We start from the raw sequence: 72,089 nt of genomic DNA on the forward strand, positions 1-72,089 counted from the left end.
TAAGTTCTTTTCATACATATGGACTTATTATAGTCATTTTTAAAATACATCATAAGATATTTTAAATTATAGTCACAATGCTATACTAGCAAAAAAATCACAGATGATTCTTCTACCTCAACTTCTCCCCACATCTTTTCCAGTCTCACAACTATTACAGGATTCCATTCTTCTGTTTCAGCAAATAAATGACACTGTGATATTTGTCTCTGTGTGACTCTTTTCTTTAAGATGAGGAGTTCTAGTTCTGACCATATTACTGCAAAAGACTATTTTTCTAGTCCTTTTTCATATGTGTGTGTGTGTTTGTTTATATATATGTATGTATATTAGATGTTACATATGTGTGAGTGTATGTGTGTGCACCATATAATTATCAATTTACCCACCAATGGTTGATCTGATGTTTTTAAGTATTATGCATAGGACTGCTCTTTTGGGGTACAATGATTTCACCTTTGGCTATGTATCCAGCAGTGACACTGATGGGCCCCACGGAGAGATTTTTAACTGTTAACATTTACATCTCCAGACTGCTTGCAAGATTCAAGGTACTGACCAGCGCAAATATTTCACAAGTTTGGGAGTTCAGAGTCTATATAAATTTCAAATGCCTTCGTAATTCAACATCCCGACATAGTTCTTGTTTTCCTCAGGAAGTTGATTACATAAGAGCTGATGAGAGAGTCGGATATGCCTCTGCTTTGCCTCTGCTTGGTATATGATGGTTAGTATTAAGTGCCACTGTGACAGTCTAGAATCACCTCATAAATGAGCCTCTGCACATGCGTCTTGGCGTTCTCTAGATTCTGTATGCTAATTGATATAAGACACAGTTTAATTTTGGAGTTGGGGTCACTCCGGGCAGGGAATCCTGAGCTGGATGGGACAGAGAGAATGAGGACTTGTAAGCATTTTTCCCTCTCTGCTTCCTGACTGCAGGTGAAACATGACCAACACTTTAAGCTCCTGCTGCTGCAACTTTCTCCACATGATTGATAAGAGTTCCTTGGACAGTGAGCTAAGTCAAGCCCTTCTTTCCTTAGCACACTTGTGTCAGAGTTCCAGAGCTGGAACAGCTACTGGATTCTTGGGCTTTCCATTGGTAGACAGCCATCTTTGGAAGGAACTGAATAATTCAGCCCTTAGAAAAAGGTAAAAATCTATAATATAATACTTTATGGGATGAACTGCTGCTGTTTTTAAGAGCAGTGTTATGAATCGCAAAAATATCTCAGTAAATAAAGCTAAATATGGAAGCACATTATGTGTTTACTGGCATGTAGCAAAATAGCATAAGTTTTCATACTGATAGAAAGGAAACTATTGTATTTAAGTGCCTTGCTTTTTTGAAAGAGGCACAGAACTTTTTTAGGATGATGGAAATATTGTTGATATTGATAGATAACATGGTATCGTGGCTATTCTTGGTTTTCAATTTCAGTACATCTGGAATGAACTAAAAGCCAAGAGGCTGGATATACTTGTGAGAGGTGTTCCTTAGTTAAATCTTTTGAAGTATGAAGATCCACCATAAATCTAGGTTTTCTGAAGTGGGAAGATCCAGTTTATATTTGAACCACATGTGACAGCCTATCTAATGCATGGAATTACTCTGGCTGACAAACTGTTTCATCATGGTCCCTAGAGCCTACTTCTTCCAGATACTGAAGACCAGCTGAGAGACCCAGCCTTATAGACAGACCAGCTGCTGAGTCCTTGGATATTTCATTGATAGATAACCATTGTTGAACTAGCTGGACAACAGCTGGAAAGTCATTCTAATAAATTTGATAATATTTAAATAATATACATTCATATTATAATATGTATGTTAGAAGATATAATATTCATTAACATTTGTTTAACTATGCTTTCTCCATCCTCCTCCTAAAAGATACAGCAGTAGGGCTGCTTCTTTTTTCTGAATGCTTGATGGTGTTTCCTTGAGGAGCTTCCTCTCCTCACTGGGACCACATATACCTCACCAGAACCTCCTTTAGTCCCCTAGGTTTCGATAAGCTGCACATTCTGTGAGCTCACTGCTTTTCTGGTCTATGTTGTGAAGCACCTTCTTCAACCAACTATGTCTATATTTGCCTTTGAACTCAAATGACAGTCTTCTGTGATTTCCCTTTTTGACGGTCATAAATAAATCAATAATGAAATGTCTTTTTTTTTCACTTTTCAACTAGGTTTGCAGGACAAGGTTTACCCTAAGGAAGTATTAGTCTCCAATGGTGGTTAACATTTTACTAATTCACAGACAAACTTTAAATAGAAAAGGATTGATCATTGACTATTACACAGATTTAAAGTCATTGAACATGAGAATTAAGAATTTAATCATGACATTATTATTAATTGTTATATATTACATTTACTATATGTTAGTTATTTTATATAATTATTCTACATTATAATATTCATAATATTACTAGGAAAGTAAGGCTGAGATGCGTGGGTATCTCTTCTCTGTGTCCCTTTGTACAGAAAAAGCTAGCATTGGTGTCCCATAATGCTGTCTTCTTTGACAAGAGGGAGACAAGAGCTAGGACTCACCCCTCACTGTTGTAATGCCAAGCACTTCATGTGTCGTGAAAATGGGCATTCTAGTTAATCCTGGTGAGTTTGGAGCCAATCTCATGGTGAGGGTGACCATAGCTCTATGTAAATCCTGACCTCACCAAACTGTAAAAGCTGAGTGAAAACTTCCTGTGACCCTGACCTTATTAGAATAGAAGCAAGGGAAAATTCCCAGGCATTTTATAAATGCTAAAATATCTGGTGCTTTATAGTAGAGTCTGGACATTATGAATAGCTTCTGGAAAATTCTGAAAACTATTGTCTCTAACATGTCTTTTCCTTCTACATAGACTAGTACCACCAAGTCAGCAGACATGAGGATAGGGAAGCCCATCCCATGCTTCATATATCTGGGGCCACTGTCACATGGCTTCTTCATATTCCACTTTATTATGACTCTATCTATGTAAATGTAAGCACTGCTTTCCTGGACATAATTTCATAAAGCAAGCTATCCCCTATCTTTAGCAGTGAAATTCAAGTGGCAAAGTCTGACAAGCAAAGAGAAATGAGTGCAGTTAACTTCAGCCGTCCCTGTTCATCTGAAAGCTTATGTCAGTTTCTAAATAAGCTTTTCATTTTTCTATTCAGTCTGCTGATCTTTGTTGATTTACAGCACGGATGAGCGTGGCACATGGCAACTTGTAGAGTGAATTTTTTTCCTAAATAATAAAACATTTATTGCAGACACATCAAGCTAGCTAGTGGCTCTAAATTATTGTGGCAATGAAGTGCCATGTTAACAACTCATTTACATCCTTCCAGAGACTCTCCATTACCAAGGTAAGTAATTTAATTCCATCTAAGGAGAATGACTTAGCAAAGTATATTTACTGCAATTTGGGAAAAAAATATACACTTAGATCATATTAGAAATTATGATGAGGATCCGCCTGAACTGAGTGCAAACAAAATAAACTAGTCAGAATGGATTGAATTATTTCATATACTTTCTGCTAAAGAGACACTAAAATAACTTCAGAAAACACTGAGATATGAAGTCAACTTTGCTCAGTGTGAAATGGCTGGGAAAGTCTAAGCTTTAAAGTGTAATTTGATATTCTTTCGCATTTGTCTCTGTTCTCTACTTTCCCTGCAAGTAAGATGTGAAGTGTGAAGTTTACCTTGTTTTTTATCATCTGTTACAAGTCATAAACTTTAGTGATGTATGGAATGATTTCTGTTATTATTAATGCAAGATACTTATTCATTCAACAGATCCAGCAAGTTGATACCTGATCCACTTATGAAGTCATTCTTTACCTTGACGCAACATTCTGATTTTCTATTCCAGTTCTACATTTGGCTAATTACTCATTACTCTCTGTTTGAAAATACCCTTAAATATACATGAAACTTTTATATACATTTTAAATTATACAAATACAGTTACTTTGTTTTTTATTTTATCCACCCCCAGTAGAATTTTATATACATGCACTTGGCTCTATAGGGCTAGGCATTAGCTTCTAATTACAGAACTATGACCAAAGCATACATCACACACATACACTTATCTTCCTAAACTAGAGTGACTCCAATACCCAGCTATAGTGTTTGATAAATGCCAACATCTAAGTTCTCTTATGAACCTATGAAAGATATATTTCTCTGGGGTTAAGCACAAGAATTAGGTGCTGAGAAATCACATAAGCAAACTAAGCAAGAAGAAAATGTGACAGGCTGTATGAAACACAAACATAAATGCAAACACATCAGGAACATAAACTGGTGAACTGACTCAGGCAGATGAAAACATTTGCAGTAAGTTCATTAAGTTCTTCAAGGTTGTGCTCAACGTGGGTAGTGACAAATTTACTCTGTGCAGTCAATACGCCTACATACACAGAAAGTTTATGCATCTACTGATAGTTGAGCCTATCACAGGCTCTGCAACTGAGTACTCAGAAGAGCTGCAATCTTAGCACAAGGGTTTAAGTGCTCCCATCTCCCCATACCCTCTACAAATTTAGTTTAGTTTAATTATTACAGATTTGCTTACCTTGAGGCTGCAAATTATCTTCATTTTAATCACCCAATTACTGAGTTGGAGTTTCTCTAAAAATTATTCATGATTGGTTTAGACTTTCCCTTCAGTGCATCATAAACGCGTAGCTACTTTGCACATTTTGAAATGATTTTGTGTTCTTTTGTTTTCTAACTTCAGAAATTGTGTGTGTATGCTATATGTTAAGTGCTGTGAGCATAATTTATTTCATGTGACCAGATCCATTCAAATTTATTTACTGTGATATTTGGTTTAGAAAATTTGATGATTATCTTTATTTATGTCCAAGAGTAAAATGTATATATTTTTTATGCTCTGCTAAATCTCTTATTCGTGTTGTGATGTTTAGTACAACCAAATTCCACTTTTGTGTGCATTGTTAATTTGAAATCCATGTCTATTTTTTTCAGATGGTATTTTTCATTCTTTACTTCCTAATCCAAGTGTTCATTCATGCACTCCATTTGTCAATCATTATTCATCTAGAATCGAGTCTCTGATTCTTGTTCTTGGAATCTATTTGCCTTTCACCAAATCCTAGACTGCATTCATTAAGTAGCTTTGATTAAGGAAGGACACAACTTACACCTCTGTTTTATGGGTTCTTCATTTTCTATATACAGTTTAGAAAGAATGTTCAAAGTATTTCAAATATCTAACTATACTTTATTGCGTTTATTAATGGATTCTATTTAGATTTGGATGTCTTATTATAGACTGATAAATCTATTTATATAGGTCTGCCCATTTCAAACTTTAACAAAAATATTACCATGAATGTGGGATTCATTTAGATTAGGATAATTTATAAATTTATGATAGAAAATAAATATAAGCATTTTTTACCTTTAAAACCACATGTTGCTTTTCTATCATGTTTTTCTCTTTGATTCTTCTTTCAGATAGTGAATAATTTAGGCTTTGTGCACTAGTCAGTATATCATAACCATTCAGTTCTGTCATGGTGATGAAAAAGAAGCCTCCAGACAATAAATCACCAGTTGGACATGGCTATGTTCCAATAAAAGTTTATTTAGGAAACCAGTTGACAGCTGGGTTTCGCTAGCAGGCATTAGCCGGTTGAACCCTGCTAGAGAGGAATAAAGCTAACTTGTTTAAGCCATTGTGTACAACAAATTTGTTGAATTCCCTAATTAGTAGGAATAATTGGATTGCTGATTAACTGTAGAGGATTTTTATTATATAGACACATGACCTGTAAATAATGACAGTTTGTATCTTCCATTTTAATTATAGAACTTTTCCCCTTAATTACCAAGTTGGCCAGAATTTTCACTTTTGTTTGAAAAAAATCCAGTGACAATGGGTACATTTTTCTTGATGCTCATTTTATTGGGAAATCAGAGTCTTTTCAGTACATACAGTATTGTACAAAGAGCTGGGTTCCTTCATCTGTGTTACCTGGTAAATCTGTGAGGTTTTATGTTTTACCAGATAAGGATATATTAGTCACTGATTATCATTTTATTTTTGTAATAAACTTCAACATAACATCTTTCTCTTCAAATTATTTTTGAGTCTAAATTATGTATAATGAAAAATATACAGCTCGAGCATACAGTACAATGAATTGAAACAAATGTAAACACCCAAGTGTTCACCATCACAGTAAAGGCATAGATCATTTTCATCATAAAGAAAAGCATGTTCCTGTTTTCAGTCATTTCCGCCCTATTTCAAAACCTAGGATGCAGCAATTTTTCTTTCACCAAAAAAGGCTGTCCTGTCTTAGAATGTTATATAAATCAAGTCATTTTTTCTCTGTCCATGTCTTTTCTCTGCATGTCTGCTACTGAGAATATTAGTTAGCCATCCCTTCTTATCATTTTATCTCTAGGTTTATTTTATGAATCCTGAGAATTGGGTATGTCATTTGTTAAACAATAATAGAAATAGTTCTGGATTTCAATAATTCAATTTATTATCAACAAACCTACTATGAATGTCTGCTTCCAAAGTATTATGTGCACACATGGTTTCAATTTCTTAAATAAATACCTATGATGTCCTAAGATACTTAATGTGTATTTTTGAGCATTTTTTATCTATTACAGCATCTAAAGCTGTATATTTCCATCTAATGGTTGTTTGAACTCCATCCAACAATGTAATATTATGTTGGTATGGCCAAGCAACCCAAACTACTCCATTTCCTTTTTGATTTGGTTGTTTTGTTATATGAGTTAGATAGGACATAATTTTTTAAAATACTTGAGAATTTTCTTAATATATTATTGCTACCTATTTTAACTTACGTTTTGTCAGGAATAGTTCATATTTTAGTTATATTGAGGACTGCTGTATTTGCTGGTTTGTCTTGTTAAATGTTCCACTTCATTAAAAAAGCACTGATTTGTTTGGCGTGTGTGTGTAGGTTCAAGTGCAGGTTGAGGTGCAGGTGAATATTCATGCACATATGTACAAATGCAGAAGACAACACATCTCCAGTTTCGTTCCTTAGATGCCGTCCTCTTTATTTCCGAGAAAGGGTCTTTTATTGGTTTGAACTCTAGTCTGGCTTCTTAGCATGCCCAGCAACAAACCTGTCTCTGCCCATATAGTTCTGAGATGATAAGGGTGCTGTATCATTCCTGGCTCTGTGTGTGTGTGTGTGTGTGTGTGTGTGTGTGTGTGTGTGTGTGTGCCTGTGTATATATCTCTGTGTACAGTGTGTGTGTATATCTGTGTCTGTGTGTATGTATGTGTGTGCATGCATGTATATCTTTGTGTATAGTGTGTGTGTCTGCTTCTGTGTCTGTTTGTGTGTTTGTGTGCAGTGCATGTGTGTAATCCATATGTCTATGTCTCAGTGTTTGTCTCCTTGTGGGTCTGTGTGGTGTTTATGTGTTTGTATGTGTATATGTGTTTGTGTGCATGTGTGTCTGTGTGTGTGTGTGTGTAGTGTATATGTATGTATTTGTGTCTCTGTGTGTATATGTCTGTGGTTTGTGTATACGGTCCATATGTTTATGTTTCTGTGTCTGTCTCCATGTGTATCTGTGAGGTGTTTGTGTATGTGTGTGTTGTATGTGTATATGTTTGTAGTTCTGTGTGTGGTATCTGCCTGTATGTGTTTGTATTGTGTGCGTGCACGTCTGTATGTGTTAATTTTGTTCTGGGGATCAAATTTATGTCTTCCTGCTTGTATTACAACTTACTGATTGAGTCCTCTCTCCAGCCCATGTTTCCTGTTATCACTTACTGCTAAACTTATTGTTGAATTTATATGGTATACTACAAATTCAAGTAGGTCAAATAATTATTTTTTTCTTTTTACTACACATCACTGTCTTGACTGCAAATCAATAAATGTTTTGGCATTAGATGACAGTTCTTCAGTTCTGATTACTTCAAAAGTGTGATATACATTTCATATATGTTTCATTAATCCACTTCTTAATTTTAAATCCATAAACATGGCATATCGCTTCATTGTTCTTAATTTCTAAGAAATTTTTCAAAGTCTGCAAGTGTTCGAGGACATAATTTGTCAAGATTACCCTAAGAATTTTACATTTTGTGCTATTTGTCTCAATGGCTTTACATGGTCATTGCTACCAGGTAAATTATAATTAATCCTCTATTCTGCTGACTTTTTTACTCATACTTTTTTATACTATTTCTTCTTGATTAAGACAAAATATGCTCTTCTTTGTCTCTCTGGCTTCTTAAAGTGCTGTGATTGCTTCTCTTCCCTCTGCCTCATTTAGTGAACACTTCTTTACAACTTCCCACTACTGAAAGCTAGTTTGTTACCCACATTTACTTACAGGTCGCACTGGGATGCACAAAAACCATAAGAAACTTATGAGAGATGACATCAAATTGTGTCAGACCATGGCTTAATAAGCATCTGAACTTTAAAATAATATAACTAATTTATTTCTCCTCTCCTATTTGGGAAATTATTGGCTCTTACCTGCACATATTCTATGAATACTTTTTTCTGTTGCTATATTTTTACTTATATGGTCATTATCTGGTAAGAAGACGAAAAGTAGTAACATGACCACAAATTTAGATTTATATCTTTGTAGTCTTAATATCTTCACCCAGTTTTTCACGTGGAGTTAAATTTCTTTCTTAATTCTCATGCCAATCCACCATTGATGCAGGCCCTAAATTTTTATCCAACTTTTTTTTCTAAAAGATAACTTATTTCAGTATTTAATTCTCGATCTATGGGGTGCTCCCTCAAGTCTTTTCATCTTTCAGATATTTCCCCTTGCTTCATTTTCTCCTGGTATATATATCAGGAGAGAGAGAGAGAGAGAGAGAGAGAGAGAGAGAGAGAGAGAGAGAGAGAGAGAGAGAGAGATTTAACTAGAAATGTTATATAATCTTTATATTTGTGCTTCCTTTCTCTAGTTTTGAGAGCAGTATACATATTACAGCTGTATCTTTTTCCCATTAACTCTATTTCTTCATACTTTGATCTCTTTCTCTTTAATTTAGAGAAGCATGTGTTTTCTACTTTGGGACAATCTCTTTAAATAATAGTCTGAAAATGCCTCCAGGAAGAAAAAAAGCAAGATAATATTTTCAGTCAGTCTGTAAAGATTCATCTTTATCTGGAAAAAAAAAAACCTCATCATATTCCGAGGAGTGTTTACTTTATGTAAGAGATTTAAGTGGAAAGGAATTATTAAACATTCTTTGGGAAAATAAAATCAATTATCTCAATATCTATTTGGCCATGTCTATCAATATTAAAATAAACTTGCCCTATGGCAGTCTATGCAATTCTCTTGTGTAGAAACTCATCTTACAAAGCTTTGTCCCTGTAGGTAGGCATGTCTGTGGCTACAGTGACACAAAATAGATATAGGTTTATAAATGATGGACAGGCGAATAGGGTAACCTGTAACAACAAAATTCATACAGTACTATTTAATATTTGTATCAGTTAAATAAATCACAGAACACATTTTAATAACTATAAATTTGTATTAATTACAAATATTGATAACATAAAAGTTATGCCTTATCATATATAATTTTGTAACAATGGAATATGTACTGATTTTGAGTGTTATAATAGAAAATAGTACAGGGCCGAATGTCCAGTACAAGTGCAGTGGGTTCAAATCACCACAATGAAATGATTAGGAAAAAGACTTCTAAAAATATAATTTTATCTTTTACTTATTCACTTTACATCCTGCTCCCAGTCACCTACTTCCAAAATCCCTCCCATGCGCCCTCCCCTTCTCCTCTGAATGAGGCCCCTCTGGGTATCCTCCAACCCTGACCCTTCCAGTCTGTGACACTAGGCACTTCCTCTCCCACTGAGGCCAGACAAGGCAGCCCAGCTAAAAGACCATATCCCACCTACAGGCAACAGCTTTTGGGATAGCCCCCTGTTGCAATTTGAGATTCATATTAAAACCAAGCTGCACATCTGCTACATATGTACAAAATAGAACAAATTCTCTCTTTATCTTAGTTTATTGCTGCGATAAGACAAGGCATTCTATAGGAGAAAGTATTTAACAAGGGTAACACTTTCAGAAAGGGAGTCAATCACCCTTATGGTAGCAAAAGACAGACAGGCATGGAACAGTAGAAGAGAGCTTACATCCTGATCCACAGGCACGAGAGGCAAAGAGACACTAGAACTACCATGGTCTTTGGAAAATGTCAAGTCTGCCTTAGTGACACAGCTCCTCCAGCAAGGCCACGATTCCCAAACCTTCCCATGCAGGTTTGCTAACTGGGAATCAAGGGTTTTATACAAAGAAACCTATGTAGACCCTTGCCATCCAAACCACCACAATCCACATCTTCTCATGATTCCCTATGAAACGTTATTTGATCTTTTGTTGAAAGGTGGTTTGATATTTCCCAAACGTGAAAGCACTTGATTATAAGAAGCATCAGTCTGATCTACATTTAAAGTAAGAAGTTGTACACTCAACTAAAACTATGGCCAAAATAGTTGATAACTTGATAACCAGGACATATGTTTTATACATCTTAAAGGCCTCGTAGCAACATACTCTACATATCACGTACTAGCTGAATAGGTAACTTTATCATAATTGTGTACAATTCTTATTCACTGAATAGAATAAATCAATGAATCAATTCTACTCCATATGAGAGAGTTTCTACCTTGAAGGCTAGGAGTAATAGGTTCAATAAAGGACATTAAAGTAGTGCCAAGCTTATGAACATCATTTACAGTAATTGATTGCACCAAAGATTTGAAAAAAAATCACTGAAGCTTGGGTCTTTATGATAAGCATATTTTTGTATAAATTGAAATTGCTTTATAATTTGAAAGAGCTTCCTATCAAGCTTTCTCAATCCTCATGTTAATGAAATTAAATACAGATTTAAATTTTTTAGAAAAAAATAGTGTATTATTCTAAATTTAATTCTACTGCTTAATAGAGGCTGTATCTTTCTATTCTTTGAAGCAGTAAAAAGAGGAGAGACAGAATATTCAGAGATAGCATTGCCTCGAGTTTACAGCTATCCAGTCTGAAAACACAATTAGGTATACTAGATTACCGAAAACAGCTTCTTCTTATTAAAATGTACCCAGGAAAAATTCATCCTATAGGAAGTCTTGACACTCATCTCTGTTTCGAGCCTCAAAGACAGATTCTGAATAAGAGGCAAGAAGCAGACCTTCAGACTCTATCTTGCCAGATAAATTACAGTAAGAAACAGTTGTTTTTTAGCTCAATGCAATTAATTCTATTTTTAAGGGTAAACAGTTGAAAAACAAGGCGAAGATTTATGTCTGAGATTCCTTCACTTTGTGGAAGTTCCATGCACACAGTACCAACTAAGTTCAGCATATTTCTACTTGAAGGACATTCTGGGTTTGTTGTTGTTGTTGTGTTTCTGTTTTTTTCATTTTTGTTTTGTTTTAAAGGACTGGCTTCTCCAAAGAGGAGAAACACCTGTGGATCTGGGCAAGGCCAAAAAAACCTCTGGAAAACAAGGTGTCTCCGTTGCACCACAATAAACACTCATGTGGCCAAGAAGATGTTTAAGAGCCTGAAGAGCCACTGTATCAGGACGTCCTTGAGTCTGACCCAGCTGTCTCCTGAAGCGCTATCACTTTTCAGATCATCTCTATGGAAACACCAGCGCTCTTCCTCTGATGGGGAGCAGGCTTGCTGCTTGCTTTAGAACGCCTTTTCATCTGGTCTAAGAGAAAGCAATGCGTGTCCTTTGGAACTACATCCTCTCCTCTGTCTGGGCTCAGGAAGGTCTGCAGCTCACACCGAACCAGGACTACTAGGAAATCACATTGTTGCTGCATAGTCATTGCCATTCCTAAGCAAATTTTCCAGGAATGAAGCACAGATCATTTCTATATTATTCACAGACTTAGATGGGTGTCTGACTAGCCACATTTAAAGCAACATATTTATCCAATACAGGGACACAGTTTAAATAATAATAATAAAACAAGCTTTAATGTTTTTATCCTTTGTTTTCTGTTGCAGTAGAGGCAATTTCTCTTCCAGTGAAAATAATTTCCAGTTTTAAGCAAAACTAGCATCACTGCTTTATATCTTGATCATTTCAAGATTCATTTTGCTATTTCTCTAATGGAGATGCATTTTCAACCACATAAAATGCAAAATTTGAGATTACCTACTAATTAATCTTAATGTCATACCACCATAAGCCCAGAAACTATAGAAATGTTTAATCTAACTATGTCTGGATACTCCCCTTCTTTAATAAGAAACACTTAATGAGGTCTTTGCTTTATAGAAAGATTCAAAAAACATAAATCACAAAGAACCCTGTTTCTGAGGGTAACTTAGCTTCGTTACTTGAAAGATACAGCATTCAACAGACATTTGGAAGAGAAAAGAAGACTAGATACTGTAATCAACTTAGCACCTGATAAATTACTGTTCATTAGACACAGAGACAATTCAGATATCAAGGGAATGATGTCATGGTGTGGGAGGTGAGAGAACTGGAGTTTTTGTTGTTTTGGTTGGTTGGTTGGTTGGATGGATGGTTTCGCTTTGTTTTTTTGTTGCTCAGGAATGTTTGATTTTCATAGGAAAGATGGAAGAATCTTAAGAAAATGTCTGATGAATGAGACAAGGTATCGGGCAAAATAGAAGAAATTGGGCTTAACTTTAGAAGTCTGATTTATAAAGAAAGAAAACCTGTAAAGAAATAACCCAAAGTGTTCTGGAAAACAGAATTAGATTGAAAATCCCTACATAGTGAGTGACTGGAAGGTTGTCAGATAAAGTCAGACAAAAAGAAGGTATCAATGAGGCTATATTATATATTTTAAAGGTAAAGTAACAGGTATATACACTCTTTTTCAGAAGAAAATATGGTAATTTATCTACCACATTGGAATGTAGTGAATAAATACACACTTTAAGAGAGTAATGTACACCATAAACTCAGTCCTAGAGAACCACTTTGATACCTATACCTAACATCTTTTTTTTTCATACAACTTAATTTAAAAAAAAGAAAGAGATACATGTACAGATTTTTATATACCTAACATCTTATTGACTATTGTGGTATTTATAAATAAATACCACAGAATAAGCTAAAGGAAAATATGGAAGAAACCATTTCTTTTTCCTCAGCCTGAAGAAGAACCTGTTAACCTAAATAAGATTCCAATAGAATTACCATTGTCTTTATTTTCTGGGCTCTGTCATTTAAACAGAACAAAACAAAAAATAAAAAATTATCTTCTTTACTGCCACTGGGTGAATTATGAACTACAGAAATTAACAAAGGCAACTGAAATAAATGAAAGTGGATGACAATTGAAGTCTTGCTCACCTGTGGCCTCAGGGTGGCTGGTAATGTAATGATGTCAATTAAGGAAAAGTTCTCCATTCCTGTTCAGGACTCCTGCCCATAAAATGATTAGCCTGCTCCTCAATGCCATCTTTCCAATGATTACCTGAAGTCATCATGGCATGACAGTTGCCATTAGAGTTACTTGCTTTAAATTCTGTCTGTCGTTTGCCATCTTAAAACAAAGCAGAATCAAACAAAAACCCCAGGGGTTTGTAGCTTTCAAATGTTGAAGCTGAAACAAGTAATTCTCATCAGAGGGTTTGTTCTCTCCACATCTTGCTGGAAAACTTCAAATTAGCAAGCTTAGTAAGATTTTAATAAAACAGAGGATATTTACTGTTAAGTATCTTTCCTATTTAACCACGAGTCTTCCATAGCACTTTTTGTAAATACCCCTTGATCAATTCTTTTGGTTGAAATCCAGTCAAAAGAAGAATACAAAGGGGGGATCACTGTGTTGGTAAAGTGCCTATCATGTAGGATTCAATACCCAGTGCCCATAATGTTAGGTACAGTAGTACATGCCTATGATTCCAGCACTGGGGAGCTGGAGGCAGGAGGATTATAACTTCAAGATAATCTTTAATAACATAGTAAGTTACAACTTTATCTCTGAAAATAATCAAATATGCATACAGAGGCCATAAATTATTGACATAACTTCAATATTCTAAAACCTGAGACATGTTAATTGCAAGGCTTTTATTGGTGAATCTATAGAGAATTGGAGTATGTAGTCTAATTCTTTAAAATTAAATTACATAAATCTATGTATATAATACTATATATTGAATATAAGATGCATATCTTTATATGTATATAGAGATACATAATATTCTAGATATATATATTACATCTAATATGTTATATATAGTATATATACACATATAACCTAATGTTGATGGAAACAAATAAAATCTCTCATTCATGTAAAGTAAGTGGTCCAAAACAACACATACAGATACACACATATGGGTAATTCTAGTTGCAATGCAATCTGACATATGTCATGGTAAGAGCAGGCTCACGGCACTTTCAGTACCCTGAAGTGGGGAGAAGTTCACGAAATGATAGACCAGTAGATCACATCCCAGGTGAATCTTGAAGTATGAGTGGGAAGTAGCCAGTTGGATAGGAATAAAGGGTGAGAAAAGCATTTCTGTGCAGAGTGTGATGAGCAGATGCAGAGGCAGAAAATACCTGGGTGTAAGCATCTAGGAACTACAAGCAATTTGCTATTGCTGTGCCAAAAAATGTGGAGTGGAGAGGGGAGGAGGAGAGAGGAGGGAAGTGAGCGGAGGGCAGGGAAGACTAGAGGAGTAATCAAAATGGTTGTTTTACCTCATAGAATAAGAAATCAAGGATTTTTTTTCTCTCTTACAACTTTACTTTTCAAAAAGAGAGGAATACATATACAAATTTTTAAAGGAATTTTGGCATAGCACTGTATGGATATTCTTTGTCAGTACTTAATTCTTTTAGAGGTTTGATAGCATGCATTAAAATCCCACTAGTTACCATAAGCATAAAGCACATGTAGGACAGAACATAAAATGGAAACAGTTTTCTTGGTGCGTATATATTAAGCATAATGATCTTTGAATACCAAAAAATGCCACAAGGCTATATTCTTAGATCTTCAATTATTAATGATTTAAGGTCCAGGTATATCCCACTCTGAAAGGGTGCTATACATTTATTTTTTTCCTAAGAAGGACTGAGGCTTTTGTTTTTGGCCTTTGTTTTTCTTGAGTTTCATATGGCCTGTGAGTTGTTTCTGGGGTGTTCAGAGATTTCTGGGATTAATATCCAATTATCAGTGACTGCATATTATATCTGTTCTTTTGTGACTGGGTTACCTCACATAAGTGTAAGGAGAGAACCCGTGTGCTGGATAAGACAATATGATCATCCTCTACTCTTTAGTCACCCCTTAAGCAAAAGTAACAGCCATGGGCCAAGAGTGGAGATTGAGGACTCCCAGAAGCCTAAGAGTTATGACCCTACTACATTGGGTTTGGTTGATGCAATAGAATAAGTACAGGGGACACTGTGAGTCTTTTCAGACTGAAATGTTAGGTGTTCCTGACCATAAGATGTTATTCAATATTAGGTCCATAAAGTGTCAGGGGAAATTTGAATCTCTGTATTTGAAGTCACTTTAGAAATGTCTAAAGAATCCCTCTCATGAAAGCAGCTAGATTGTTGTATTTGTGGGAACATAACAGATTACAGAAACTAATAGTAGAAAAACATGGTTTTCAACACTAGAAATCTGACAAATGTATGGTCCCATTATTCCAAGTAAGAAAAATGCTAATATTTTAAACACTAACTTCAATAAAAACAATGTGTTTGTATCATTTCTGATTAGATTTGAAGTCTTCTATGTAGGGAAGAATTCAAGTCTAGTGTTATAAACCGGGTCAAAGGTCCATAGCTGAAAATGTCCAAGGTCCAGAGTAGAACTTACTATTGTTAGTTTGGTAAATGAGCACATTGTCAAGCTGCCTTCTGAATGTTTATGTTTATACTGGAAGGCCCGGACCACTGTTAACCTTCCTCTGTCAGAGAAGCTTCTTTTTCAGTGGTCAGCAGTTAATTCAGATGTTCATAACTAGTCAAAATCCTGAGAGCAAGTGAATGAGGGCACCTTTCTACATAGAACATCTTTGCCTCTCACTATCATGGCCTAGGTACCAATGTGTAGGAGGTGATTTGGAGGGCAAAAAAGACTGCTAAGAAATGCTGTTGTGTAAACATGACAGAGCTTCTCCATTTATGATGCCACAACACCTTGGACTGTACTCATAACATCAAACAGCAGATATGCTTTTATAGATGAAGGCTCATGAGACACCGACTCCTAACGGAGGAGCTACTGGCAATTGATGAATGTGGAGGAGGAAAATCCTTTAGAAATATATAAATGGCCCCATATCCATGCACATGTGGGTTGATCTAAATGGATTTAGTCCGTTGTTGCAGGAAGTTGAGGGGAAGTAGAGGTATGAGCAATAGGAGGAGGTTAAGAAGAAAGAGGAAGACGATAGAAGAAAGAAGAAAAAAGAAAAAAATTAAATATGACATCTTGAAATTTTGAAGAATAAAGAAAATCCTGCAAGATATGGAATGAGCATTGGTGGGTAAATATGATCAGATTTTCTTACATACGTATAAGAAATTTTCAGACAATAAAATAATTAAGTGTAATCACTTATTCAAAAAACCTTACAGTAAACAAGGTACCTTCAAAAAATGTACCCATTAAGCTATGCGATGTACTGAGAGATGAAGATGTGGTCAAAGGTGTGAGAGGATAACTCTGCTTTCTCTCTGGAAGCAATGGCACACTGTTCACTAATTCACTTATGTAACTATATCCAATCATCTGAATCAATCGCACTTAATATGAACCAGTCATGTTCCCAGGTGTTGGAAATATAATAATAAACATGCCATATGGTCCCATCTCTTCTTTTTGTTTATTGGTTACTGAGGGAGATAGATATTTATTATAAAAAGATAAATTTATCAAAAAGCCAGCAAAACAAAACACGTAGTGTTCCAGACCCTAAATGAAAGTAACTACAGACACCCAGAGATGAAACATGACTGAATATTATTCATCTTTTGCTTCCCCAAAATATAATAGAAAACTTGGCATCCAGCAGGCATTTATCAATATCTTGATTGAAATTCTCATTCTTCTTGAGTACTGTAATATATCTATAAGCAAGGAATCTAAGGGAAAAGATACAGATCCTGTGTTGTGCTATGTAATGTAATAAGATTATAAACTTGAAAGTTGGATACATCTGTAAAAATATTTATAGGTCAGGTGATTCGAACATTTTTCAGCAAATGTGGAGTTGGTACCAAAGAAATTTATGTAAAGTTCAAAGGCGGGAATTATCAGCAATGTACTTTGTGTTTCCAAATACTGGCATTGGGTACCTTTGTAATTTAGACAAATATTTAAATTGGCCATGAAATGAATCCTATCAGGGCCTACACTGTTAAGTATATTCTAAAGTATACTTGAGTGATCCCACTGTGAAAGTTGTTAATTCACTGTTTATGATTTCTTCCCTGAGCATAAGTAAGATCAACTTGCTGTAAAATAATATGTTGATCAATTAGGCACAGGGCTGCGTTTTTGTTGTTCATTTATGTGTTTGTTTATTCAGTCAACAGATGATTGAGTTCCTACTGTGGAACAAATATCCAATGTGATACTTACTGAGGATAAGTAGGCAATTCATGTGGTGGACAAATGCTCATAAAAACAACAAAAAAATAAGCCCAGAGCTGCATACAAGCTAGGAATGAAGATATGGTAATTTTACTCTATTTGACATTTCACTTCAACTAAGGAGAATATAAATAAGATAATAAGTAAAAAAACAAAGATATCAAAGATACTGGTGGTCAATCAGACATGGATTCTGTGGTGATTCATATTGGCAAATTGACAGGATCTAGATTCACCACAGAAGGAATCTGCATGTGAGAAAATGTTTAGATTATGTGAATTGAGGTGCGAAGACCAATTTCATCTGTGGGTAGCACCATTCCATAGCTGGGGTCCTATCTGAACAAAAAGAAGAAAGCAACTGGAAATCAGTATTACTCTCCTCTGAATCCCAACTGTCAGCACAATGTGCCAACTACCTCCAGCCCTGGCTGCCATGACATTTACACTGTGATAGACTATATCCTAGAACAGTAAACCAAATTATACCTTTCCCGACTCACACTGCTTTCATCAGGTATTTTGTCCACAGCCACAAGATAAGTAACAAGTTCAGGTTTAGATAAATTTTTTTAAAGATTCTCTCTTCTTGAAAAATCTCAGTAAAGAGAGCCAGTTTAATTACCAATTTAGCATAGTTTTAGAAAATTGAGAAATATATCTTTCCTACAAAGATTATATCTGAACCCTAGACATATTGTATAATAAAATATGTTATGCACATACTATATGAATATAGACTAATATATTGGTCTCTTCTCACAATGTCATAGTTTACTATATATATAGACTGGGTCCAGATGTAGGAATAGACAGATGGATGGATGGCAAGAGAAGAAAAGAGAGGAGGATGGGCAAATAGCAACTTGAATAGACTATGTCAATTGCATAGGCAGAGCTCAGCTGAAGCCCCTGGTATAGCCATGAATCTCTGCCCATTACTCTTAGATGTGCATAGTTAGAGATCAAGTAACAGGTTGTTGGGGCCACTACAATCACAAAGGCTAGGTGATCACTTCTTTTTCGAGTTTAAGGTGAAGAATTGCATACTCTCCTTGATATCCTGTGTCCAGTAATTATTAGGCCTAGTTTTCCTGATATGATTTTAATGTGTTCCTACAGTCTAACCTCATCCTCAGGATTTACAGGTTAGCTTTCTTTCTACTCTTCAGAATAAACTACAGAATCATCCTCCATTGTCAAAATGGAATAAAAAACTATAAAGTGGAATCTGTCTAGTCAAGGCAGCAAACAACCATTGCATATACAATATGGAATAGCTTAAGGTAGAGCATAGCCTGCACTTACCAGAGAACACAATGTCTGCTGTAGGGTAGATGCGTCACACATGATCTCTACTCCATCTTCTCAGGCACTGTATCTCCTTCCTATGCTCTTACTAGGTGGGAAATGAAGAAGAAAAGGTTGTTTGTAACAAACTTTCAATTGCTCAATTTTACCAATGAAGACTCAGGAGCCAGATGCTGGCGTAAAAACCTGCTACCCTAGAGGGGCAAAGGAGGCATACAGCTGACCTTCCCCCTCAGCCAATGTCCCAAAATAAAGCTCTTCTCTGAATCTCCAAAACCCCTTCAAACTCAGTGTCCCTCCTTCCTACTCCGTTTGCCTCTCTATCCATTCTCCTGACTCCCTCTTATTCTGTTTGCTTTTTTTCTCCTATCCTCTTCCCTCTTGCTTGCTCTGCTTTGTGACCTATGGTTGACAGTATATAAATCTCTTTACAATAAACAGAAATCTCTTGGACTAAAGGTATGTGCTAGGGCTGAGCCACACCACAACTAGGAATTGTTTGTTGTTGTTGTTTGGGGGTTTTGTTTTGTTTTTTGTTCTTTTGTTTTTTAGTAAATAACACAATCTTGGGGATCACACTATAATCAAACATCCCGTAACAAACAGTAATAATAAAAACAAGTCTGGCTAATCCACAGAACAGGTATGAAGCAGATCTCTTCATTTCTTCACAGTTGAAGACAACCAACATGGAACATTTAAATGGCATCCTTAGCTGTAAGAGGCTATTCTCTCTGTGTGGGGTTTGAAAAACAACTTGATCCAAATACAACATAACAGGCTAACAAGATAGTCAGCGAGTTAAGGTGTCTACCACTCGGCCTGGCAACCTAAAGGACCAGTTTGGTGGAAGCAGAGAACCGTTTATTGTTCTCTTCACAAGTTGTCTCTTTCCAAGCATGCTTTGCGATCACACACACACACACACACACACACAGACACACAGACACACACACACACACACACACACACACACACCTGACAAAATACACAAATAAACAAATGTTAAAAATAGAAAACTAACCAAGCAATATTCATTCAGGGAGTCTCGTGCAAGCCTTCAGTTTATTAGCTATAGTTCAGCAGTTCCAATTATGCCCAGGTCTATCAAGAGTGTCTACCTTAGAAAGCATCGTTGGTGCATATTGCCGTTTTTAATTGCTGTTAATATACGGACCTGGAACCATTTAAATATTTTTCTGTGTACTGTTTTCCTCCTTAAATAAATTTCTCAGGTTGCAAAATTATCTCAATAGTAAGGCACAAATAAACGCATTAGTATTTGTCGGTTGAAAATGTAACACATCGAGAGGTAACGCGAAGGACGGTTAACACCCCAGACCGCTCAATTATCACACAATGCCCACTTTGCAGGGAATTGGAGCTATTGCAACCTTTGGCTGGGAATGAATGAGTATTTTAGCCCTCTCAGGGTAATACAATTGTCTTGAAAATAATCTTATTATAAGATTGTTGCTTTATCAGTTAGTCTACAGTCCGAATCAACACTGACCACGTTTCGAATTATCATGACTGCTGGAGGGTGCTTGCATTTGGGTTTTCAATATTGCTAATTTCGTAGTTCTTGCTTGTCTTGTCTAAAATGCTGTGCGACATAAGTCTCAGCAAAGAGACTCCAGCTCACTTTCAAGGCTGTCTCTCTCGGCGAATTTTAGCAGCAGATAAATTAAATTGTGAAAACTGCCCGAAAGGAAATGTCTTCTGAAGTACTTGTGGCACGATGCTTTTCAACATAAATGGACTCGTAGGACAACACGGTCTCTCTGACATGCAGCCGTGCTGAAACCACTTAGGGCCTGCTTAAGCAGAGCTCCAAAGTGGCAGAGAAACGGCACAGAACACTTTGTGCGCTCTCAGCCTCACACAAGGCAGAGGGGTACTTTGTTTGTTTGCAGTGTTTAACAAAAATCTTCTTCCTGGGACATTTTGACCCAGTTCTTTGAATCTTTATCAACTGAGTTGTTGATTTCTTCTGCAGCTGCCAAGGTTCTGAAGAAATTTTTTTTGTTGTTTTCTTCATTTGACCAGCAGACAAAGGCAAAAATAAATACATGATAGTGTTGGAGAAGACTTAACTACAAAAGGAAGCCTTAGAGGGCCCCAAATATTGGACCATATGTGAAATCAAATGGGCCAGCCATTAGCATCAGCTGTGAACATATTGCACCAACTGGGAATGAAAAGAAAACATTCAACTACCAACTGTTATAATCTGTAAATAGTCAAACTAATTCCTGTGGGCTCCGCAAATACATGCAAAGGGTGCTCCTCTGGACCCCATTGTCCTGATCCCAGGTAAAGTGACTTATTTGTTTCTTGGGAAAAAAAAAGAAAACAAGTGGAACAGAAAGGCTGAATAAAAAACAAAAAATCTACATGGTTTTAAAAACCCAGGGATTCGGAAAACTCTATCCAAAGATTACAAACTGATGCTAATGAAAGAGTAGTAAATTTCAATGCAACTTTTTAACACAAATATCCCACGCCTATAATCCCCTACAGTCAAAAGCTGGCAACAAACCCTCGGAAATTTATAGAACACACCAAAGCTCCTGAGAATGTAGCTTGCAGCTGGCAAGGGTTCACCACCTACCTTCCAGTTGCCTCTTGTTCAATAATGTATGTAAGGAACAGATGGGTAGAACTCCAAGGTAGACCAATCTCTCTACTATCAGTAGTAATGAAAAACTGGACTTTGAATATTTAATGGTAACAAATGAAGTCGCAAGGAGAAAATTAGATGCTATACATGCAGTATATAGTTTTGCTTTAATGAAGATGTTAAAAGACGTCATATTATCAAGAAAATTTCACAAGCTTAGTTATCCATTTGAAATGCATGCATATAAAAGCACACATGTGTGCATGCACACATGCAATTAGTCTTGTTGCATCTAAAATACTTTATATGTTGGTCTTCTAAAATTGCTTGCATGCACATCAGCACTAATTACTCCAAAGTCTTATAGTGTTAAAGCTTATCAAAAAGCCAAATTGTTCTTTGTACAAGTTACATATCAAATATCTATTTAGCTCCAAGCATTATTCAGCTGTGTGTGTGGTGCGTGCGTATGTGTGTGTGTATGTGTGTGTGTGTACAGGAGCATGTGTGCGCACCTGTGTATGTGTGTGTACATGTGTGTGTATGTATGTGTAATGTGCATGCCTGTGATATATATAAACTGTGTGCGATGTGATAAATGTGTAAAATGTATGTATGTGATATGTGGTGTGTGTGATTTGTACATTAGAATATCGTTCAGTGGCATTTCTGGGGGATTGCCAAGGCAGCTCAGCTCAAGATAACAATTAAAATGGAGTTCTGATTTGAATATTCTAAAACAAAATTTTAAACTGAGTCTGCAATGCTAATTCCTTACTAAAATGGACCCATCAACACTCTACAGAGAAAAATAATAGAATATCAGGCCTCCACAGGAAAAAAAATCTCAAGGTTCAGGAAGCTATCCAAAACTACTCAACTTCTGAACAAATAGGAAAAAAAAGTGCCTCAATTTTCAGACAAAGGACAATTAACCAAATGTAACCCCAAGATGATTCAGACGCTAGAATTAACAAGGAAGGATTATGACAGAGTTAGTGGGACTGTGTTCATTTAAGTAAATAAAAAGATGATTGTAATGGCTTGACAATAGGCTTGACCATTCGAAATATAGAAATGATAAAGGTGAGCTCATAGAACTTCTAGAACTACATACACACTGTTAAATGTGAAAAAAATTTAATCCAGTGATCGAGCTTAAGAGAAGCATGATGCCACCACTGAATCATAGGGGATCTCTAGGGCCGTCTCCAGTATCCACTGTGAAGAGCAGAGGAAAGGCTGAGCCCAGCATTCGAGCCCTGTGGGGTGGCTTCAGAACTTCTAATTTATGTGTGATTAAAGTACCAAAAGAAGAGAGACAGATGGGATGGAAACATATTGCTAAAAGACATAAATTTACAGATCCGAGAAGCTCGGCAAACATCGGGGAGGATAAATATGTATAAATCCACAGTTAGTCACAACACATTTATGCTACTTGAAATCAAAGAGAAAATTCTCAAAAGCAGCAAAAGTAAAATGACATTTCACACAGAATGAGCAATGATACAGATTTCCACTCATCCCTTACCCTGAACTATGGAAGGCAGAGTATGGCCAGGTAACATGTGCAGAGTACTGAAATAAAACCATCAGCTCTATCCCATACTCAAATAATACTCTTCAACAGTGAATGTGGCATAGAGATTTCCTATATCAGAAACCGTAAGAATCTGATTCCAGCATGCATGAATGAAAAGAAATGCTAAAGAAATTTGTTTAGACTGAAAGGAAATAATACCCGATTAAAAAAAAAAATCACCTCCAAGAAGAAAAACTAGAGCAATTGAATGCATAAATATCTCCAAGTAAACTATTTTACTCCAGTACTATAAGATGCATATGATCGATTGCAACTAACATTCTATTGAGTTGTATTGTGGCTCATAATTTATCTAAATATACTATAAATAATAAACACAACATACAGAACTCCGATGATAAATTAATCTGTAGAATGAACATTACTATAGAGACTATATCTATGTTGAGAGTGCAAAAATGAATATATATTAAAGTCCGATTTTAAGGAAAGTCAAATATTCCAAAGGTATGCAGAATGCATGAATAGAATGAACCAAACCATAAAGAACTAATATATATACTATATGTATATGTAATATATTTACATGTGTATATATACATGTACAATTATCTAAATAATTAGAAACAATATTAATGGGATGAAAATAAATATTAAATGCCAATATTTTAAGAGGAATGGAAACATAAGCATAATGATGCACTATCTCAAGGAGATGTACCTACAATGGTAAAGATTCAGGTCAGTGGAAAGGCAATAATTTGAAAATGGTGGGCAACTCGCAGAATTCACAAAATAACTAGAGTAGCTGGATAGTAATATGTAATAAAGAAGAGAAAGAGAAAGAATATGATAATTTTAAAATAATGAATGGGCTAGTTCAGCAGGAAGACTACCTTAGAAATCACAATATACTGATGAAAAGTAGAGATATTTACAAAGGAAAAGAGACAAGCAATGTCAGTAACATAATTGGAAATTGCAACACCATTCTCTTGGCAATTTAAACAAACACATTTTAATAAACAAATAATCTGAAAAACAACCATCAAGAATAAATTATTATTTATAGACTATTATAATGAACAACTAGAGAAAGAATATTCTTAATTGTATTGGGAGAGACAGAAAGACACAGAGAGATCATGGTTCCTACTAAAAGATATGGGTAAATTCAATCAACCATCCTCAGGCATGAGTTATAATGCTGTTGTTGATAAGTTCAAAATAAAGGAATCAATAATATACAAGAAATTAGTTATGTATTCATTGACTTTAGAAAGTATGTTAAGCAGATGCTCACAGAAACCAAACTCCTTCCTGAGGAGCAATGTTCTAGTATCTACAAGTTCATACTGCACTAGTAATCAACTGTATATGAATGGACAGTCAACACTCTAAAGCCTACCCAAAAATTCAAAGAAAACAAAGAAAACCAAAAATTGGTAACCACTACACACCCATCTAAAGGGGTTAGTATTAAACTAAGGTAAGATGAGTTCATGCATTGGTAGAGACAGTGAAAGGTACAAAATGGTGTGGTTGTTATAAAGTAAAGCACAATTGTTTAAGTCTGTACCCCATATTTTAATAGGGTTGTTTAATTCTCTGGTGTCTAGCTTTTTGAGTTCTTTGTATACCTTGGATATTAGGTCTCTATCTGATGTGGAGTTGGTAAAGATCTTTTCCCATTCTGTTGGCTGCCGTTTTGTTTTCTTGACAATGTCCTTAGCCTTACAGAAACTTTGCAATCTCATTAAGTCCGATTTGTTAATCTTTGACCATAGAGCTTGAGCTATTGGTGTTTTGTTCAGAAAATTTTCTCCTGTACCTATGTGTTCTAAGGTTTTCCCTACTTTCTCATCTAATATTTTCAGTGTACCTGGTTTAATGTGGAGATCTTTGATCCACTTGCACTTGAGCTTTGTACAAGGAGATAAGAAATGGTCTATTTTCATTCTTCTGCATGCTGAGTGCCATTTGGACCAACACCATTTGTTGAATAGGCTGTCCTTTTTCCATTGAATGTTTACAGCTCCTTTGTCAAAAATCAGGTAACCATATATGTGAGGGCTCATTTCTGGATCTTCTATTCTATTTCATTGATCCACATGCCTATTCCTGTACCAGTACCATGTAGTTAGTAGCACAATTGCCTTGTAATATAGCTTGAGATTGGGAATAGTGATTCCCAAAGATGTTTTCTTGTTGTTGAGGATGGATTTTGCTATGACTATAGGACATTTAAATGAGCAGTTATGTGATGAACAAGTCTCAATGTCATTCATCACACAGAGTCAAGAATAGAAACTCACAGGACAGTCACTGTGATGGTTTTCAAATTTTCAAATGCTAAACACCTTTTGTAACAAAGTACTGAAATTTAATAAAAATAATGACAACAAACTCAAGCTCCTGTTTATAAGTGAATATTACTAAAGCAAAAACTATGTAGAACTATGCACTTTAACTCTGTACCACTTGGATTTTCCTTTTTGTTTTGTTTTTTAACTAAAAATATGTGTCCCTTTTTAGAACAATCTTTAGAAAAGTTTGTGAACAACTGTAGGAAAATTTGTGTTCCCACTCTTCCTTGCAAGTTCAAGGAAAAGACACAGGGAGAGGGTATTGCTTTGTAGTGCAGGCTGGCCTGGAATTCACCATGTAGTCCACACTGCCTTGGAACCTTCACCTCCTGATTGGACCTCCTAAATTTTAGCAGTGCAGGTACCACCACACTCAGCTTTTAAAATGCTGCTATCAAAACTAGAACTTCATGTGCGGTTAGCAAACACTGAACTACCTCTCATCCACCAGAAAAAACAGGTAATAATCAAAAATCACAGTGAATTTCACGGTTTGCAACTGAGTGGTTCTCTTACATGAAAGGGAAGTGATCTAGCACTTGTGACTGGGATAGTCAGTTTCAGTTTCAATGCAACCCCTCCTAAATATCTATCTCTGAAATGTATAGCAAAGCGTTTAGCCAGAAAACCATGAGCCATTAAGACTGCTTCCAGAAGAACTTCAGATGGAACAAAAAACGCTGCTCTTGCGCCACAGAAGTACTAGATTGAATTGTTCATTATGTTTGCTCAGATTTTTTTCAAAACCTACCTTATATGGGGTTCTTAAATACTTCAACCTTCCTTTGAGCCCACTGCCTTAAAGATAGGGAAGAAAGAAGGTTAATGAGGTAAGGGGGTTGTGGACTTACTCAGAAGTAGTTCATTAAGAAAATTCTGCTCTTTATTGTCTGGATACTGGCAGTCCAGACCAAGAACAAGCACCAAACATAAATCAGTAGCAGCTACTCTATCCAGCAGAAGCTACAAGGCTCCACCAAATTGGCATGAGTCTGCCAAAGAAGCAAGAATGAACAGGAATACCATAAGAAGACCCTTGGCGCACCTCTCTCTATGAAGGGAAGACCAATGATGATCAGAAAAGACCATAAAAAAAGCAAGAGAAGCCAAGAATTGCAAGTAAACAAAGACCAGTGAGGCACTGTGTGGCATCTCAATGAAAGAGAAACCTCTCAGTTTTATGGGGTTCCACTTATACACTTTCCAAATATCATGTCATCAAAGCATCACATGCCTTCCTGTGTGTTTCCTTCAACAAAACATTTCCACATGTGTCTGTTTCAGCAAAATGTTCTCTCACAAGACAGCTTCCAATAGAGCTTCATATGACACAACTGAGTTACTAAAGAAGCCAGAAATTTCTATTTCACTAGTTTGCTTACGTTAAACCTCCTCTTCATATAAGAAGGGCCATCTTTCTTATGCCTGTATTAGTGCGTACTGGTAATGTGGTCATGAAATCAGTTGTCCACACTGTAGATAAATGTTAACTCTACTCCTAAAAGGATTTGGTAATGACAGCCTCAGGATGCAGTAAGATTATCTCAAGATGATAATGATTTTCACCAGAGTGTCAAAGGGCAAACAAGCTCTATTATGGACACTTGGATCTTCTTTTCTTACTAAGACATATCTTCAGCGATGTGGCTTCAGTTGGAGATTTCTTCTGGATGTTTCAGGTTATGATAATTAACATTTTGTTTAATGAGTCTTTTTTTTATGTAATAGCACCTAGAGACTGTGTGACTGTAACCTTGTTTGTTTTTTGGTATTCTAGTTGACTTCTTCACCGGATGCTGTTCATCCGTGTCTCCACTTATGTATAAAGTGACAGCCCAAAGGTTAATCAGATAGAGAAAAACCTATAACATCTGAGTTTATGTATAAAATCAAAGAAAAGAAACCATGGCAGTGCAAATCATCCAAATATTGTCTTATGAACATAAAACTTTTATTTATCATTTAACAGATGCTTAAGAATATAAAACTGGAGTTCCTACATTGCAGACTCATTTTCTGTTTGACTGGTTTGGGTTTCTCTATATAGCTTTGGGAGTCCTGGAACCTGCTCTGTGCACTAAGCCAGCTTTGAACTCAGAGATGCACCTGTCTCTGCCTCCCAAGTGTTGGGATCACAGGCATATACCATCACTGCCCAGCATGTTACATGTTCCTATATTAACATTAGATTGATAGCGATTTACAGTTTTGTTTCAGTTCCCTGATGTCTAGGAAAAGGTGTTTAAAAAAATATGAAATTGAATGAAAGGGAATATTTGGTTTTTTACCCAAATTACTTGGCTGTTGTTAGTATACTACTGTAAAATTGTTTAAATGTATGATTCTTGTTTATCATCCTCAATTACTAAACACACAATAACAGTTAAGCTTAAAACTTATCTAAGCATGCTTGCTAATTGATAGTTTCTATAGATTCCTGTGTGCTATTGTAAAGGGTGACCTGTAGGGTTTCTAGAGATTGGGCTGCAGCCAACTTCTAATTGTTACCCCCAAACAAATACAGTTTCAAAAATAAAATGGTTTTGCTATGGAAAACTGTTTTTGAAAGCTTTTAAGTTTTGGAGACAGTGTCTAAAAAAGTTATGTTCCAAACTTCTCTTGAGCATTGCTCAAATGTTTGCCGAATGCCTAGCTATAACCACTCTAAGAAAGATGAGAACACATCACACTAGACACTACTCCAGGCACTAAAGACATCAATTGAATTGGAGTACAAAGCATTCAGAAGGCAAATTATAACACCGGAGTATGAATAACAGTATCTGCATGTGTAAATTCTACTGGTTATTTAAAACCCAGTGCAGTAATTTGTAATCAATTTGATAAATACATGTTAATGTTTAACCTTTAGTATATTTAATGTTCTTTATATTTTAGTCCTAATTCATCATTATTTCTCAAGCATTCTACTTGCCAACTATAGTTTTGGGAATAAAGATTAGATTTGTCTCCCTCTTTCTTTTTTCCCTCCAAGTTAATAAATGTTCATCTTCACCTTCCCCGTTATCATCACTGTGATTACTCAAATCCAGGTCTCATGTGATATATTTCCTAGTTACATCTGCTTTATGTCTCATAATTGATTTTTGGATATGTCTAGATAATTATTTAATTATTTTTTTGACAATATGATTACAAGGCCTTAAATTATGTAACAGTGTATACATGTACTACTCTATAATAAATCAATAACACAAAAGCCAAATATTCAAACATCTTGAAAATATACATATAGTCTGCTAACAAAGCATGTGTTCATGAGGAGCTTCATCGAAAGGAAATTATAAAAGAAAACCATGCTGTGAGTAAAACTGTGGCTGTAAGTACTCTACCAACAATGTGGAGCAGGAAAGTGAGCAAAAGACATTCTAGGCTATGTCTTTCTAAAGAGAATAAAGAAGAGATGGGAAGCTGGCTCAGTTACAAAGTTTAAATATGAGGAGCTGAGCTTAGATTTCTGTTGTTTATTAACCAACCAAGCTAAATCAAATAGGTGTGGGTTCACTAAGAAATTCTGTTGCAAAAAATTAGAGAATGATCAAGGAAAGTGCCTGAGGCTAACTTCTGGAGTATACACACACACACACACACACACACACACAGAGAGAGAGAGAGAGAGAGAGAGAGAGAGAGAGAGAGAGAGAGAGAGAGAGAGAGAAGAAAGTAAAGGAAGCAAACCTGCTAATTATTAGCAGTAGTTAACTCTGGGTGTAGAAGTTTCAAATTTTTATTTTCTTGTAGAACATAATCTCAAATTGCATTTTTTTACCCCGGCTTTGATTGTTCAGTTTCCAGATAAAAGACAAACAACTTTTATATTTATAATAATTCTTAATCAGCACCAGAGTTGAGCAGATATGTACTCTCTAAAATATTAGGATCCACTTCCCCATTCACAACCCCAAATTATAATTTGCCATATAATTTGCCATCTGGGCAGTTATTAACTCCAGTTGGCCAGCCCTCGTGGCCATGTTTTCATAACTCACCTAACCTATGGTATTTCTCCTCTCTTTACCTTCTCTTTTTCTTCCTTGTGATCTCTCAGAACGAAAGCTCAGGAACTGGAAAAACTCTGTCTTTCTCTCTTCAGCCCACCTATTAGCTATGAGCATCTTTATTCACCAATCAGGATAACATGGGGGTCAAGTTTAAAAACAGATTCTCTATTTTTAGAGGCAACCAAACATTGACATTTAGTATTTAGCATTATAATACATAGCAAAAGACCAAACCTCAATAGCATTGCCTTCTTTGGGATGTTGCCCTGTTCCTTTTAAGTTTCAAGGGCTGTGGAGAAGGAAAAAAAAAGGAATGACAGGGGAAGTGAGGAAGGAAAGGAAGCCCAGAGGAAGAAAAGCAGTAAGGAAAAGAGGAGAAGTAGGGTCTGAAGGGATAGTCAGAAGGAGGAGAGGTATTAAGGTGAGAATTCTCTTGATGGTTGCTTGGATAATGTATTTTAAAAACTCAGAACATTAAAAATGGTCAAAATTTGGCATGGTGTTAAATAACAAAGCTGAGGACTGGTGACAGTCCTCACTAGTGGCGAGCTTGCCTAGTATTCACCAAAGTTCTCGTGTAAACCTCAGTACTGCAGAAAATAAAAATGAGAGTAACGAAAGAGAGAGAGAGAGAGAGAGAGAGAGAGAGAGAGAGAGAGAGAGAGAGAGAGAGAGAGAAGAAAGAGAGAGAAAAAAGGAAGAGAGACAAAGAAAGGGAGAAAGGAAGAAAGAAGAGGGAAGAATGGAAGCAGAGTGGAAGGATGGAGGGACAGAGGGAGGGGGAAGAAAGAAAGAGAAAGAAGAGGAAGAAGAGGAGAGAGGAAGGGAGAGATGGGTGGAGAGGAAAATCGAAGGATGAAGAGGAGGAGAGAGGGAGGGAGAGAGGAAAGGAAGGAAAGAAGACTCTTCATAGGTGCTTACACAGTGAAGATGAAGATGGAGAGGATTTTCTAACTTGCTAGACTCAGCAGGATACAAGAAACACTTATTAGACACAATCATTAAACTTAAGAATTGTAGACCACTCTGAGCATTTGAAGGAAGTAATCTCCTCTCTGAAAGACATTCAGAGCATAATCTACATTCAAAATTAAAAGTAAGGTTCAAAGTGGATAGGTCTCCTGGGGACTGTCCTAAGGTCCATGCTAAACTATATAAATTTAGGATAAAATGGAAAGAATCAAGGTTGGACCTACTTGTCAAGCAAGCTCTGTAGTACCGAACAACTAGAAGAGAGGGAGCTAACATTGCTAGGTTATTTTTCTCAAGTTTTATCTACATCCCCCTGGTAAAAATAAATCAACTTCCTACCCTTGTTTTAAGTACTGAGCTTGTATAAGGTCCTTCTTGCTCCCCAAGTATTATCACATTCAGAGCTCCTGTCTCTTTATGCCTAGAAAATCAGACCCCTTGCTTATCTTCTTCTATTTGGTTTTGAGTTTCTTCTGCCTATGGTTATTGCTTTCTCCAGAGTTCAGCATCTTGTACTCTTGTGTGCCCAATCAAGGCATGCTCTTAATCTACCTGTTCCAAGAAGCAGCTCTTAATAAGTCCTAACCTTCAGTGATCACACACTTATATCCTCCTAAATTGGTGGCCAGGTCTGTCTCCACACTTCCGTTTTCCATACCTAGTAAAGAGTATTTCACATGGAGCACTAGACACTTACAATGTCTATTTAAATAGACACCTAACCCAAATGTTCCTAAACATATTTTCAAATAGATTTAGCAAACAGAGAATACAAAGCACCTTGATGAAATCATACATCTTGTCTTTTATATAAGAAGTAAAAAATAAAAGTCAACATTCAAAGTTCTCCCAGTCTGATTGTCTTAGCCACAATTGTCTTAGCCTTTCTTCTTTAATCTGTGTCCTGCAGACTCGATACTACACTACTAAAGATCTCATTTATTTCAGGTTTAAGAAAGCCAAGTGACCTAGATACTAGAGTTCCCCCCCCCACCCCCCCTAAGGGAGCTATATCAGAAGTCTTTGGCACAAAAGAACTTCCATTCTACATTGCATATGAAAAGCAAATTACCATAGCAGTTCCCCTCCAAGAGCGGATAATGAACACAATGGTCAGGATCCAGCATCGGTACCACGTGTTCCCTCTTTTTTTTTTTTTTTCCTTCCACAGTGTCACTTTTGAATTTGGCCTGTATCAAAAAATGGTTATTTCAAAAGACCCAGTGTAGGCAATAAAGCTGTTGCACACAGGATGTTGTAATTCCGTTCTCACAGCCTGTCAGTGGGCACTGCGGAACAGTCCATGCCCACAGTTAATATAGAAAATTATCAGAACTAACAGAGGGGAATGGAGACAGGCTACCTCAAATAAAAAACCCTGATCTCCGGTTTTAGCGTGTTAACTTAAAAGGACACACTTATACTATAGGTGTGGAAGCCTGTTTCTGACAACCTGCGGAGTTAGTACTCACCAAGGACTTTTAATTAAGCAGAATAGGTGTTTATGTCAATAGGAAATGAAAGACAAGACTTGCCAAGCCTTCCATATTGCAGACTGCAAGTTTTAGACCAATCAGTAGGGTCCGAGCACAATGTGGGGGAGGCTTCAGTCACCATAACCCCTAAGCACATGTCCCCCAAGGAGAGAAAATTTTAAATGTCCTCTTTTCTAGTCACTGACAGTGTTTTGAGACCAAGTGAAAGGAAATTAACCCCGATTGCGAATTTCCCTCCCTCCTCTGCAAACCTTCGAGCTATGGAGGAGAGATTATTTTAATTTGCTGCTCTTCCGGAGTCTCTCTTACTGTTTGCGGCACGTTTTCATCTCAGACCCTGGCACCCCCATCCTCCTCATCCTCCGGAACTCTTTGTTGAGTTTTCCCGTGGCCTACTTCTGCAGCTGGCGACTCATCTCCCGCTGCACTAAATCGACACTTCTGGAAGCAGCAGCTTCAGAGTGACTGACGAGAGCCATTGCTTGCACAAGTGTCAATTTAGTGCAGCAGGGGACAGAGTCGCAGCTGTAGCAGGAGAGAGGCCTATTCCAACTAAGAAAACAATTGCAGAAAATACTGGAGGGAGGGGAGCCTGGCTGAGGACGAGGAATGATGAAGAAAGCAAGAAAGGGAAGAAGCAGAGAAGAAAGGATGGGGGTAGGGAAATAAATCAGGAAATAAACGCCTAAAGAAGATGGAATTAATTCCGTCCTAGGATAGAAATATCTCGTTTCTCTAAACTTAGACATATGCCTTTTACATAGCTATACTTTATAGCATTATGAAGCTACCATCGACCTGTTCCTCTCAAAAGCAAAACAAATCGCCAAAGGGTTGGACCAATAAATTCTGACCTGGTGTTGAGCATCGTCTGGGATTTGGTTGAGTGCTCCTATGAAATAGTTCTGAACTGTTTCAGTAAAGACATAAGAACAAGGCCAAAAAAAAAAAAAAAAAAAAAAAAAAACATAATGAGACTTGGAACTTGCACACAACCGTGTGCTATCCACACATAAAGAAAAAAATTAATGAAAAGACGTAAATAAGAGAATTAGCTACAAATGAGCTGTATGAAGAAAGAATCACTTCTACCTTTTTGTTTTCTTCTTTATCGTTCTCTTAATTTCTACTCACAGTCACACACAGGGACTGGTCTGCAACCCTGGTTCATACAGTCGACAGTGTCTTAGTAATAAATGCTAGTCTTTCGAAACATGAAGGCAGATCGTTTGAAAAGATAACTTGCTGTTCGCATACACACATGCACAGAGGTATAGGATATATTGATGTGTATGTATATATTAATATATATTAATATCTGCTATGTACATAAATATATGGTGATATATATCAATTGTTTATATACATGCACAGAGAAATGCATATATATGCACACATACATGTCTATGCAAATATCCTATATGACTATATATATATATATATATATACACATGTGTGTATCATTTGATAGCTCTCAAAATTCACATTGTGACTCTTCAAATTCATAAAAGGGAGTATGATCTGTGACATACTCTTGTAGTGACATGTTACTTCTTCCAGAGATTCATAGCAAATTGTCCTCACATCTCCCACTCTGCCCATCCGTGCAGCCTCACTTTTAAGGAAGATAACAGCAAATAAACATGTATGTAAATGCTAACTTGGTTTGGGCACTTGAGTTCATAAACTAAATAAATTTTTATGAATTCAACACATTCAATTTTTTCCTTTGCGGTAATTATGATAATACAGCAGAGAAACCATCTTGTTGTCAAAGATGTAGAGCTACTTCCATGGTGATGCGATGTTTGGAGCCAAGCCAGAGGACAGGCCGCCTGCATCCTTAGAATGGTACTCGTCTCCTATTCCCTGACTGCTTCTGTAAGAAGACAGACATTCAGCTGTAGTCAACAAAAGAATCCTACACACTAGGTAGCATATGGCAAAATACCTACAGAACTGCAACAGGTCAAAAGCCATTTCAACTCAACACTGGGAGCAACATGCTTGCTTGCCCCAGATATCCTATGTTCCACAGTAGCGCCTCTTTGACATTTTCATATTTCTGTTTTTCTTTCCACTAAAACTATCTCAGAGCACACCTTGCCCTGCCACATGAAGAATTACTTTATTCTATGGTCTCAAATGAACATTTCTCATTCATTTCCACTATAACCTATTTCCAAATCCAATAGTTTACAGTTACAAATAACAAGAAAGTATGGAATTTCTCATGTAAATAATTTCACAAAGTGCCCTTTTTTAAATAAAGTCAACTTTTTGGATGATGTAATAGATAAACTAGTAGAAAGAATGGGTTTAGTTAATATAGAAACGAATTTTTATGAAAATATGTAAAAATGAAGTGTGAATTTACTGGATCAAAGGGTGTGGATACATGCACTTTAAATTTGATAAGTATTCCCAATGTGTCCTTCATACATCTTGAGAGAGTTTCACTCCTTCCTATATTAAGATCTGCCTGTTTTCCCACTTTATGGCTAACATAAACTCTGGCTCTTTGCCCATCAAAGTGACAAAACTTATATCTTAATTTTAGCTTTCATTTCTCCCGCATGAGTAAGTTTGAACATCTTGAAATCTAAGAATTTGCTCTCTTGGTCTTTGAAGATATGTTCATTTTCCCCCAAATTCTGTTTCCTTCTTCATCTTATTCTCGCTGATTTGCAGGTATTCATTTGGGATTTAAGCATTTGTAAATTAGTTTAAATGAGTTCTCATGGAGAGACCCATGGTCCCAGGTGCACATGCAGCAGAGGACAGCATTTGCTGGCATCGATGGGAGGAGAGGCCTTTGGTCCAGCCAAGGGACATTTTTCCAGTGTAGGGGAATGCCAAGGTGCTGAGGTGAGAGGAGTGGTTGGGAGAGGGAGCATGTTCATGGAGGTAATGGGAGGGGAAGGGGAAATGGAATTAGGGGAAGAGAATAATATCTGAAATGTAAATGCAGAGAATATCCAATAAAAAAGAACTTGAAAGTCTAAAAAGTATTAATTTTTTTCCTTTATACCACGTACTGTGATTTTTAGGCTATCTTGATAAAACTTAAATTTATGGCTAAAACTATGTGTGGATTTTATAGCTACTTTATATTTTTCCATTGTTGCTATAAATATTATATTTTCTACTATATCTTTTATCTAGAGGTCATTTGTATCTATGTGAGCTATTAATTTTTTATGTATTTTATGCATAGACACTTAATTTTCATTGAGTATCTCTGAGATTTCCAAGTAAATGTAAATAATTTTGATTATAATTTCTTCTAGAATATCCATACACAATCTATGCAGTATACATACATATATAAATCTCCTAGTATATATGTGATATATATCAATCATATAAATTATATTGCCAAATAATATATAATATATTGTCAAATCCAACAGTGTTCAGTTACAAATAACAAGATAAGATAGAATCTCTCACATAAATAATTTTGTAAAGTGCCCCTCCTTGTGTAAAATCAACTTTAATATTGATTAATTTGGTATTTTATATAATACATAAATATAATTTTTTACCTTTCACTTGACAATTATACAAGTTGGCTTTATCTCAGCAGTAAAGCATCTGCTGAGAATCCTTCAAATGATTAAAAATTAATTAATTAAAAAGTATTTAAAAAGTTATTCCCCAACCTCGATTTAATCTTTTTCTCCTTTAGGAATTGAAAGTGGTGCTTCGTTTCTATTGGGCTAGCTGACATTACAAAAGCAGCAAGTGGAGATGTTGATGAGGAGGTGGAGAAATTAGATTCTGCGGATGTTGTTGGTGTAAAAAGATTACAGCTATTTTATAAAACAGTTTTGACAGCGCCTCAAATATTGAAACATGGAAGGCTTATATAGCCTAGCATTTCTAAGCCTAGAAGAAATGAATACTTATATGTGGCTTGTTATTTATGGTCCAAAAGTTGGGCATAATACAAAGTTTGTCTGCTGATGAGTTAACAAATAATGTGGTATATCCATACAGCAGATAAAAACAAATGGAATCCCAATAAGTGGCTAGACCCAGAAAATATCATACTAAGAAAAATATGTTCACTTAACAATGATAGCATGCCTATGCTATTTTGTTATATAAAAATAACATTTGTTACCTAATATGGGCAAATCCACAGATAAGAACATAGATTTGTCATTGGTCAGAGCGGGGGAGGGATGGAAGAAATGGCTTCAGGAAAGGAAAGGGGCTTTGAATAGTATAGATTTTTCTTTTCAGGGTAATAGAATGCTATGAACATCAATGATGTTGAAGGTTGCATGAGTCTATAAATATACTAAAAGCATTAAATAAATATACGTACTCATAGGGCAAGTGAGCCTAAATAGATGCTGAATTAATGCCACAGGTGTTAAATTTTCCTTAATTGAAAATAAAGGAATCAATTCATTCAAATTGTTCATCAATTAAACACTAATATTTATTCAACAACCATTTGACAAATGCTCATTACTTATCAAATACTAAATTTTGACCAAGAGGCAAAGACAAAAAGACAAAGTGTTCTAAAAGAACTGGGAGAGGGGTTTGACAACAATGTAATTGAAGTCAGAAGATGATATATATCATATGAGAAGTCAATTCACAGAGGTTAAAGGTCAAGAAAGGTCAAGATGGTCAATGGGGTAAAAGACACTAAAGAGAAATGTGTGCAATTCTAGGCTTGAAGTGTATAGAGATGATGGGAAGTAATGAAGTCAGGTAAGGTAGCTCCAGTGTCTTGCTTCCACTTCCTTCATCACAGGTATCTCAGTTAGCATACAAAAGATTTGATAATGTATTAGCTTCCTCATTACTCAGGGAAATTGAGCTTTGCAAAGCAATCCTACAATTCTTTGAGTTCTTATTCTAACTATGGTTGACTTATGAAACATTCTTTCTGTAGGATGTAACATAAAGAAGACTCGATCCAGATGCTAGATGGAGTGAAATGGAGAGGCCTCAAAGATCTAAGGAAGAATATTGAATTTTTGACATAACAGCATCCTTGCTGTTGTCTATCTAATTGAACAGACTTACCCACTTTTTCTGGGCTCATGAGGGGCAATACTTCCTCTTAATGTTTTTCTAATAATCTAGTATCATAAATTGGTTTTGCCTATTGCTTGGGATGTACTGATTCACCTCTGCAGTACCTCAAGCATAAGAACAGTCATATTACACACAGGAGACACCTCAAAGAATGTTTGAGGTAGTTCAAATGACCATTTTATGGAGAACTTCTAAATTTAAAAAATAAAACTGCCTCCTTCCAAAGATGTCACATCATTGTCTCACTCTTGTGTGTGATAGGATGGGAGTGGGGAGACAGCGCCCTTCAGATAGGGGCCGATTTCTTTACAGTATGCTGTTTGCAAAGACCTACCCATAGAGATCTTTATATCAGAGTTTTGCACCATATACCTCTTACTGTGGTTACATATACTCACATGAACACACACACACACACACACACACACACAATATCGAGTCTCATGGTCTTGGTCACCCGAGAAGTGTCGACTATGCTTTATATCTTGTGGAGTGGGCCTTAAGTCAAATCAGATGTTGGTTGGTTATTCACACAAGCCTAATACCACCACTGCACTAGCATATCTTGCAAGAAGGACACCATTATCAATCAGAAGGGTTGTAGCTTGGCTGGTGTTTCTCTTTGTTATTGTGCAAAGTACCTTTCCCGTACCGAAGATGCTAGAATGTAGGGGTGAAGGTTCAATGTAGGCACCAGGATGACATCTTCACATTTGATGCATTGAACAGCGACTTTTGTCAGCAATGGGGACATTTCTGTCAGTTTTTTTTTTTTTTTTTTTTTTTTTTTTTTTGAAAGAAACCAAAAAACTTGGCAACAGCCTGGATTGTTTGGAGAATCCTATGGTACTACTTTGGCCAACTCAACCAAATGTAACTCAGTGCTTAGACTGGAAGCTTAATTTGGTAACAGATATGGCATTTGGGATTCTCTGCCCTATTCCCTAATATTCAGTGATTTCATTCAGATCACTTTTATATTTGCATATGTTTTAGGAAGCATCTACCAGAAATTACACATTTAGTTGCAAATTGCGCACAGTCTTGACAGATGTGGGTTCCTCTCAATCTCTCAATCCTTATTATCTCAGAGAATTAAGAACGGACACAGTGCATGGTACAAAGACTAGAGGACTTCATTTCAGCTCCAAAGAAAGCACATCCTTAAGTAAGGAGAGTGGACAGTGGCCAGACACCATTGTGTTATCTATTGTTCAGCAGACTTAATTCTACTTCCACTGCCCCCAGAGCATAAAGCTTATTTAATTTGACCGTTTTAAGGGGATGCAATTGATGTCTTCATCTTTAGCATAAAGGTTCTTACTGGTATTAATCTTTATGGCTCCTGGAAATCAGGTTGATTCTTTTTTTTTTTTTAACAACTTTATTTTTAAAACCAGAGATGAATGTACAGATTTTATAGGTATTTTGCATAAAACTATATGAAGATATTTTTTCAGTACTTGATTTTTTTAAAGGGTTGATAGTATTAATTGAAAACTTACAGGTTTCATGAGCATAAAGTACTTATAAAACGAAAAGTAACATGGAAATAGTCAAAGTTTTCTTTGTGTGTAAAGATTAAATATAATAAATTTTAAATGCAAATGATTGCCACAAGGCTGCATTCTTAGCTCTTATATTATTAAAAATTTAAGGTCTAGGTATAACACACACTGAGAGGGTGCTATACACTTTTTTTTTAAAGAAGGACTGGGGCTTCCACATTTTGGTCTTCATTCTTTTTAATCTTCATATGATCTGTGAGTTTCGTGGTTATTCAAAGCATTCTGGGGCTACTATACAATTATCAGTGACTGCATATTATGTCTGTTCTTTTGTTACTGGGTTACCTCACTCAGAATGATATTCTCTAGTCCCATCTATTTGCCTAGGAATTTCGTAAAGCCATTGTTTCTAGTAGTTGAGTAGTACTCCATTGTGTAAATGTACCACAATTTCTGTATCCATTCCTCTACTGAAAGACATCTGGGTTCTTTCGAGCTTCTGCCTATTTTATAAATAGGGCTGCTATAAACACCGTGGAGTATGTGCCCTTGTTATATGTTGGAGTATCTTTGGGGTACATGCCCAGAAGTGGAATAGCTGGGTCTTCAGGTAGTAAGTACTATGTCCAATTTTCTGAAGAACTGCCAGACTGATTTCCAGAGTGGTTGCACCAGTTTACAACCCCACCAAAGGGAAGAAAGTCTTCCTCTTTCTCTGCATCCACGCCATCATCTGTTGTCGCCTTAGTTTTTGATCTTAGCCATTCTGACTGGTGTGGAATGGAATCTCAGGGTTGTTTTTATTTGCATTTCCCTGATGACTAGTGATGTCGAGCATTTCCTTAGGTGCTTCCCAGCTATTTGATATTCCTCAGTTGAGAATTCTTTGTTTAGCTCTGTACTCCATTTTCAATAGAATTGTTTGATTCTCTGGAATGTATTTTCTTGAGTTATTTGTATATATTGGATATTAGACATCTGTTAGATGTGGAATTGGTAAAGATCCTTTCCCAGTCTGTTGGTTGCCATTCTGTTGTCTTAACAGTGTCCTTATCCTTACAGAAACTTTGCAATCTCATGAAATCCCATTTATCAATTTTCAGTCTTAGAGCGTAAGCCACTGGTGTTCTGTTCTGGAAAATTTTCCCTGTGCCTATGTGTTCTAAGCTTTTCCTTCCTTTCTCTTCTAATACTTTCAGTGTGCCTATTTTTTTTGTTTGCCTGTTTGTTTGTTTGTTTAGTACAGAATAGAGTTTATTCAGGTCATGGGAGAGTTAAGAGGGTAGTAGAGGAAGAGAGAGAGAGAAGGTGGAAGGTTGGGAGGAAGGGAGAGGGAGAGAGAGAAAAAGAGAGAGAGAGAGAGAGAGAGAGAGAGAGAGAGAGAGAGAGAGAGAGAGAGAGAGAGAGAGAGAAGTAGAGAAGAGGCCAGCCATGAGCACATGGAGATAGAGGGGGGAAGGAAAGAGGAGGCGTAAGTGGGAAGAACAAGAGAGAGAGAGCAAGAGAGGCAAGAGAATAAGAGTTCAGTGTACCTGATTTTATGTGGAGATCTTTGTTCTACTTGCACTTGAACTTTGTATAAGGAGATAAGAACGTATTGATTTGCATTCTTCTGCATGTTGACTGGTACTTTAACTAACACCATTTGTTGAAGAGGCTGAACTTTTGTTGCTTTTGGTTCCGTTGTCAAAGATTAAGGGACCATATGTGTTAGAGTTCATTTCTGGATCTTCTATTCTGTTCCATTGATCTACCTCCCTATGTCTGTACCAATACCAAGTGGTTTTAAACACAATTGCTTTGTATTATAGCTTGAGGTCAGGGATGGTAATTACTGCAGCAGTTTTCTTGTTGTTGAGAATAGATTTTGCTTTTCTAGGTTTTTTTGTTATTCCAGATGAATTTGCAAATTGCTCTTTCCAACTCTATAAAGAATAGAGTTGTAATTTTGATTGAGGTTGCACTGAATCTGTAGATTGCTTTTAGAAAGATGGCCATTTTTACAATGTTGATCCTGCCAATCCATGAGCATGGGAGATCATTCCATCTTCTGAGATCTTCTTTAATTTCCTTCTTCAGAGATTTGAAGTTTTTGTCACATCGATCTTTCACTTTCATAGTAAGAGTCACACCAAGGTATTTCATATTGTTTGTGATTATTGTGAAGGGTATCTTTTTCCTAATTTCAGTCTCAGCATGTTTAACCTTTGAGTAGAGAAAGGCTACTGATTTGTTTGAGTTAATTTTCTATCCAGATACTTGGCTGAAGTTGTTTATCAGCTGTAAAAGTTCTCGGGTGGATTTTTGGAGTCACATACGTATATCATGTCATCTGCAAATAGTACTGTTTTGACTTCTTCCTTTTCAATTTGTAACCATTTGACTTTGTTTTTTTTTTTTTTTTTTTGTCTAATTTCTCTGGATAGGACTTATCGTACTATATTGAATAGGTAGGGGGAGAGTGAGCAGCCTTCTCTAGTCCCTGATTTTAGTGTGATTGATTCAAGTTTCTCACTGTTTAAATTGATGTTAGATAGTGGTTTGCTGTATGTTGCTTTTACTCTGTTTAGGTATGGGAATTGGATTCCTGCTCTTTCCAAGACTTTTAAATGAAGGGGTGTTGAGTTTTGTAGAATGCTTTCTCAGCATCTAGTAAAATGATCATGTGGGTTTTTTTTCTTTGAGTTTGTTTATATTGTGGGTTACATTGATAGATTTCCATATATTTAACCATCCCTGCATCCCAGGGATGAAACCTACTTGATCGTGATGAATGATATTTTCGATGTGTTCTTGGATTCGGTTTGCAAGAATTTTATTTAGTATTTTTGCATCAATGTGAATGAGGGATATTGGTCTGAAGTTCTCTTTTCTTGTAGGGTCTTTCTGTGGTTTTAGAATGAGATTAATTTTGGCTTCATAGAATGAGTTGAGTAGTGTTCCCTCTGTCTCTATTTTGTGGAATAGTTTGGAGAGTATTGGTATTAGGTCGTCCATAAATGGCTGATAGAATTCTTCACTGCATCAATCTGGTCCTGAGTTTTTTTTTTTTTTTTTTTTTTTGTTTGTTTGTTTGGGAAGCTTTTGATGACTGCTTCTATTTCTTTAGTTGTTATGGAATTGTTTAGATCGTTTATCTGATACTGATTTAACTTTGGTATATGGTATCTGTCTAAAAAAATGGTCCGTTTCCTCCAGATTTTCTAGTTTTGTTGAGTATAGGTTTTTGATGATTTCTTGAATTTCCTCAGTTTCTGTTGTTATGTCTCCCCTTTGAATTCTAATTTTGTTAATTTGGATACTCTCTCTGTGCCCCCTAGTTAGTCATGATAAGGATTTATAAATCTTGTTGATTTTCTCAAAGAACCAGCTCTTGATTTTGTTAATTCTTTTTATGGTTATTTTTATTTCTACTTGGTTGATTTCTGCTCTGAGTTTGATTATTTCCCGCTGTCTACCCCTCTTGGGTGGATCTGCTTCTTTCGGTTCTAGAGCTTTCAGTTGTGTTGGCAAGCTGCTAGTGTGTGCTCTCTCCTGTTCCTTTTTAGAGGCACTCAGAACTATGGGCTTTCCTCTTAGTACTGCTTTCATTGCATCCCATAGTTTTGGGTATGTTGTGCTTTCATTTTTATTAAATTCTAAAATATCCTTAATTTATTTCTTTATTTTTTCCTTGACCATGTTATTGTTGAGTAGCACATTATTCAGCTCCCATGTGTATGTGGGTTTTTGCTGTCTTTGTTGTTATAAAGAGCAGCTTTAGTCCATGGTGATCTGATAGGATGCATGGGAGTATGTAAATTTTCTTATATCTATTGAGGCTTGTTTTGTGACCAACTATATGGTCAATTTTGGAAAAGGTGCCATTAGGTACTGAAACGAAGGTATATTATTTTGTTTTAGGATGAAATGTGCTGTAGATGTCTGTTAATTCCAATTGGTTCATAACCTCTGCTAGTTTTTCTGTATCTCTGTTCAGTTCCTACTTCCATGATCTGTCCATTGATGAGTGTGGGGTGTTGAAGTTTCCTACTATTACTGTCTGTGGTACAATATATGCTTTGGGCTTTAATGAGGTTTTTTTTTTTTTTTTTTTTTTTTTTTTTTTTATGAATGTATGTGCTCTTGTATTTGGGGCATAGATGTTCAGGATTGAAAATTCATCTTGATAGATATCTCCAGTAATGAATAAAAAGTATCTTTTTTGATAACTTTTGGTTGAAAATCTATTTTATTCAATATTAGAATGGCTATTCCAGCTTGTTTCTTGGGGCCATTTGCTTGGAAGTTTTTTTCTAGCCTTTTACTCTGAAGTAGTGTTTGTATCTGAGATGAGTTTCCTGTATGCAGCAAAATGCTGGGACCTGTTTACACATCCAGTCTGATAGTCTATGTCTCTTTATTGGGGAATTGAGTCCATTTATGTTAACAGATATTAAAAAACAGTGATTGTTGCTTCCTGTTATTTTTGTTCTTAGAGGTACAATTATGTTTATGTGTCTTTCTTCCTTTGGGTTTCTTGCATATATATTTTCTTTTCCAATGTGTAGGCTCCCTTTTTGTGTTGGGTTTTCCATCAATTATCCTTTGTAGGGCTGAATTTGTGGTCAGATACTGTGTAAATTTTATTTTATCCTGAAATATCTTGGTCTCTCCATCTATGGTAATTGAGAGTTTTGCTGAATATAGTAACCTGGGCTGGCATTTGTGTTCTCTTAGAGTCTGTATGATATATGTCCAGGATCTTCTAACTTTCATAGTCTCTATTGAGAATCTGATGTAATTTTGATTGGTCTGCCTTTGTATGTTACATGTTCTTTTTCCCTTATTGCTTTTAGTATTCTTTCTTTATTTTGAACATTTGGTGTTTTGACTATTTGGGGAAGAATTTCTTTTCTGGTTCAGTCTATTTGGAGATCTGTAGGCTTCTTGTATGTTCTTGGCCATCTCATTCCTAAGGGTAGAGAAGTTTTCTTCTATGTTGAAGATATTTACTGTGCCTTTTAGTTGATATTCTTCGCCCTCTTCTACACCTATTATCCTTAGGGTTTGGTCTTTTCATTGTGTCCTGGATCTTCTGAACATTTTGGGTTAGAACCTTTTTGTTTTTTGCATCTTCCTTGACTGTTTTGTCTATGTTTTCTATGTTGTCTTCAGCCCCTGAGATTCTCTCTTTCATGTCTTGTAGTCTGTTGCTGATGCTTGCATCTGTGACTCCTGATTTATTTATTTTTTTAGGTTTTCTATCTCCAGGGTTATCTCTTTCTGTATTTTCTTTATTGTTTCTATTTCTGTTTTCAATTCCTTCATCTGTTTGGTTGTGTTTTCCTGTAGTTCTTTGAGTGATTTCTCCTGGTTCTCCTGTAATTGTTGAAGGGAGTTATTTATGTGCTTCTCCAAGATCTCTCTAATCATCATGCAGTATGATTTCAAATCTAAGTCTTGTTTTTCTGGTGTGTTTGGTAATCCACTACTTGCTGTGGTGGGAGAGCTGGGTTCAGATATTGCCAGATTGTCTTGGTCTCCATTGCTTAAGTTCTTTCACTTTCCTCTTGCCATCTTGTTATCTGTGATTATAGGTGATCTTGTTGTCACTGACAGGCACCTGTCTCTCCTGTGGATCTGAGAGCCAGAGGGTTCAGGAAGGAAGTTGCTTCTGGGTGTTCGGCTCTTTGTGTGCAAGCAGTGAGTTCTGATTGCAGTGACTCAGTTCAGTCTTTATGGGCTCAGGTGCAGGAGCTCTGCCCACAGGTCCTGAGTCCTAATGTTGGAGATCCACCTCTTTCTTTAGGCCAAAATTGACCCTTTTCCAGACAGCACCACACTCTCTGCACTAGGAGAACTCGTTTTCCCTCGCTGGACACTCGGCAGGACTATGCGTCAGGCTCACTCTTGGTCCAGGTGAAAAAGTATCTTTGCAGCTGATCTGCAAGCTCAACCCTCCCTGGGAAGATCCCGAGTCCTGATAACAGAGATCTGGCCCACACTGTGGGATGGAAAGGACCCCATTCCAGAGAGCATAGCACTCTGCACTCCAAGAACCTGTGGAATGGCAAACCAACTCTAGTTCCCTGAGGACCAAGGGAGGGTTCATTCTTAAGGATTTTCCAGATAGGTAAAAATATTATGTCACTTCCCAGGCCCAGAGACAAGACAAAATTTCTACTTCTTAGACTACTACAAACTCTACCAGTGAGTTTGGGGCTTACAAATTAATGGTTATGATGATCAAGAGTCCAACACAAATGCCCTCTAATCCTGATAACATTTAACTAGCTATAACATCATGTTCTAGTTAGGGTTTCTAGTGCTGCAATAAAACGTAATGACAAAAAAGCAAGAAAAGAGTTTATTTGGCTTACACTTCAATTACACTGCTCATATTGAAGGAACTCAAGATAGGAATTTCTCAAATAGGACAGGAACCTGGAAATACGAGCTGAGGCAGAAGCCATGGCTTATTAGCCTGATTTCTTTATTTCTCTCCTTCCTCCCTTCCTTTCTTCCTTCCTTCCTTCTTTCCTTTCTTTTGTTCTTCCTTCCTTTTTTAAGGAATAATGATTTCTTTAATTGGATAGTTTATGTATTTACATTTCAAATGCTACTCCCTTTCCCAGTTCCCCTCTGTTTCCATGAGGATACTCCTCCTCCCACCCACCCACCCCCACCTCAACACCCTGACCTACTCCTACACTGGGAAAAGGAGTCTCACGGGACCAAGGGCTTCTCCTCCCACTGATGTCAAACAATGCCATCCTCTCCTACATAAGCAGCTGGAGACATGGGTTCCCTTTGTCTATTCTTTGGATGATGGTTCAGTCCCTAGAAGCTTTTGTAAAACCCAGAACTGCCAGTTTAGAGATGGGTCTGCCCACAACGAGTTGGCCCCTCCCCCATTACTAACTAATTGAGAAAAATGCCCTATAGCTGGATCTAACGGAGGTATTTCCTCAACATCGGCTCCTTTCTCTTTAATGTCTCTAGCGTGTGTCAAGTTGACTCCAAACCACCCAGTACAGATCACGCACCTAGGTTTTTACTTCCACCCAGTACAGATCACACACCTAGGTTTTTACTTCCACCCAGTACAGATCACACACCTAGGTTTTTACTTCCACCCAGTACAGATCACACACCTAGGTTTTTACTTCGTAAGAGGATAACAGCTATTGTTGGTCTCTAAATAAATGTGAAGAGAAGAGCGTATTCATATTAGCAACTCCCTCACTGCTTTGGCTTCCTCTTTGGCATGTATTTACAGAGCATCATATTCTGTGTCAATCACTGTTCTTATTTAATGCAACTTTGAATCAAAATATTTAGCAGTTCTTTCATTATATTGCACATCTGTTTTTATTTTAAAAATATTAATGACCCGCTTCCAGAACCTGGATCACAGCAACGAACATTTGCCGTGCCCCGGCCTCCACATCAGCTCCTGCAAATGCCAAAGACAATGTCTGAAAGCCGGTATCCATCAGGACAGAGATTTCAGTGACAGCTGTCTGAGCGCTGCCGCCCATTCCCTCCTCAGTCAGGAGTTCCTAGAGAAAACCCTCCCAGCTCCCACCGTCAGAGGTCAGAGCCCCTTGTCCCCGCAGCTCCTCCACCCCTTCAGGGATTCAAGCAGAAATACCATGACCCACTCTATGAACATGGGGTCCCTGGGATGCCTGGTCCCCCAGCACATGGGTTCCAGTCACCCATGGGAATCAAGCAGGAGCCCCGAGATTACTGTGCTGACTCAGAAGTGCCTAACTTCCAGTCACCCTACATGAGAGGCGGGTATTTCTCCAGCAACCATGAAGGATTCACATACGAGAAGGACTCCAGGCTATATTTTTATGAAACATGTGTGGTGACATGAAGAATGGGAGGCAAAGTCAAGCAGGAGCCCACCATGTATCGAGAGGGGCTCCCTTTCCAGAGGCGGGGCTCTCAGCAGCTGTGGCTGTTCCTTGTCACCCTTCTGGATGACCCAGCCAACGCCCACTTCATCGCCTGGACTGACTGAGGCATGGAGTTTAAGCTTACAGAACCGGAAGAGGTTGCTCGGCGTTGGGGTATTCACAAGAATCGGCCAGCCATGAACTATAACAAACTGAGCCGTTCCCTCCGCTATTACTATGAAAAGGGCATCATGCAGAAGGTGGCTGGGGAACGGTATGTCTACAAATTTGTCTGTGACCTGGATGCACTTTTCTCCATGGCCTTTCCAGACAATGAGCGCCCGCTGCTGAAGGCAGAGTCAGAATGCCCCCTCAGTGAGGAGCACACCCTGTCACTGACTCACTTCGAAGACAACCCTGCTTACCTCCTGGATCGCTGCAGCAGCCTCCCCTATGCCAAAGGCTTCGCTTACTACATTTCTGAGTGACGGAGCAACCAAACTCTAGAGCTAGCAGATCTCATTCAGGCAAACAGGGCAGTGGTTTTCTTTGTGTTCCTCGCTGTTCCTAAAGCCTGCCCTTTGAGTTTTATCTGGAGAAGCTGTCTTTGGATTTGACACCCTTAAAGACAAATACCTTGGCTCGGGAGTGGGAACAGGGAGAGACAGAAAAACCACCACATGACTGGTGATTCTGATTCAATTCCCGGGAAGAGATGGGAGTGGGTCTTCCTTGCTGTCATGGCCAGTATGTGCAGAGCAGCATAGCAGCATGTTCAGATTAGCGCCCATCTATGTTGATGGACTACTAAATGCCTTCTCACAGGAGGCTTTGACTTGCACAGTTCTTTGGAAAGAAACTTCATACCCAAAGGAAAGGTTGATACGATTGGGTTGAGGAGGCTCAGACCCTGGAGGCTTGAAATTTGCAAAACTCTTACAGATCATTCTGAAATCTTTCCCCTTTAGTCTAGAACTGGGGAGGCCAGGGTAGCCCTCACTCACCCCATGGTTCTCAGACCGCTGTTCCTCTTGGGCTTTGCAGCCCAGAGGTCCCCATAAGTAAATCAAGTCTCACTCCTCCCAGTCACACGGCTGAGCGCAGGTGGCTTGGTTTAGAAAGATGAATAATATGACAGTATTTTGTTTTGCTTTGATTTGTGGGGTATTGGATCATATTTGCTTTTTGGAATTGCTTTAGGGGAAAAAGTTCATATAAATTGATTTTTGTAGTTTTGGTATTTAAAGCAGAAAAACAACAACAACAACAACAACAAAAACAAACCCTTTTTGGTACCTGCACTGCGTCCCTCAGGGGGGGCGGTGCCCACTTCAGAAGACTGTGCCCTAAGAGGAGCTTGGCTGGAGCTTCCCCTTTGCCACGTAGAAGCCTGCTTGATGCTTTCTGCACCAGACAACCTGTTGAGACCTAATCTGTACATTTTGAAGTGTGCAGGGCAGTCTGGACACAGCTGAGAGTTTTGTGTGTATAGTTCTCCATGCTCACTAACTCTCTTCTCTGGGAAGCAGATTATATACTACATACTACATACATGTAATATCATCTGGTGGGAACCCAGGCATCTGCCTTGCTTTCCTCTTTCAATTTTGAACTTTGAACCCTGAAGAAAGTTCCCTGGGGTCTGAAACTTACCTGTCACCTACAGGTAAAACAGTGTTAGCTAGCATTATGGCTTCCTGCTACCATTTTCTTTTTAATTTTTTTATTGTGATTGCTGTATTATATTGGGAATGTTATAAAGAACCAAACTAAAGCTGTTTAAAAATTGAGTTTGAAGTGGTGGGAAAGTCAGCGGGAAGCGCCAGTGTTTTGCTGCCTGACTCCTTGTTGACCAGAGTTCACTGTCCTTGACACACTCCGCACACCGTGTTCCTCACGTGTAGGACACAGAGCTGACCGAGCCAGCGTGGGACATCCTTTGCCATCCCACAGTGAGGTACTCCACAGCCTGCTCATAAATTGTGAAAAGAGGTTCACAGGAATGGAGGGGTACGTTTTAGAGCTATGAGACCCTAAGGTTTTCCTCTACAAAGCTAGTCAGCCCACAGAGGTGTCAAACCTGAAGCTTGAGTCTTAATTAGCATCTTACTCTAATGAAAGAACTCTTTCATAAGCATATTTGTAGCTTTCTAATCCACACATAGTCTATACATTGATGGGTATTTTACTTCAGCTGGCTGGAGATTTATTTGCTGTAAATGCTGTTTACACTTTGGGGGTTCTTTTGTTGTTTTTTTTTTCTCTCTTTACTAATACTGGTTTGGGGTTTTAGTTTTCTTTAATGAATTTATGTTGTTTGTGGGAGGGTGTTGAGAAGAGTCTTCTGTAGTCTGAGCTGTCCCTCTCCTGTTGTGACAGCACATGCCGACAAAGGACGCTGGACAGTAGCGCCATGTTGCACTCCCACCAGACTCACTGTACCTCCCAGAGAGCTGTCCCAGACAAGGTATGGGGCTCCTTTCATGCAGAAAGAAGTGTGGGTGTCTTTTCCAGAGTGTGGGTGTCTACACTGCAGAAAGGCTGCAGCCTGCCTGTTGGTTTGAATGACTTCCCCTGCACAGGGCTCTGTTCATCCTGCGGAGCTGTGTCACATTCTGTACTGTGTACGATAAAGAAGATTGCTTTCCTTTACACACTCCTGAAAAACAGTGTTAATGAATTGCTGAGTTATGGGGAATGAGGTTTTAGGGGATTTGGTCCGGTTTTGTTCTTTTTAGACAAAATTTTGTTCGGCAGCTCAGACTGGCCTCAGCTTAAAGGTCTTCCTGAAGCAGCCTCCCAGGTACCTGGAACAAGAGATCCACATCTGGCTTTAGAATTATATTTTTTCCTCTTCTTTTTTTTAATTAATTTTTTTTTTACTTCTTCACTTTACATCCTGCTCACTACCTTCCTCCTGGTCACCCCTCCTAAAATCCTTCCCCTATCCACCAAGCTCCACTGGCACATCGTCTCTGCAGGGCTATGAACATCTTTCACAGAAGCCAGACAAGGCAGCCCAGCTAGAAGAACATGTCCCACAGACAGACAACAGCTTTAGGGACAGCCCCTGCTCCAGTTGTTCAGGACCCACATGGAGACCAAGCTGCACATCTGCTACATATGTGCTGGGGCCCTTGGTCCAGCCTGTGTATGTTCGTTGGGTGGTGATTCAGTCTCTGAGAGCTCCAGGGGTCCAGGTTAGGGTCTTCACTTTTTAAATCAGTATTCTCAGTGCATTGTGTGAAAATGCCCTATATGTACACAATGTACTTTTGTCCTATTCATCCACCATTACCTCCCTCTTACTCCTCACAGTGACTCACACTATCTCTCCTTGCTTCTCTTTCTCTAATGGTCATTAGAAGCATTTGCTTTCAGTTAGAGCTGCCCCTAGGTAAATGGGTGTGAGCTCATGCGTTGGATCTTGAGCAACAATCAAGACTCCAAAGGATTCTTAGCAACTATAAGCCAATAGTTCCTCTGCTAGTGGAAGGTCTATGGCATCCCTCCACCATCCATGCTAGGATTTTCAACAACTTGATCTTGTACAGAAAACAAGCCCTGCAGTGCCTTGATACATGAAGCAGCCATGCCATGTCCAGAAGTTAGAATTTCATGCTCTCCTCCGCATCTGCCAGTTCTTATATTTATTTTTAAAATGAATATACGTTTTGAAACCAAAACTTGAGGGAGCAATACATTTCTTGACACGTTGTACACTGATGTTAGTTCTGTGTATAGAGTACCCCTATTGTCTTTCACATCTGAGTGCAGCACATAGACTCCTGGGACAGAAGTGTCTCTAGTACATTTCTCCTCAAGTCACTGGAGATAGAAGCATAGTCCCTGACTCCATGGAGGAAACCCAGGGTAGGCTGACTCCATCCATGCCTTCAGGCTTCTGTATCCTTTATTTTTATCAACTGTCAGGAAAAAAAATCTCTGCAAGGTTCTTCTAGGAACACTAAGTAAAACCCTCAAGATCTGAAGATTCTTATATTCCTTTGTAGAAAAAAAATTCTTCAATAATTCACTCTTTCTGTTAGAAGTGTACCACAAAAGACTTTGCATTTTAGATCGTTGTCTACAATAAATGAATTTTGCTATCAATACTGTATCTCAAAGTCTTTTATTCTCCATTCCATTTATAGTTAAGTCCTTGTCTCTTATCATATTCTTATTGTCCTTAGTAGCCATGTGAAGACAGGATGGAAAAGAGAGACACCATAGCAGAACAGTGATGTCACTTCTGTGTACAAGTGTTATACTTTGTTGTTCCTTTTTTACCTCTTCTACGCTCAGCATAAGAATGAATTTCTCCAATTTGAATCCCCAAAATTAGATATAGATTGCATTAACCAAATAATAATAATAGTAGTAGTAGTAGCAATAATCATAATAATAAAAATAACAATAATAATAATAGGAAGAAGAAGAAGAAAAAAAAGAAGTTTAAGTGAAATATATCACTTGTGATCATAATCATTTTATTCATACTGAAAATGTTGAATATAATCAAGATTGGCTGTTGAGCACATAAGCAGAAATTAAAGTGAAATATCCTTTAGTCTACAATCTCCCCTATTAGAGACAGGGTAATTTAAAACCACTGATATTTGAGGAATTGTTTGTCTCATATAATAGTGAATCTATGAGTTGGTAATTAGTTTTGCGGATCCTGAAACTGCACTGTGTTCCCACCCATGTTTAGTTATGAAACCTACAGTTTCCTGATAAACTGACTCAGCGAGGTTTTTCATGACTATATTAGTAGATTAATGCTATTATAAGAATCAGTGCATATAAATAATAAGCATTACCCTTCTTGTAATAATTTTATAAAATCTCTGAAGTCATCCTTCCTCTTGGTGAGTGCTTATTTCTTTCTGTATGTCCCCTAGTTCCTTTTCCAGTATCCCCTCCTGCCTTGTTGTCTCCTCTTTGCCTTTTGTTTAGCAGAGCCAGTGGTAACGAACAGAAAAGAGTCCACAACATTTTCTTCTGTCCTGAGGTGCCACTCCCTGTCATGTCCTTTTGATCTCTCAGTTTTCATGCCATGTTCTTTCCTTTCATCGATTATTTTATAGTTTCATGTGAGTTTCTTGTTTCTTTGTTTTTGTTAAAGTTGTTTGATTGCTTCTGAAGATGCACTGTACCTGACTTCATATATTAGTTGTTTTGATCAATGAAATGAGACTGTGGCTACATCCACACATCTTTCCCACCTCTACATAGGAAGAAATTTAAAGGTGGCAATTTTTTTTCTAGCCTGGCTAGCTCACTTGGTCGAGCATAAGACTCTTAAGCTCAAGATTATGTGTTTAAACCCCATGTTGGGTGCCAAACTTAGTAGTATTTTGGTGGGATTGCTACATCCCTTTTTGCTCTTGAACTTGAATTCATATCACTCCTGAATAAAAGACAGAACATCTGTCATTTTTAGTAACAAGCTGCCAGCACAATGCTGGGCAGGTTGTGAGCTATTCTAACCCAACTAAGCTGTTAATAGCCAGATAAATGTTACTTGCTACCTGAGTCTTGCTCTGGCTTGCTCTGTTCCATGTGTATTCTCATGGTGAATCCTCCTGGTGTCTCCACACTGTCTATCCATACCTTTATTATCTTTATGCTGAATTGATACTTATTAACCAGAGACTATAGAAAACAAGTTTTTACATAACATGAGACAAGAGATCCTTGACCATGACACTGTCTAGTACTGTAACCAGAGATCTGGGCACAAAAATCAGCATTTGCATATACAGTACACAAGCCAAACACCTCTGTACACTAAAAGGCCAGGGGCCAAACTCTGCTAGTTTATACTTTGTGGGGATTATTATATTATTTACTTGCAAAATAGTTAGGGAAGAATTCAGTGGTGTAGCACCTTGATTACTAGTGCTTTCCCTTCCAAAGTTGTTGCCAACTTTTTCCCAGAGCTTTTTTGCTGATGGAGAGGGACGGAGGACTACAGATTTAAAGGCTAAGCCATTTGCTCTGATGAGAAATGTTGATCTGCAGGGTTCTATATTTTCTCTGATTTCTTCAGCTCCGGATAAAAATCCCTGAATGTTTTGCTTTGTTTCTCCTTTAACACAGTAGGGTACCTCACTTATGGGAGATAAATGAAAGTCTAAACAGCACTGCTAAGGTTAACTGACTATCATAAAGGTAGCATGCACATCATGGTTGATATTAAAGTTAAGTAAATGTAAATAAAATATATGAGCTAATAAAAATCAATTGAATCAGATAAAATTCTTAAAATCATCGGTTGTCACTTAAGAGCTATTCTCAGGAACAAAATATTTTGGAGGATTTGAAATAAAAATAAGAATTAATTGGAATATAATAAACATTAATGAAATAAAGCAATTATTAATCATGAATTAATGACATAGATATGAACTTAGATGACCACCATATGTTAAACAAAATAAAATGTATACAACTATTTGTCATGGGCCCAGCAAGAAATAAGACACTGCTAGTTAACTGGTAAATATATGAGAAGTGACTGTTGACATAGTTGGGTGGAAACTACCAATGTGGGATAAGACCAGGGGCATCCAGAGGAAATGCAGCCCATACCCATGGAAAAGGGAATCAATAAGTCAGTCACAGGGTGGTAAAGGGCCTGTGTGCAAAAAGGGAAGGGAAAAGTTTCTTCCCTCCTTGGAATCTTCCAGTGTCTTACCCAATTCAAACTCTAGAGAGTCAGAACACGTAGGAGTCACTCCCCTAGGCCATCAAGCCGAGAAGAGTGTTCAAAAGGGGACACATGAAGAGTGAGCAACTGTCTACACCACTTACAAAAGGACAAAGACAAAAACAGCAAAGGAGAGCATAGCAAAGAAGAAAAGTTAAAAGCCAGAAAGCCCGGTCATGCATTCAGTTCTCCCCCACACTGTCTCTTCTCTTCCTCTCTCATCTCTGTGTGTTGATATGTTTGGTAGAGGAATGAGAATGATTGATATTTCAAACAAGAAAGAGCAGAATTTACTGGAGTTCTGAAAGTACTATAGCTTCTTATTAAATATTTGTATCATTTGTTTCCCGTGCATACTTCAGATGTATGTGTTGTAAATAAGTGAAATGTGTCCACAGTGTGTCAATTCCCATGTGTGCTAAATTCAATTTCGCAGTCACTGTAAATGTTAACAGAAATGGTTCAGACTTGCCCCACCCTCTTCCAGTAGATTTTGGCTTCTAATATCATAGACCTCACTTTCTCAACTTGCAAAGCTTTCTGGGCTTCCCATCCTCCAAAAACACATCTGTGCCAGTATCACGTATTTGGTATTGTACTTGAGCCACATGATTGGCACTGCGGGGATACATTCATCACCCCTAAGTCCTGCAAAATTCTATGATGTCTGCTCCAGCTCTGTTGCTCATCTAACTACCTTCTGCTCAATGCAACAGGAAAGACAATATGTTCCCTCTGTTGTATCAGTGCAGGTATGTTCCAGTTTTCTGCCTTCTTAGCATTTTAATGAAACGTTAAGCTGTTTCCCCCCAGTTTGAAGTGGTATAGAGAGCCATCAGCCAGTAAATGCCACACGTCCATGTAAGAAATCTTAGATCTCTAGGTTGAATCCAGTACCAACTACCATACCGAACACATGGTATTAGCAGGAGTATATCTGAAGTGCCCATTCATGATCTCTAAAACCCATTCAGGGCTATGTAGCTATACCATGCTAGCAATATTCGAATTCATGGATATTTTCTTTGTAGCCTGTTCAATTTAAAACGCATAGGTAGAGAGACTTGAGAGAAAGCTCAGTTTGTAAAGTGCCAGTCACCACTGCAGGCACTCACATTAAAACACTTGAAATGGAGACCAGAGATTGTAATTCTAGCATTAAGGAAACAGGTCTCTGGGACTTATAGGCCAATCAGACTACCCTACTCAGTGAGTACCACAGCAGTGAGAGACTGTCTCAAAACACAAGGCAGATAGTAGCGCCAACACACACACATCCATGCACACATATGCACAGCAAGTAAAGTGAATAGGTGGAGAACCATGTGTAAGAGTGTACATCTGGACATGAATACACATGTATAATTTGCATATATTTCTGCCTAAAATGAAATGTTGCTATGGAAATGAACCAAGAGTTCCCTATGGAATTGATTCAGCTTCCTCTGTAGACATCCTTGCCCATCGTTCTCCGTAACTTCTCCCTCTATGTGCTCCTCGTCCTTCATTTTCCTGGCTTACATCAAAGCGAGTATCTAAGTGTTTGCCCTCTTCACGGGCAAGATCTGATTTCTGCTTGGGCAGGTCTGGGTGTCAAAAATTTATTTACTAAAAAATCACCATTATTTTGACAATGTTATTCAATTTTTAAAAAGCTTGAAGTTTAGGATCTACTTGTTTTCAGGCCAATTCATATGCCAGTAAGCATGCCCCAAGTTCTCAAGCCAAATTGATTTACTTTTCCTCTGGCTTTACTGCACTTCTCCTTTAGTGTAATGATGAATACCTTTAGGCCTTCTGAAATAAGCAGTAGAAAGATCACATTCTTTATCTGATCTCTTTTGTAGGGATAAATCTCTTTGTTCTCTGAGAAGTTTTTCTGAGCCTTTGATGCTCAAAGTATTTTTCAAACTTATCTCTTACTCTCTAAGGTCTAAGGATAATTCACCTTTTCGAAGCTGTGGAATCTCCAGCTGTATAGCCACACTCTTGCCTCTGATTTCTGCTTATAAACTTGTCTATTTTTCCTTACATTTATCTCTTTGTTTTAATACTCAACTAAAGGCAACTGAGAGTGGCAAATATATTATTATTTCCAATTACTTTATCCAGAACAACAGTTCTTAGCAGGAGAAGATTTTGACACTTGGGGAATATTTGGGAAATTTCTGAAAACACTTTGACTGGCATAATCTAGAAGACAGAGGCAAAATCTAGTGCTTAAAGAACAATGGATACTAGTTGTTGTTGTTGTTGTTGCTGCTGCTGCTGTTGTTGTTTTGCTTTGTGTTTCTTTGCTATTGGTAAGATGGCCATAATCACTATGTCAATCCTACTGATCCATGAGCATGGGAGATCTTTCCATCTGTTGATATCCTTCTTGACTTCCTTATTCAGTGACTTGAAATTCTTGTCATATAGGTCTTTCACTTGATTGGTTAGACCTATGCCAAGGTATTTCATGTTATTCATGGCTGTTTCTCCTAATTTCTTTCTTGGCTTTTTTAATCATTTGTATAAAGGATAGCTACTGATTTCTTTTTTAGTTACTTTTGTATACAACTACTTTGTTGAAGGTGTTTATCAACTGTAAGAGTTCTCTAGTAGAACTTTTGAACTTCACTTATTATGTATACTATCATATTATCTGCAAATAGCAATACATTGACTGCTTCTCCATGGATGCTCTAAGACACAGAACTGTCCCTATGATGAAGCATTACTTACTCCCAAAATTCTAGGTGAAAAAAAATACTGTTGGAGAGAAACATAATCAGGAAATATATTGTCTGGTTTTATAATTTTTCATATAGTAATCATGAATTTGTTAGTCATGTGATATACTTTCTCACTACCAGCAAAGGCATATAATGCTGCTGAGTGAAAAGAGACATCATCTTTCCAATATTCCTCTACTGTTCATTTCAAGATAAATCTCAGAAGTTTTGTTATATTCATCCCTCAGTTTCTGCCTCAAGGGTATTCTGTGGAATGTATAATCATATACAGTAAAGATAATAAGTGACTATGTTGGCGAGTGTTGTATCAACTTAACACAATCTAGAACTATCTGAAAGGAGGGAGCATTAATTTAAAAAAATACCTTCAAAATATCCAGCCATAATGCATTTCCTTAATTAGTGATTGATGAGGGCAGGGAATGCCAGCCTGTGTTGTATGTTGCCAGCCTGGGCTAGAGAACGCAAGCATAGCAAGCTATGGGGAGCAAGATAGTAAGCAGCATTCTTTTATGGCCTCTGCACCCGCTCCTGCCTCCTTTGATGAGGAAAGTGTTTTGAAAGTGTAGTCCAAACATACCCTTTCCTCCTTAAGTTGCTTATTTATCATAGTGTTTTATTGCAGCATTAGAAACCCTAATGATACTCTCCAACATTACAGATTCATGTGATGATTGTGTGATTGTTTGTGGAGACACTGTTTTCCAAGCATGCCCCTAAAGACACATTTATTATCTCCCTGGTTATTCAAAATTTGCTTCTGGAAAGACAGATAATAGGGGTGAAGAAAGTTCTGGAAAGAACAAGGGAAGAGTTTTAGGCCTGAAACAGCACTGGTGACTTTCACAGACTTCTCGGCTCTGCAGTATCATCTGTCCTTATTTGGCTTCTGAAATCAATAGCAAAGTCTTCATTAAGCTCTTTCACCTCTTCAAAAGAAAGATTTGTGCTCCAAATTTCAAGGCTTTCACAGATGCACATTGATCCCAAAAGGAAATAACTGTGTAGCAAAGGGTAATTATCGCCAAATTAGCAACGTGACTCTTTGAGTTTATTCTTATTATCATATTATGGCCAGTTACAATAACAACTCTGATCACTCTTGCCAGTTTTATCTCTTGAGTTGCCTCTGAGTCAATCTACTCTGTATTATTTGTGGTTTTTCAGGGGTGAATATTTAGAGAACAAACAGTCCCTTGACTTACGAGCTCTTGCCACCCAGCAGTTGGCTCTCCCATGAAATCGTTATAATGCCAAATTTATTTTTCCATTTACTTTAATGAGAAGGGTACAAACATTTCCAGAGCGAATTCTGCAAAGATATTAACCAACAAATTTTGTGAGAGAACCTTACCCAGTTTACAAGAAAACTTACTATTCACAACTGTAGATGGCAAAAAAAAAAAAAAAAAAAAAAAAAAAAAAAAAAAAAAAAAAAAAAAAAGGTAGTGCTCTCTAGTGGTAGGGACTAATAAGGAACTCCAAAACCAACCTATGAGAGAAATGACAGAAAACACCAAACACTGGATATTCACATCCTTACTCACCCATCTTCTGAATAGGGTCTCCAAAGCAGCAGCCAAAACTCTGATCCTATGTTAGTGAGTAAAAGAGAGAAACATTCACTCTTGAAGAATAGTAGACGATCAGTAGAGGAAAATTTTAAATGATATATAATAGTAACAGTTATACATAATAACAATAAATCCTATACATAATAATAATAAATCCATAAGTATCTGGACTATAACAAGATCAAAACAAGAAGATGAAAACACAAAAATAGAGAATATTCTCTCCTGAAAGTCCTTGTAAAAATGGGGGACATAATGGTTATGAAATAAATTTCAACCTTCCATTTTATATGTAGTGATTTGTGTAGGGCTGTATATGAATGCATGCATGTGACTTCTCATGGAATACCATTCAATGTGGGCATGTCTTCCCGACACAAATTATCCTAAGCAAGATAATTCACTACAGAGATGCACACTGAACAACCTAATCTAGACAAATCCTCATAAGACTCTGTTCCCGGATGATTCTAGATTATGTCAAGTTGACAATTAAACACATATATGTGTATGTATGAACATGTATACTGTACTGGATGATTTTGTGTCAACTTGACACAAGCTTGAGTTAATCACAGAGAAAGGAGCCTTGGTTGGGGAAATGCCTCCATGAGATCCAGCTGTAAGGCATTTTCTCAACTAGTGATCTAGGGGGAAGGGCCCAGCCCACTATGGGTGGTGCCATTCCTAAGCTGGTAGACCTAGGTTCTATAAGAAAGCAGGCTGAGCAAACCATGAGAAACGAGCCCTCTATGGCCTCTGCACCAGCCACTGCTTCCTGACCTGCTTGAGTTTCGATCATGACTTCCTCTGGTGATGAACAGCGGTATGGAAGTATAAGTTGAATAAATCTCTTCCTCTCCAACTTGCTTCTGGGTCATGGTGTTTGTATAGGAATAGAAACCCTCACTAAGACATATATATATATATGTTCAATCTGTATGAAAGCTGGGTAAAGTTATGATCTATACAATATATCACAGGGAATTATTTTCTGAATTAGATGTAAGGATTTTTCTATGTTTCAATTTTTTATTTGTTTTTCAGAATTTCAGAAGCCTACTTTTTTCTGGTCTTTTTCTTGTATCTTATTATGAATAACTTTAGAAGGGCACAGAGTGACAAGAGAATTTTACCAAGTTATTCAGGTATCTTTTTGAATCTTGAACATAGGGCTTATCTGATCTTGCTTTTGAAAACCTAGCCCTGAGTTAAGCCTTTGTATGTGCTCACACTATCTCATTTTCTTTTCTTTGCAAATGGCACTCATCACATGACAGGGAATAGCAAAGGTTATCCCACTCTGCAAATAAAGTAACTCATCTAAGTCTAATAACTGTGCTCTAATCTTCACTCTTCCAATAATACTAAAATAATTGAAAACCACACCATGAACAGGTCTAAAAGCATCAGAGTGACATAAAACTAATTAATCACTATCAATTTAATATGTATCCTATTCGTTGAACCAGCTCAGCTCCTCTTGACTTTCTGGGTGATATTCATTCGGCTCAGTGTGTGCATCAGTTCTCCAGAAAACAGTGTCTGTCTCTTCTCCACTTATGAAAGTACTTTAATACCGTGAACTCCTTCTGTCATTATTCAGTAGGTCAATCCCATCATCTTTCAGAGATGATCTCCTCCTCAAAGGGGCTCATGAACCCGAGGTGCACATTTGCATCACAGAGTTTTGAAAGTGTTTCTGGGCTTTATTTCCTTTCTAAAATAGCTCACAGTCTCTGAAGTTCACATCGAGATCTCTTTTGTCATTTCCATTTCTTACAATTTACCGGAAATTCAGTGGTAGTTTTCCCTTTATTTATGTGGTATAAGTAATAGTATGCACAAAATAATGTAGCTCATCTATTTTTAGTAATGGGCAGACATAATGACTGTTTCAAAGCTGTCTTTAAACTCTAACAGTGTGGAAAGTGTATTAGTTATAGTCTCTTCCCACCTTAAACTTAAAATCTAAAGAACCCTTTCAGTTTCAAGAGAATTAAATCAACATTGTGATCTTAAAGAAATTTCTTAACTATTTAAAGGATCTTTTCTTTTGAGGAACAAACAATAGTATTTACTTCATTCAGTAAAATGTCCAAAGTGTTAGGGGAAACATTCATATCATTACTATTATTTCTCAGTTATTGTTCAACCTGTAACAAGCACACCTGACCTAGGAACTAGGCCATGTATTCCAATACCAGTCTATCCCCAGCAACAAAGTAAGACTATAGGAGAGGCAAACAGTCATAGGAACACAAGATTGTTCCAATGGTAAGACAATTACAGGACATAAAATATAAAGAGTGTCCCTGTGCTTTTGGATTAATTTCTATGTATCCTGCCCCTGAAAAATAAAGAACTCCATGATTTTTGCACAGTTACCTACTACTGAAATTATTCACTTAGCTCTATTCATTGCACTAGGACTCTAAAAGGTATATCTGCCCTGCAAGTGGCAGAATCCTGACTTAAGAGTTCTGCTATTCTGCCAGCTTCCACTGCGATTCTTTTAGTAATTGAAAATTATGTGTTCATTAAAATATATTAAAACTCTAAAACAGACTTTATGCTGGAGCGTTTTAAAACGCATTTTACAAATAGTGCTGTTAGTCTGGATATGCCAGAGCAAGCACTATTTTTCAGGTCATCATGCCTGAAGTTAAGGAGATGGCTAGAAAAGTGGCCTTGTCTTCAGAATGTTCATACTCTGAGAGTTCTTGTTCAAGCTCTTTAATTCTGCTTTTGGTTATGAGGTAGGTTTGGTCTGGAAGATACTAGCAGACAGGACTTCAGCAAAGTCATGGTGAGTGTTGCTTTTTTGCAAAATGTCATCTTCCTGGAGAAACATGCTGGAAAACTTGATGGTCCCAGGAAAGAGGTAAGGAGCAGGCAGAGAGCTGCAGGGCTCCTATGATAACCCAGACTAATCAGGTACCCACAGCTCTCTCAGAATAAGGGATTGTTACTTCAATCCACTGAGCTATTATCATCCGAGGGAGCATTTTTGACATGTAGTAGCAATTAACTTCATAGTCAAAAACACATCACATCATACCATGTGGTGCACCTTGTGTTAGTTTGCATATTTAATTTATTGAGTATATCTTACAGGCCGAAGACTTGTCAGAGTATATTCTGACAAACACAGTAAATAACACATGATATACAGTTTGATAGCTCCCACTTCCTTCATCTATCAGATAAAGTCTGAGTGACTTATTCTTCTAGATGAAAACAATACATCCACTCACTCTGATTGCCTTAATACATTGCTAGAAACTATGCCTTCTAGTGTTCAAGTCTAGTTTAGACATGTTTAAGGATAAGTCCTTAAAATCCTGTTTTTACCTAAAAGATGTCTAAACAAAATAACTTCCATAGCTCTACTAGTACATCTTTCATAAGAAAGATGACTAAGGAGACATAATTTTTTTTTCAGTCACATTCACCTTTCTGCATGGACTTTAAGGTGTCAGATGCAAGGAAGATACTCAGAGATATACAAAGTTAATGTTTCTACTATTGCTGGGCATCTAAACAAGAGTGCCAATGTCTAAACTTCTGCTTAAATGTTAACATGTTCTTCCTTAGTGGCCTTGATAACCCATGGGATTGTAAGCCTTCCTAACTACATTTTAGAGCAGCGGCTCTCAAACTGTGGGTCTCAACCCTTCGGGTTCCATATCAGATATTTACATTATGATTTATAAAAACCATACAATTGTAGCTTTAAAGTAGCAACAAAATAATTTTATGCCTGGGGTCACCACAACATGCAGAACTGTATTAAAAGATCACAGCATTAGGAAGGTTGAGCATTGATCAGGGCAAGCTACAAGAGAAAGCTAAGATACATCATGGCACACACACCAATGTCTATCTTATTAACCTAGATATTATCAATAACCAAAGTGATCATCATAAAATACCTGTCACTATCAAAAATTCTGAATACCTTTGTTACCAGAAAAAAAACATTAACACTTGAATTATATGGATTCATACCTAAAGGATTTTTTTTTACTATATTTAAAGAAACAAAAGATGCTTTAAGATCAAGGTCTATACCCTCAGTGAGAGAACAAAAGAGAAGTGATTAAAGATGAACTGATTTTCAAAAGGTTATCCATATATCAAAAGCTTGAAACATCAATATCAAACAGTCAGTACAATTTGGGCACACTGTAGGATACAATTAACTTGTCCTCAGAGTATTAGATATTCTCCCACAAACCTAATTGTGTAGTCTTGCCATGGTTTCTTGTAGTCGCAACAGAGATTAGGAAATCATTAGCTTAGTCATTAATTGGTAAAGATTTCTGCCTACCAGTGAATTTTCATTGAATTTTAACACATGATAGACCCCTCCTGAAGTAACAAGAAAAGCCATGTGAAACCATGTAGAAGAACCCTGGAAATGTCCTGTGCCTGCTGAAACCTAGGAAATAATTCCAAGCCAACTTTCCAGTGTTTTTTTGCACACATGATATTGATGTCCTTGCATTTTATGGAAGAAGCACTAACCATGCAATTCTGGAGTTTATTAATCTCTCACTAGAAACTAATCAGAAACCTACTTGAGTCCTTATTTCTGTTTTTAAAGTGCTTAAAGTAAGAGCGTTTGAGTTATATAGGGTCATGCATTTTTGACTGACACTACAAGGTTTTCATCTAAATTTCAAACCAGTCTATATGGATATATTTAAAAATTGTTATGTGTCTAGTCATGAGATTTAAATCCTGATAGGGTAATACTAGAATATATGATGTGGCTAGATCAAATGAGAAACCTCTGAAATTCATTTGAATCAATCATAGTTTTCAAAGGCAGTAAAGCCAATTTTTGCTGCAATTTTGTTTTGAAATAAAATCAAAACACTCCAAATGAAGGCTTCTTTCATCTAAAATGTAATTTGCAGTATATACTAAATATGTAAGAGAAATAGATAGCAACTCAAATAGAGAGATAAAACCAAGTGAAGATGCTAAAGGCAAAAGAAAACAGCCATAGAAACAGAATTTTGGACAGCAGGCATCCCAGCCAGTACTGTGAGAATGTGAGTAAGCACATTTGGTAGCTAACCTTCAACCATGGACACCTGCTGTAAAGAATATATCCTTCCCATTAAATGGCTGAAAATGGAATACTTATTTACCTCAGAGATTGGGGAGTCAGTATCTTGTGAAAAAGCTTTCTGCTCCCTCTTTAAAGAGGATAGGACTGAGTGGTGGCAGAGAGCAAGAGCTTAGGAGGGCAGCTTGCTAGTGAATACTCTTCCTTCTTCTGCTTCTCACACATCAGGGGGATAACAACTGAAAGGGTGAAATCTAGGGACTTATGTTTTCTAGAACGTGGACCTTTTCCTAAAGACCAAAATGATGAAAAATGCTGGGGTGGAGGAGGTAAAGTTTGTTTTAACAGTGAGGATCAGGAATACACCAGACAGTAGTGGGTTAATCATGAAAAGCTGTTAGTTCTGTTATTCGTGGTAACAGAACTTCAGAAGTGCTCCTTCCATGCCATCACTTTCTATGGATACACACCCTTAAGAAGGTTTGCTCAAAAGCATCCTTCTTTTGCCCTGGACCCAGTGTTTATATGTATGGAAGCTCTCAGGCCAGAGGGATGACTTAGTAATTGTACTTGCCACCTAGTTCAACAACCAGCATTTGGTTCGCAGATCTCACATTGTGGAAAGAGAGAGTAGTCTTCTGATCTCCAAACAAGGCATGCACACACACAACCATACATACAGATGGGATAAATGTAATTAAAACTTATTTTAAAATAACTTAAGATCCTGATTAGGTAAAATAACATCTCAAGAAGAAAGGAAAGAGAGGGAGAGAAGCAGAGAGCTAGGGCACAGCTCTCCTTTGCCTTCTTCAGCAACCCAAGATCTCTGAAAAGCAGAGCAATGGGGTAGGTAAGAAAAGGGCAGTCTTGGGCAGTCAAGTTCCCAGAAGAAGCATCTGATATTAAGGCTCAATACCCTTTAGCCACAGAAAGTCCCCTCAGATTTACTTTTCTATCTGGCATTAGCAGCCATGAGGCTAGATGGAAAACTCTGTCCTTAGACATCTGCTTTCTCTCTTCTCTATTGCTATTCTGCTAGTATAGAAGATGAGTTCTCACTCCCCAGCCCGACACATCACAGTTCTTTTCCACTGAGGGTATCCTCAGAAGTCCTTCTGCCTAGACAAACTTTATTACCCTCTTTCTCTGATATTTTAGTGGCTGAGAATGCACTGATGAGAGCAATTTTGCAGGTTGTTTTACTCAACTAATTTTTTAAGACCAAAGCAACTTGTGGATGAATATTTTTCCCATTCTTAAGAACAAGCACATTATAGATGGCCAGAGATATTATCATTTTAGTGACGCCCTCTTTCTTTTATATTTTATTTAATGCCAGTCCTCTTCTTTGGAGAAAGCCTTTGTTGATTAATTCCAAATGAAACAGCCCATGTTTCATCCTTGACATAGAAAATTCTCTGTTTTCAGAGTACAAAAATAGACTTTTATGAGTATTGAGAATAATATATTGGGCGGTGAGCTTTCATGAAAAGAGCGAATTATGTATATGCTTCTCTGTATTTCAGAATGTGTTGATTTTTAATGACCTGTGTGTTTGCACGTGGGTGCAGGAGCACATGGAGGCCAGAAGAGGGTGTTAGATCCCCTGAAGGTGGAGTTGAAGGTGGGTTCCAACTACCAAAAGAGAGAACTGAAAATCCAATTTCTATCCCCTAAAAGGGTCCTTAACCACTGAGTCATCTCTCCACACTATCTGTCTCTATTTAAATCAGGCTTTGCCATGGGAAAAATTAGTCCAGAGTTCTGTTCAAGAATCATCAAAGTTTCTGCTCTTCAAGAAATCATCCTGAGCAAGGTAACCCAGTCACAAAAGAACACACATGGTATGCACTCACTGATAAGTGGATGCTAGTCCCGAAAAAGCTCTGAATACCCAAGAAACAATTCAAAGAACTTATGAAGCTCAAACGGAAGGAAGGCCAAAATGTGGATGCCTCAGTCCTTATTAAAAGATAGAACAAATGCTCATGGAAAGAAAAAAGGGACAAATAGAGGAGAGGGATTGAAGAAAAGATCATTCAGGGACTGCCTCACCTGGGGATCCATCCCACATGCAGCCACCAAATCCAAACACTATTGTAGATGCCAAGAAGTGCTTACTGGCAGGAATCAGATATAGAAGTCTCTTCAGCGACTCTGCCAGAGTCATACAGATACTTTTGAGGATGCTTTCAACTAACTATCAGACTGTACATGGGGACCCCAATGAAAGAGCTAGAGAAAGGACTCAAGGATCTTTTGAAAGGGTCTGCAACCTCATGAGAAGAACAACATTATCAACCAAGCAAACCCTCCAGAACTCCCAGGGACTAAAACACCAACCAGTGAATACACATGGAGAAAACCATGGCTCCAGGGTCTTTGCATATGTAGCAGAGGACAGCGTTGCTTGACATCAATGGGAGAAGAGGCCTTTGGTTCAGTGAAGGCATGTTTTCCCAATGTAGGGGAAGCCAAGGTACTGAGGTGGAGAGGATGATTGGGAGGGGGTACACCTCCATGGAAACAGGTGGAGAAGGGAGGGATAAGGGTAGCAGGAAAGGGGGGGATACATTTGAAATATAAATACAGAGAATAACCAATAAAATAATTTTTTTTAAAGAAAAGTGTTTTGCCACCTGTGGAGCTGAATGTAAATGACACTTAGACAGTGATCACCCAAAACTATGCTGTGTATCAGATAATTACAACAACAATTTGTGGTTGCAAAATCACAGTGATGAAGTAGGAAGAAAAATAATTTTATGGTTAGGGGTCTCCATACCATGAGGAATTGTTCAGAGATGGCACCAGTAGGGACCTTACTAATCCTCAGCAGTGGCACTGGATTCATAGATGCAAATACAATCACTTAGTCTGAACTAATTCAAATAAGTCTCCTCTCTTTTCTCCTAGGCACCAGGTAAACACTGGGGCTCATGTTGATATTACAGGGTGGGTAAAAGTTGGGTGGGTTTTGATGCTTCAGATGACACTTTGTTATGAAAAACAAAAGCGGTCTTAATCATGCCTCTCTTTACATCATAAATATCATTTACATCATAAAAAGTCTCTCCCTTTCCTCCTCCTTCTCCTCCTTTTCCTCTCCTCCCCACCTGTCTTTGTCTCTCTCGGTCTCTCTCATTTTGTCTCATTAAAGATTCTTTTTCATTCATTTGGACCAAGAAGTAGCCCAGGGAAAAATAAGGATTTCCATTTATTCAAATACAGTACGCTGAGGTGATTTTACTAAATTAGTAGTTAGAGTGTCCATTTGCATGTGTTTGGAATTGATGGGTAAGAATCTTCAGCACACAAGTTTCATCATCACGGCTGGGAGCGATGCTGTGTGGTTCCATAGAATGAGGAGAGATTTGTCATAGGCAGAGAAGAATGAGAAGAAATCACTCCGGTCACTCTGGTGGCATATAGCAGTGTTTCCCACATTTTCTATACCCAAAAAGGCACAAATGAATATAGCTCCAAAAAAAAAAAAAATGCAGTTTCTGGGCCTGAGGAGGTACAGTGATTACTGTAGAAGCCTGAATATTTGTGCTCAGAACTTCAGCACCTATGTCAAAGCCAGATGTGATGTGAGCATCTGTAACCCCAGTTCAGCATTTGCAGAGGCATATGAACCCCAAAAGATTGCTGGCCAAGCAGTGTAGTTAAAACAGCTAGTTTCAGATACAGAAAGTGACTGACCCTGCCTCAAAAAAATGAAGCAGGATGTGACAGAGAAGTGTACCTGTCATTGGTCTGTGCCCTCCAGACATATACATGGGCAAGCATAATTGCCCACATATGTGTATAACAGAACACACACATGTACACACACGGGGGGGGGGGCATGCAGAATAAAAGAAGTTTGCAGTTTCCAAAGTCTCCCTTATAACTTCGCCCAACAACGGTGTGACTCACTGACACATTTGATAGCTGGAAGATGCTGCTAGCTACGACTCTACATCCTGCCAGCATCAGAATGATCACATAGGTTTCAATGATGCAAAGTAGTAAGCTGGGAAGTACATCTATTGACCATGGTAATCTAACCATAGATTACCAAAATGAGGGTGGAATAGAGAGACCTTTCAAATCAACAGCAGGAGTGGTCCTCTCAGCCCACTGCCAGAGGGACTTAATACGTTAACACCTTGCAGTATCCTCATTCAGACTTCACAGATTTCTCTCTCTGGCCATGTGCGTCAGCAGCGCGTGTCTGTGGAACAGGTGGTCTCCGTGTACACACCCCATCCTCAGCACTGTGCTGGGCTTATGTTTCCCTCGATCTCCTCATGAAAACAGGCATGCTGAAAATATGTCTGCAGATGGCACAGAAATGCTGTGCACATTTTAGCCATTATGTCAAAGCAGGAAAAATTCAGCCATAACAAGTAAAAACAAAAAACACTGAAAAGTCCCTCCCCCAGCCCCCCCACACTACCCCCCCCACACACTTCCATCAAACATAGTTATTCCCATGCCAAGATACGGTGAGTCACCAACACATTTTGTTCAGCATCTTTCAAAGAGAAGAGGGGTGGGTGTGACAGGCATGAAGACAGAAAATCTTGGAGCGAGATCAGGCATCACATGCTGGAACAAAGGCTTTTCTGTGCTTGTCCTGTTGCTTCCATGGTAAAGGGGCAGAAGAGGGAAACGAGAAAAATAAGGGGCATAATAAATACTACCCACATACCTACTGGGATGTCTGCTCAGAAACTTCATTTGTCTTGTTTTCATTTTAGTATTATAAATGATTGTAATGGATATCCCTATGAAGTAAGAGAAGTCCATGAGTTAAAAACGAAATGACATGATTAGAACAGTAAACATTAAAATTAATCAAAACAGCTGAGCATCCGGGCTGTTAGTTAGCTTGCCTGAACGTACTGTCTCTGGATCTTACCGTGGACTGCCTCCATGGATTTTGGGTTACTCTGACATTAAGAAAGCAGGCCTACAAAAACTACGACATACATATTCTTCTGCACTACACAGTAAATACCTATGTGCACAAAACCTTGTGAAAGGCTCTGCACTGCCAAGTGTTTTCTATGGACCATAAGCTCCATGGTTAACTAGACTACCAAATTATTTAGTGTTTAAAAACTTGATAATTAATTAATTAATTAATTCAATTTCTCTTACATATGAGTTTCTTCCATAAGAAGCTGGCTAACCACCTATGATATTAGGTGTAACGCAGCATAGACAATCAACGTCCTTCCAGCCCCGACATATGACAGGTAATGGGAACTTCACTCATCAAAGAAACCTAGGGAGGCTCATAGGTATAATTTTGAGCATTGAAAAATAAAAAAAAAAAAAAATTAGAAGTTCCTGTCCTCAAGGAGCTCACAGGCTAGCTAGGGTGCTTGATAAACCATTTCTGGACAATGTGCAGATTCCTGTGAGAGAGGACTCTGATGACAGCCATTTGTCAACACACTCTTTACTTTCCCTTTTTACCTTTACCCCAGCTTGTAATTACATATTTATCAGTATAATTATCACTTTAATTACTGCCTCCCCTGCTCAACTCTAAGCTTCATGAAAGAAAGGACTAAATCTCTCCTGCCCAGCAATTATCTCCAGAGCCCAGACAGTGTCAGAAACATATAGTCAATAGTTGTGAAGTGAATGTGAGCAAATGATTAACTTAGGAAGGATGCATCTGCCAGTTGAGACGTAGATGGGCTATAGGTGTCTGAAAGGCTCAAGGATTGTAAGCAAAGGCCGGGAAGAGAAAGTAAAGAGCACAAATGGGGCCTGAATGCTTGGCTTGGAAGGAACGTAGGGCAAGACAGAAGAAGGTCAACAAAGAAGGATGCTCTGTGGACAGTCTGGATCATAAAGACTATTTTATGTTGTGTTAAGAAATATACATCCGGTACATGAACATGGGAGATCTTTCCACTTTCTGAGGTCTTCAACTTCCTTCTTCAGACACTTGAAGTTCTTGTCACACAGATCCTTTACTTGCTTGGTTAAGGTCACACCAAGGTATTTTATATTCTTTGTGACTATTGTAGTGGCTGTCAATTCTCTAATTTCTTTCCCAGCCTGTTTATCCTTTGAGTAGAGGAAGGCTACTGATTTTTTCAAGTTAATTTTGTATCCAGCCACTCTGCTGAAATTATTTATCAGCTGTTGGAGCTCTCTGGTGGAATTTTTGGGGCCATGTAAGTATACTATTATATCATCTGCAAATAGTTATATTTTGAATTCTTCCTTTCCAATCTGAATTCCTTGGACCTCTTTTTGCTGTCTGATTGCTCTAGCTAGTACTTCTAGTATTATACTGAATAGGTAGGGAGAGATAGAATGGCTAAGAAGCACCTAAATGGCATCCCTAGTCATCAGGAAAATGCAAATTAAAGCAACCCTGAGATTCTACTTCACACTAGTTACAATGGCTAAGATCAAAAACTCAGATGACAGCAGATGCTGGCGAGGATGAGGAAAAAGAGGAACATTGCTCCACTGTTGATGGGGGTTGTAAACTGGTACAACCACTCTGGAAATCAGTCTGGAAGTTCCTCAAAAAGTTGGACATAGTACTACCTGAGGACCCAACTATACCACTCCTGGGCATATACCCAAAAGAAACTCCAACATATAACAAGGACATATGTTCTACAATGTTTATAGCAGTCTTATTTATAATAGCCAGAAGCTGGAAAGAATCCAGATGTCCTTCAGTAGAGGAATGGATACAGAAATTGTGGTACATTTACACAATGGAGTACTATTCAGCTATTAAAAAGAATGAGTTCATGAAATTCCTAGGCAAATGGATGGAACTAGGGACTATCATCCTGAGTGAGGTAACCCAGTTACAAAAAAATATTCATGGTATGTACTCACTGATAAGTGAGTTGGAATATCCAAGAAACAATTCACAGAACTTATGAAGCTCAAAGAGAAGAAAGGCCAGAAGGTAGATGTCTCAGTCCTTCATTAAACCCACAAACTATTGCTGATGCCAAATAGTGCTTACTGGCAGGAATCTGATATGGATACCTCCTCAGAGGCTCTGCCAGAACCAAAATGATATAGAGGTGGATGCTTGCAGCTAGCCATCAGACTTAATATAAGGACCCCAATGAAGAAGCTAGAGAAAGGACTGAAGGAACCGAAAGGGTCTGCAACTCCATGGGAAAAACAAAATTTATCAACTAACCAAACCCACCACAGTTCCCAGGAACTAAAACATGAACCAGTAAGTTCTTATGAAGAGATCTATGCCTCCAGGTGCACATGCAGCAGAGGATATTAATCTCTGTATCAATGAGAGGAGAAGACTTTGATCCAGTGAAGGCTCATTTTCCCAGTATAGTAGAATTCCAAAGTTCTGAGGTAAGAGAGGAGGTTGGGAGAGGGAGCACCTTCATGGAGGTAATGGGAGGGGAGGAAGGGTGGTATTGATGGAAAGGGGATAATACCTGAATTGTAAATACAGAGACTATCCAAGAAAAAAAAAACAATAAATAGAAAATTAAAAAGAAAATATGCATTTGCCTTGATGGCAGACCATAAGCATTATGGTGAAAGTGTAACTTCACACCTTAGTGGAGTCTGGTTTGTGGCACAATAAAGGTTTCTGTGCATGAAGGAGGTGATTGTGGAGGCCAAGAGCATGTGCTTCCAACATGTAAGAAAGATTATGGGGGTGGCTGTGTAAAGATGAAACTCTGCCTCCCAGATTTTGAGAATAACTCCATTATGAGATAAAGTACTGGAGAAAAAAAATAAAATGAATTTTGGGGGGGATGATATTATGTAGATGCTGAAGTTGACATCCAGATGCTAGCAATTATGCAAGTGTGAGTTGAATAGAAATTTCAACTACAGATGGAGCCTATGGAGGGGTCAATATATACATAATCATTAAATCTCAAGCAAGAGCAATTGCTCAGAAAATAAACAATGGAGAAAAAGAAGCTAAGCATGTTACAGAATGGCAGCAAAGTGGCTGTCAGTAAAGACTGAAGAGAGCAGCACAAAGACTGAACACATCATCAGGAAATCATGAACTTCTGAAGACAGAGCCGTTGGGATCAGTTACCTTTGACAACATGGCAGAGTAGGAAGGCAAGGACAGGGCTGAGAAATGTCTAACATATATTTCAAATTTAGTCCCCAGGTAGTTTTAACATGAGTCATAGAAAGCAATAGGAAGTGAAGCCAGAATGCTGGCTCTCATTACAAGGCCACCTCTGGATTGTCTAATATTTTCTGTTTATGATTGTAAATCAAGATTTTCCCTTCATATAGATGATTAAGTATCTAGGGAAGAAGGAAGTGCAAATGTTATGTTTCAATGAAGAATGGAGGTAAATATTTCACTTTGTTCCAACAAATATTTGCCAAGCATCTGCTATGTGTCTGGCTCTATGCTGTGTGTTAGAGACACAAAGATGAATAAGCCATGGTCTCTGGGGCTCAAAATACATTTAAGGAGACAGTCAGATCCACACTGTGGTGTGATTAAGTGTCAGGGTACAGATGCATACATGGAAGCACACACATGAAATGAAGCAGCTAGTTTTATCTGCATTAGTTAGGAACAGAGGTTACAAAGAAGGAACACTTCCAATGAAACCTTCAAAGGCTGGATGATAAGGTGGCCATAGTGTTGTTTGGTGTCAGTTGTGCTTCTAAAATTGAATGACCTGCCAACAGATAAAGCAATACCAGTAGTTTTCTCCTCTGTAACACTATTAAAGGAATGGTATCACTACTTATTTCTGTATTACGCCATGTACCAAACCCAATTCAAACATCATCTTTGCTTGAACTGAATGAAAAAAAAAATTAGTTGTGCATGAATATCTGCTCTATGTAGCTAAATAAATATCAACAGGGGAGATTTTAGGATTTGATTCTATTAAGTAAAAGAACAGTGTAAAGCCTATTATGTTAATTCTGCTTTCAGAAGCTAATGAACAGTTATAAAAAAGGAAAAATAAATGTGAAAGACAAATGTAAAGATCTTTCTTATAAGAAGTTGAAAATTTGGGGCTGGTGGTCTCTCCAAGACCTACACATCTTCTCTTTCCTCTCAATGTGCTTTCTAACTTGGTGCATTAGCTGCTAACAAGAAGCAACCTCCCACAGCCCCTCCCCAACTCAAAGTATGTTCAAGGACTAGTGTGAACGCTGTGGCTGATAAGCCACATGTAAGTGAAAACTGCGATTCTTTCTTTGTGTTCCTAAGATAAGTTGTTATTTCTATGCACTCTCAAAATAAACTTTAAATAAAAAACAAATAAAGTATAGAATTATTCATATAGTTCTTTCTCCTGTAGTATTAGCTCATCTAACATTTTATTCTAACTGAATATTTTGCTCTCTGGTTGCATTGTGTTTGGAGCATAACCATGTAATTCCTAAGAGTTCACAATACCCAAGCTGTGATGAAATTATTAAAGTGTCATAACAAGTCAAGTAGAAAAATCATAAAGAGACTATTAATGATTTAATAGTTCT

General features: G+C 37.6%; 1 pseudogene across 1 annotated transcript; it reads left to right on the forward strand.

The window, feature by feature from the left end:
• The first annotated feature begins 949 nt into the window (after window positions 1-949).
• Window positions 950-46,972, forward strand: LOC308420101 (ETS translocation variant 5-like; annotated as a pseudogene). Its single transcript has 2 exons — window positions 950-1,155; window positions 45,922-46,972. The product of its transcript is annotated as an ETS translocation variant 5-like (transcript).
• The last annotated feature ends 25,117 nt before the right edge of the window (window positions 46,973-72,089 follow it).

This window comes from Micromys minutus (genome assembly GCF_963924665.1).
Source record: "Micromys minutus genome assembly, chromosome: 4".
NCBI lineage: Eukaryota > Metazoa > Chordata > Mammalia > Rodentia > Muridae > Micromys > Micromys minutus.